Consider the following 72,089-nt stretch of genomic DNA (forward strand, 5'->3'; position numbering starts at 1 on the left):
AATTATTCCCCATGATGGAAGAATTTCAAGTATGGGCCATCAGTTTATCTTGCATAAATCCTTGCCCCTCCACACAGTGTCCATCATTATTACAGGGAAGCCCTTAGACTGGCTCCCCCAAGAGCTGAGGTGAAACTTGACTTAGACTAGAAAGTAAAAGTGTAACAAGTTCCGTTGTGAATCTGAGGACCAATGAATGAGCAAGTGCAAATGCTTGGTTGCATTTCCTCTATACAAAGAAAAGTGACAAAATCATTGACTCTGAAATAAAATTTCTTATGGACACGCAATTCAGATGAACAAGTTAAAAAGGATACAGTATTAAGCTATAAGCTTACAGTGGAGCTACCTAAAGGCAAAAAGCAGGTCTTAGCTAATTTTTAAAAATCTCTAGAATCTATTCATCCATTCAGTAAGTGCTTTAAGCTCTTCCGTATGTGATAGAAATAAAGGTATATAGCAGAACACATACATATAATTGCCAAAGAATTTTCAGGCTGATAGATATTTAGTAATTAATTGTGATTTGTGATACATGCTCTGGAGGAATCCAGGGTTAAGACAGCAAATAATGGAATAGTGGGGAGAAACCCAGTTTAAAAGAAACTCAGTTTAGCCAGGATGGAATTCAGTTTCTAGCAGAAGCAATGTGCCATGTATGAAGGCTCAGAATTAGTAGGGAGCAGCACCTCCATAGATCTGAAGCAAGCTAGTGTGGCCAGAGCACAAACAAGGTGAGAGAAAAGCTAAAGATGGACCAGGAACTGATTAGGCAAATTTGTAAACCATGTTATATTGGATTACTTATAATAAATATTCCAATAAAAGGAGATTACTAAAGGACTTTAAGTAGGCAAATGAAATGAAAAAAATTTAACATCTTTTAAAAGAGGATGATGTGAAATAGGTTTTCATTGTCTAACTGAAAACATCATGTAAAATCAGAACATGGAAAAACAGCATTTTTGTTTGTAATCCTTAAGAAAAACTAGAGTCATTTCATAATTTCAAAGTATATTCCTTAGTCAACTAGTCTTCCTATAATGTGTCGACTTATAAACATTAAAAAGTCAGTAACAATTTTAGATCCTTGTCATTTTAAACCAGTTTCCTACAGCCCTTAGGATAAACGCAAACGCTACACAGGGCCTACAAAAGCTTGGCCCCAGTCTTTGTCCTTTGGCTAATCCTGCCTTCTTTTAACTCTTGGAATCATGCAGCGGTGTCCTACCTTTTAGCATCTCTGGGCTACACATTAAACACACTAACACTATCAAAAACTGAAGAGCAAGAAGAGGTTTTAATTTATGATTTTGTGTTGAGCCACATGCGGCCCCTGGGGCTGCAGGTTGGACACCCCTGTAGCTAGGCTTCCTTCTGCCTTTGGATCTTTGCACATCTTTCTCTTCACTAAAAGCAACTCTGTACCTACTTGTTTTCTGAATTTCAATTCAATCATCACTTCCATCTGAGATTAAACCCCCACTGTATGCTTTTTACAGTAAATTTTACTTTCTCTCCAGAGAACTTATGTTTTATACAGCCCCCACCACAGGAGAACAAGGAATATCATCTGTTTTGCCCCACCACTGAATCCCTGAGTACAAAACCCAACAAACAGCAGGCATTTCAATTTGTTAACAATAAATGAATATCATATTAAAGCAAATGGAAGGCTAACTTTAGATTTAATTCAAGTCCTGCTGTCTATATCAGGTTATGGATGCAGAGCAATTTTTATTATCTCTAAAACAGGATAAAATATAAGCAGAGCCACCATGTATAAAAGAACCACCAATATAGAGGTCTGGCAAAGGTTTCTTCATCTGTAAGCTAAATGCTACATAACTGCATTTTTCTGAAGATAAAAAGCAAGTAATACACTCTTCATCAGATTAAAGAACTAAATCATTAAAACTGAAATGCAGCTCACCTGAAATTCAGTATCATGATATAAACGTATCCTTATTTTCACAACAATAATGACTTAAAAATATATTAATACTACGTCGGAAAATTTCTGCATTCTTAAAGTGTTACTGTTTTATTTTTCTTTTGTTGAGTATACATTTTTTTTTACTGATAGATCAGATAAACAAGTATATAAAGGAAATAGTAAAACTTTTGTTTTGGCAGAAGTCAAGATAAACTGTAAAGATTAAAATGCCTCAATTTAACCTGAAGTAATGCTTCTTACAAATTTTTAAGAAAAATAAAGACTATTTAAACAGATTCTCCTGGTTTATAACACATTCCAGAATAACTCTCAAAAAAACCGAATTCAAAAATACTCATTAACTACTTTAAAAATATGTCAATACCATATGGCTTTATGAAATAACTTCTAAAATTATATATTTTTATTTAAAAAGGATCCCAGGTTTTAAATAAACTGTTAGCAATAACATTTTCTTCACTTAAAAGTGCAAGTATTTCTGAGGATGCAACATACTATTTGAACAAATAACTTTTACAGAATTTTAACACACACAAAAAAATCACTTAAAGTATTTTTAAGGGGGAAATGTTTTCACCGAAAGTCATCTAAACAGACTGCAATAGATGACATTGTTCCTTTTTCTTCTTCATTTTATAATATCAGAATTCTTGGTGAGATGCTTTGGTAGTTTTTAGACATATCATGGTCTCTACCAAGAATCACTGACAATATCCATGGAAATGCCAGTTGCCTTGATGGCTCAGTTTGAAGACACATTACTGGGCTGGTTCTCCAAATCAGCAGCAAAGGTGCTTTCTTCTCTTACATCAAGAGTTTGTTCAATTGAAGCTGGCTGAAGTGGAGTATTATCTACAGTTTTGTTGGCATTATTTAAGTTAAATGTAGTAATATCACATTCTTTGTCCAGAACACCTTCATCTTCTATTGTAACTATATCTTCAGTTTCAAATGTTTCCAAAGGAGCCAAAAACTCACTTTGTAGAGGACCTTGAGGACCACTATTGTCACGTTCTGTACTCTCCTTTACCTCAGAATCCTTGTCACTGTCACTGTCAATGGTAATTACAACTGGAGAGCGTGAAACATTATCTCCATGGTGTTTCTTATGCTTTTTCTTATGCTTCTTCTTTTTCTTTTTATGATGTCTAGTTGTATCGGTCGCTTTCCCTTCATAAACTATCTCTACACTTAGGCTCCGGGTCCTTCTTTTTCTTCTCTTGTGTCTTGTCTCTCTGTCTGATGATCGGCTATCTGAAACACTATCACTCTCATTTTTGTAATTTCCATCCAATTTTGATGAAGATTTTTGGCAATGACCTTCCTTTACTTTGGAAGTAAATTCACGAGATGGTTGAGCCACTTCATTAGTACCCTCCAAATGTCGAGTTTTGTATTTTCGTTTTCCTCCAGGCTTTTCATTTCTCACCCGGTCAGGTCCTGTAGATGCAGTCTTCGACCTGTTACTAGACAGGCTCCTTGATCTGTGCCTTTCATAGTAGTAGTATTTCCTTTCACTGTGATTATTTTTCTTCCTAGCATTTGTTCTTTCAGAAAAGGACTGAATTCTAAATTCTGGACTTGAAGATTGTCTGGAATAATGAGCTCTGGACAGAGTCTTTCTCCTGTAAGATGATTCATAGCCATCCCTATCCTTGTTTCTACTATAGTAAGTATATTCCCACTTATATCTGCTTCCATAATTATTTTTTAAATAATAATGATCTCTGGTTCTGCTCCGTGATCTTCTTTTACCATGATCACTGCTACGAGATCTCGATCTGCTTGTGCTTTCACTACTTAGAGAAAGAGTCTGGCTTCTTCTTGACCAACTACTATCTCTTGATCTTTTTTTGTCTCTTCTACTCCTAAGTCTACCACTCTCCCTGCTTCTGGATCGTTTTCTTTTCATTCTTTTCTTACCATGATGCTTTCTACGATTCTTCTGCGATTCACTTCTACTCTGGGAACGTGAATCTGAACTTCTTGATCTTCCCCTCCTTCTATGTCTGTGGTTATATGGGGAATATATTCTGTCTCCTCTGACAGATGAGCTCAGGTCTCTGGGAGAGGACAGTAACGCAGATCGTTTCTCTTCCTTCTTTGACTTAATTCTTGTACCAGAATCACAATGACCTTTATTTATTTCCTCATCCTTTCCAAGGACAGAGTGTGGAGATGAACATCTACTACCATCACTATCACCAGAACTGTAAGACTGCTCTCGTTCTTGTGTCTTCACGGTCTCTATTTTCTCGTAAGAGCCTAACTCCTCAGAATCTGAGGACAGTTCAACAAGTTCTGGGGTCCTCTCAGCTAATGGCTTAACAAACCCAACAATGACACAATTATCTGAAGAAGAATCACTGTCATTATTTAGGTCCTCACTGGTTTGTATTGCTTGTACCTGAGATGTGGCTCTTCCTGATACAAGGTCTTCATCTGAACTATCGGAAGTATTTAACAGGGAAGACATGACAGCATGTACCTGCTCTGAGCTTGAGTAAGATGGCCCTGGAGTTTCATCATCCCACGGTGCCCGACTAACAGTGGCTACATTAATATCCAGCTCTTGGGTTTCAGCTTCATCTGGAGATATTGTGATGACTGAAGAATCAGAACGGCTACCTTCTTCATAGGGAGGAGCAGGGCAATCATAATTAGCATGTTGATCAAAAGCTGCCATGTTAAAAGGAGATCGTGCAAAACTGATAAATTCATGTATAAAATGTTCCGTCCGATTCAGTAAAAAGGGCCTTAAATCAGACACAAAGGCCTGACTCTCCAAGTCATACCGAGTAACATTACTCATGATAATGTGCTGCACTATATTCACTAAAGACCCATGAGCTCCAAAAAGAACGGTAAGTTCGCGTTTTAACCAGGGGACTAATCTGTGAAGACAAGCAGGATTTCTACGAAAGAATTCAGCTGAAATATCTCGGTAGCGACCACCATCTTCAATATTTCTAACACGGGCACCAGCTCGATAAAGAGTTCGCCTAAAATTAATAATATCCTGTTCCTGAATTTTCCTCAAAGATCTTTCATCTGTAGTAGTTGGCCTCCTTGGAATCTGTCTCGTTAACTGAGAAATTTCACCTTCTCTGGGTCTTGTTGAAATGCTTAACCCTTCAAATAGTACTCCACTATCTGGTGGAGTTGTTGTTCTTCTATTCATGGTACTACTGGGTGAATAAAAAGGAGCACTTCGCTCTCTTGTCATAGTTGTTCGATAGCGGAATCGTTGACCATCAGGGGTGGCAAAAGAACTCCTGACGACCCCTTCATTATATGAAGGTCTTAGGAAGTACTCCTCGAAGTCATTTTCTGCCCTCACAGAATGCAAAATAGAATCAAAGGGCTGTTTACATAGTGGACATTCAGCTTTGTTTTTAGACCACTCCTGTACACAGCGGAAACAGAACTTATGTAAACAGCGATCTAAGTAAGACACGTTATCAAATCTATCCAAGCAAATAGGACACTTAGAATCAGGAGATGCATCAGCTGGTACTGTCTGTTGCAATTTGCTAGTGCCAGCTTTAGGTGAAAAGTTGTCCATTTTAAATTCCTTGGCTGCTGATGCCATTACCTGTAAAAGGGAAAAATCTGTATCAGTAACCTGGTAAAAGAGAAATGACTAAACTTGAAACAGGCTTATGACTATGAAACATACTCTGGCAAAAATAGTTCAGTAGTTCATAATCTTTGTAATATAAAGAGGCAGTGTCACTTAGTAAGAGTACACTAAGTACAAGCTTGAAAGACCAATCTCCTGGGTTTGAATCAGTTCCATTCTAGGAGTGTGACTGTGCACAAGTTACTACCTCTATGCTTTAATTTCATCTGTAGGTCACCATTTTACAAGTGAAGATGTAAAAATCCCTTTAAAAAGTTGCCTGGTACATAGTAATTCTCAAATATGTGACATTCTATTCTTTAAAGTACAAAAGGAGATATTCCAAGTATCCATACTCAGATGTAACACATGTTTTCATGGTTATTCCAGGTCTTAAAAAAAAAAAAGACCATAAAAACCCTGAAACATCATAGTCTTCCAGTTGGTGTTATTGCTGCTATGTATGGTTCTGTATCTTTCAAATATATGCACACCAAACAGTATAGACTACTGGTTTGTTTTATTTGTGGTTAAGAGTATATATGCACCTTTAAAATAACGTTAGTCATAACCTTATATGGTGACAGGTGGTTAACTAAACTTGCCATGGTGACCACATAGTAGGTATGTAAATGTTGAATCACTATGGTGTACACCTGAAACTAATATAACATTGTACTTCAACTATACTTGAGTTAAAAAAAGCATTCACGAGATAATTTACCTGTTTAAACCAATTCGGTGGTTTTTAGTGAAGGATTCTTTCACACACAAGCAGGATTTTTAGTAAAAACTAAAATGAAATACTAAATGTAAAAGCACTCAAGTGCAGTGCATGGCTCATAGCAAATGCTCATTAAATGTTAGTTGCTGTTACAATTATTACTACACTGTAGGTAACAGCAGTGTAGTAATATGCTGTTATAGTCAATTCATCAGATTCCTTCCACCCCCACCTTAGAAGCCTTTCTTTTCTTTTTTTAATCATCTTTTTTTTTAAGATTTTATTTATTTATCTTTAGAGGAAAAGGGAATGAGAGGAGAGAAATATCAATGTATGGTTGCCTCTCTTGAGTCCCCTGCTGGGAACTGGCCTGCAACCCAGGCATGTGCCCTGACTGGGAATCGAACTGTGATCGTATGGTTCGCAGGCCCGTGCTTAATCCACTGAGCTACACCAGCCAGGGCTTAAGAAGCCTTTCTTAGCCTTTTTATTTAATCCAAAGTCAGCCATAAAGTATCTTGAATTATGCTTTTGGTTCCTTTTCCTTACCATCTTTTCCCACAAGAATAACTAGAATCTTAAAGATTAGTTTTGTTTTCTACTAAGTTTATCAGCTTATATTGCTTGTAACTTATAAATTTGCCAGAGCTGAACTCTAGTTTGCTTTACATTTTAGCCTTATTATCTTATAAAATCCCTCCTTAGCTGCAATTTACAGTAATATTTTATATATATTAAATATTAATTTGTTCCTTTATTTTTTCCTGGACCTGTAATTCATCTTTCTCTACATCCTCTATTGCAAGAAGTCTTGTCACTTGTCAGCGCTGTTAAATCACTCAAACAACAGAATTGTACTTTTCTAAATAATAGACTCATTGGCCATACCAAGCTCCAACAACAACAAAAAAAAACTACAACAAAAATCTGAGATTGTGAAATAAGTATTTTACCATAGATTTCAAATTAAACTTGCTCATTAGGGCACCTTAACTTTCCCAGAGCCATAACTTAATACAGACTCAATGCTGCACAAGTTTTTTCAAGGGGCCTAAATATTTCTAGTCTTCTATTTTTTACAGTGACAATGCAAAAACCACCAGTATTGAAGAAAATAGAATCATAAATACAGAACACCAAATGCTTTTCTGTTAATACAGTTAAACTCTGAAATCCTGATATTGCATACATTTCTCAGCATTTCCTCCTACTTCTAACATTTTACTCTTGTACTCGCAGGGGGGAGGGGAGAACCTTTAGGATAAGAATTCATTTGGGGTAGGAGTAAAGTGTGGAGACAGACCCCAGGAGGTTATCAGAAGACCTGGATTAAAGACCAGGTGTCACCTAAAACTAACTACAAACTAGAAAAACCCACATAAGTTTGCCCCTCAATATAGTAAAGGGATTATAAGACTTTGAAACTGGTGAATATCAAGTTAACACATTCTATCATTATTTATATCTTTGAAAATACAGATTTTTAGTGTTTACTAAACCATTTCCAGTTCACACCAGTGAACTTTGCCTGTGAAGCAAAGGATTGTTGGTTCGATTCCCAGTCAGAGCACATGGCTGGGTTGCTGGCCAAGTTCCCAACAGGAAGCACATGAGAGGCAACCACACACTGATGTTTTTCTCTTTCTCCCTCCCTTCCTCCCTCTCTAAAAACAAATTAAAAAATTTTAAACAACCAAAAAAAGACCGGGGTGGGGGGGACGGGGGACGGGGGACTATAACCTAAAAAGAATTTACTAAAGAAAATTATTAGGCAGTAAATTTGAAATTCAAATAAAACAAAAGCTCAACTAAGCATGAGTTTAAAAAAATGGTATCTTAGTCTTACCTAGTTTTATAAACCCATTAACCACTTTGACTGCACAAGTCCAAAGAATGTCCAGTAATATCACTCATATCAGATAAAGAACAAATTAATTAAGAGTTCTGTTTTGTATTTATACACAGAAATATCTTTAGCTACAAAGAAGGGCATTCATCCAAAACATCAAACAAGAGCAATGAATGTAAATCNGACGACGGACTATAACCTAAAAAGAATTTACTAAAGAAAATTATTAGGCAGTAAATTTGAAATTCAAATAAAACAAAAGCTCAACTAAGTATGAGTTTTAAAAAATGGTATCTTAGTCTTACCTAGTTTTATAAGCCCATTAACCACTTTGACTGCACAAGTCCAAAGAATGTCCAGTAATATCACTCATATCAGATAAAGAACAAATTAATTAAGAGTTCTGTTTTGTATTTATACACAGAAATATCTTTAGCTACAAAGAAGGGCATTCATCCAAAACATCAAACAAGAGCAATGAATGTAAATCATCAAGTAAGGGATTTACTTCTTCAAAATTGTCACTTAATAGTACTAAAATTAAAATATTTCTAAGATACAAATGAAGCAGAACCACTGTATGACCCAGCCATAGCACACCTATCTATTCAAGAAATAAAAACATATGTCCACACAAAAACTTACAAGTGAATACTCCAACAGCATTTATCATAAAAGCTCAAAAGCAGAAATAACTCAAATGTCCATCAACTGGGGAGGATAAATAATATGTGGTATATCCATACAATGAAATATCTGGCAATAAAAAGGAATGAAGTTAAACATGCTACAAATGGATGAACCTTTCATTATATTAAATGGGAAAAAATTAGTCACAAAAGACCACCTGTTGTATGATGCCACTTACATGAAATGTCCAGAATAGGCAAATCTATAGATGAAAAGTACAGGGTTGGGCAAAAAGAAGGTTTACAGTTTTTCACATGGAAAATAATACAATAATTAATAAATAACTCAAAATAAACTGTTTTGGGTACTCACAACTGTAAATCTACTTTTGCCCACTCCTATAGATTGGTGGTTGCTGGGGGTTGGGAGAGGGATTATAAAGTTTCTTTGTGGGATGATGAAAATGTTCAATTTAATCATAGTCGCACTCTTTAAGTATACTCAAAACTACTGAATTATACATATTTAACAGATGAACTATACAGATGAAATGTAAACTACATCTCAACAAAGCTCTTTATGGCACCAAACAGGGATGGCCAGAGACTGATTTAAGTTTCTGTGAGAGGTTCTGGTTTAGGTAGCAAAGCTGGGTCTGAGGGTAAATTTAGTGCTTTGGGCTCTAGAAGCCCTACCCTAGCTCTTTAGGAATTAGGACTTCAAACTCATTTCTCCACAGGAAGAAAATCAGTTCTCCTGTTCCATTTTCTTAACTGCCTCCAAAATTCTAAATAAAGTTTACCACCTTTAGGATAAACTGATAAAGCCAAGCCTTCAAATCTGTAGGCTTTAACAAGAACAAGAACCCACTATGCCACATTTGGCGGGTATTTCAAATAATTAAAAAAGCATTAGTATCTGGGGAAAATGAACTCAGGGTTAGTGAAGAATCAGGAGGCTGGAATCTTTTTTTTTTAAAGGCTTTATTTACTTTCAGAGAGAGGGGAAGGGAGGAAGAAAGAGAGGGAGAGAAACATCAACGTGTGGTTGCCTCTCCAAGGGCCCCTACTGGAGAGTTGGCCTGAACTCAGGCTTGTGCCCTGTCTAGGAATTGAACCACTGACCTTTAGGTTTGCAAGCCAGCACTCAATTCACTGAGCTACACCAGCCAGCGCAGGAGGCTGCAATCTAAATTAGACCAAAGACTGGACATTTAAAAAAAAATGCATAATGATATAAACAAAGTTGCAATACTATGAAGAACTAAGAGTTTTATAAAGCAGATTCCCTATAAAAGTCATCTTCTATGGCATTTCCTAAATTACCACAGAATATAAAATCATATCACCAGCTGATTATACTTGTAGGAGTGATGTTAATTTTAATGCAGGGGCAGGGCTGAGAATCAAAACCACTTAACAGCTGTGTGATCTAAAAGAAGTTATTCAATTTCATAAAACTTTAAGTAATAGTACCCACCTGAAAAGGGATATATTCCATAAAATCACTTAAAATAGTGGTTGGTGAGCATTAAGAACTGAATACCATTTCCTTATGTTATGTGAAAATAAAGTTACTTCTGGCCATTTTCACCACCCATAACTCATAATAAAAGCCCAGAGAGACGACAATCTATAACAACTTATCTTCCTAACAAAATTATTGTGCTTAATATACCTATGCAAAGTAGCTTAAAAAGATTTGCAAGTGGATAAACTGGAAATACATCCCAAGTATTTAAATTTTAACATGAGTTGGGTTCTACCTCTTGCGACCTTAAAGAAATCGCTGTACCTCTGAATTGCAATTTGAATTACATATATTTAACAGATGAACTATAGATTATGTATAAGTTACAGGAACTCTTGATCAGATCCTATAAATTTTAATTCAAATTCCACAATAAAAAGAATTGCTTGGGCCCTGGCTGGTGTGGCTCAGTGGATTGAGTGCCAGCTTGTGAGCCAAAGAGTCACTGGTTTGAATCACTGTCAGCACACATGTCTGGGTTCCAGGCCAGGTCCCCAGTAGAAGGCCTTCGGAGGTAACCACAAAATTAATGTTTCTGTCCCTCTCTGTCCCTCTCCCTAAAAATATACAAAGAAAATCTTAAAAAAAAAAAACAAAACCAATAGCTTGGGAACTATTCCCCTCTAGAGCCTCGCATTCCAGACAAGCATGTTTGTTTCCACTGACTGTATAGCTTTGCATATCATTGACTAAAAACAAACAAAACCCCCCAACCCTCCCCACTATTAACTAAAATCTTGGATAGCTCTTTCTTAATTTAAAGTTTTTAAAAATTTATTTATTTTTAGAGGGAGGGGAGAAAGAAAGGGAGAGAAACATTAAGTGCGAGAGACACATCAACTGATTGGTTGCCTTTCTCACACTCTCAACTGGGGACCTGGCCCACAACCCACGCATATGCCCTGACTGGGAATTTAACTGGCCACCTTTTGGGTTGCAGGTCAGCATCCAATCCACTGAGCCACACCAGCCAGGGTTTTCTTAATTTATCTTAATCTTTAAAATTACCTACCAAGAATTCTATTCACTTTCCCCTTAAATCACCATTTGCCTCATCTCATGGGCCCCTTCCAATGTAGGTATCTGCAGCCCATGAGGGAAGCTACACCCACTGGACGGATGAAGAATTCACCCCTAGCCCACAGTATAGAACACTGCACAGACAACCCAAACAATCACTGTGATAGTAGCTTCCTTTGGTAGAGAGTTGCTCCAGGGCAGGATATAAAACAAACACCAGGTGCATTACACAACCACAATGAACTAAAATACTGTTATTCTCATTTTACAGGAAGGCTCAGAAAGTGGGGAGAACCCATCCAAGGTCACACTTCTGACAGTGGACACGACGCGATTCAAAGTGGAAAGTTGTGTTGGGTTCCCCCCAAACCCCCAACCAGGCCAAGGTCTTTCCACTATGAGCACCACCGGGAGCGCTTCGTGGAAACGTAGCCCTCTCCCGCCCACCACCGCAAATCCACAGGTGCGCCGCAGCTTCTGTCTGCCAGCCCTGCCCAGACCCAGACGACCTGCTCCTTCACCTCTGGGCCTCGCTTCAGATGGCAGCGCAACTCACTCAGCCCGTTCGACCCCCGCGCCCATTGTTTCCGCTCTCACTCACCTCGGAGAAGGTCGGCGCATGCCTGACTGGTACGCTCGAGGCAAGCTCCTGGCGGTTCAGGAAGCTAGGGCGGTGACGGCAGGATCCGCGAAGGCGTACCCGGCGACTTCTCCGCGGGCCCTCAGGAGCCGGAGCACGCGGGGTCGTTTCGCCCTCCTCGCGAGACGGCGGAGACCCCAGCGGCCGTTGCGACCCCTGAGACGTAAAGCGTTCATCACCATGGTAGTTTGGAGGCGGCAGTCTGAACAAAACCCACCCCGTGATCCCAGCGCGTCAAAACAAAATACCCGCCGGCGTAACGCAGGCGCGTTAGAGGTCACCGGCACTGAGGGCGGGGCGTAGGCCCCCGACCTCCCCCCCCGCCCTTCCCCCAGCACCCCTTCGGTTCTTGGCAGCAGAGGGACGTGACCCGCCCCTCGAGGCAAAAATTGCAATTATCGCCGTCTTTATTCTTGTTACTATTAATCTCTGGTCGTTACAGAGGCAGAAACTTAATGTTCACTCCTAACATACCCGAAAAAACACAATAACCAGTTTTATTTAAACCTCACCAAAGTCTGAGAAGTTACTAAAATTACTTTTAGTGTATAAAGGAACTGAGCTACCTCTTAAGAAATAACACCGAAATTCGAATAGAAACCAAAACCAGAGCCCAACCAGTAAAGAGATTTACTCCAGTCCGGGGATAGAGATTACCTTAAAGGACATAGCCTTGGAATCTTCGTATAACAGAACGTGTTTCTCTCAAGACTGCTCTCTCCCTTCTCCACTCCCTGAAATTAGGATTAAAATCCTATTTTTAGGTGGTATCTGAGCTGCACAAAGACCGCCTGAGCCTAAAGCGGCCCACCGCCTCCTTCTACCCTCCGGCCTCGGATAAGAGCGTTCCAAACATTCTAGAGCTGAACCTGGTATACCTGCCCGCGAGCTAAACCGCCGTCCTTTAGGTTAATATTTGATACGTGCTAACGTTCTAAGTACCTAATAAACGCTCAATAAACGCTCGTTGATTGGCAGACATTAAGCCAGGGAATTGGTGCCAAGTTATTTCTTCTCATAACTTATCGTTTACATCAACAAGCCCTTGGATTATAAAAGACTTGTTTCTTGAAAAGGGGCTAAATTAACACGATTTCCCACAACGAGTCGTCACCGTTATATAAATGTGGTTAGTATTCTTGTTTACGTCAAGGATGAATATAGTAAAGACTATCAATATGACATGGGAACAGATACGAGAAGAAACATTAATCCTTCCAGAGTTAGACCGATGTTACATATAAAACGTTAGTTTTTCAAATAAACTTTTAAATGAACATGACGGTACATTACCTTGTATTAACACTGCACTGCAACTGAAAGAACCGGTTGTCGAGGTGCGCCTATCTCTCTAAGCGCCAAGAGGGGGGGAAAGCCATTTTTAAACATTTTCTCGTTTGTCTAAAACCCTCCCTGAAAGGCGGGCTAGGCCCGCGATCTCGCAAACCGGCCCCCAGCTCCGGGCGGAAGAGCCCTGCTGGCCGAAAGGAAACGCTCGTGGCGGCAAGTGGGCGGGCATTCGTGCCCAGATGTAAGATGGCCGCCGCCACCCGGCAGCCGCCGCCCCGGAGGTTACTCTAGGGCCTGCAAGTCCTGCCTGTTCCCGTAGACCGCCGTCGCCTCCTTACCATGAAGCCAGTGAGTCGCCGGACCCTGGATTGGATTTATTCACTGGTAGGTCCCGGGTCAGGCGAGGCTCCACGCCGTCAACTCCCTAGGCCCACGAGCTAAAGCCCAGGTGTTTCAGCGGCCAGAAACTCTCAACCCATTCCTGAATTTCACTCCCTCACCTTAACTCCGCCTCTTCCTGGAGGACACCCTCTTCCGTTTCTTACGTAGGGAAAGCTAAGTGGGTACGCCTCTGGAATTCTATTTATTCGTCCGTCCCCTTAGCAACGTACGTGGCAACCAATAGGAGTGGGAAGCGGGGAGCAGGGAGGAGGCACTACTCTTACTAAAGAATTTTTTCGCTTTTTCCCCCCTTTCCTATCTTATTTTTTTTAGTTGCTCCTCGCGATCGTATTACTTTCCTGGGGGTATGTCATCTATGCATCAACAGTAGCGGCTGGACGACAGCTAAGAAAGAAATACCCAGACAAAATCTTCGGGAATGAATGAAAATTTGTAATTCCTCATGTTTTATTTTATGAAAATACTTCTTTACCTCATGCTTACCTGACATGTCTAAATTTAAAGTAAAATACATAATACAAAGGTCCCAAATTTATTTTTGCATAGTCCTTTGATTTTTTACAGTGAGGGGGGAGAGACAGAAACATCGACTTATTGTCACTTATTTATGCATCCATTGGCTGATTTATGTGCCCTGACTGGAGATCATAACCCGCAACCTTGGCGTATTGGGAGGACACTATAACCAACTGAACTACTAGGCCAGGGCCTGTATACAATCCTTTATAATACCATTAATATGCGAACTTTTAAAATACTTTTAAATTCTTATATAACAAAGCAACCTAGATCTAACAGCCTTTGAGTATGATTATAGATGGAATGACATGCTCTTCAATTTAGAGTTTTTAAAATACTTTTTAAAAAGATTTTATTTATTTATCTTTAGAGGGGAAGGGAAGGGAAGGAGAGAGGGAGAGAAACATCAATGTATGGTTGCCTCTCATGTGTCCCCTGCCGGGAACTGGCCCGCAACCCAGGCATGTGCCCCAACTGGGAATCCAACCGAGATCCTCTGGTTCACAGGCCCACGCTCAATCCACTGAGCTACTTCTTTTAAAACGTCTCAGAAAGCCACCTTTAAAGCAAAAGTGTGTGTAATTTCTGTTCTTATATTTGTTTATTGCAACAGTTTATTGTTGCATACCTACATATAAGCTAGGTTAAGTACTGTGTAAGAAAAAAAACTATTGTGACTATTTTTCTAATCCTATTTTCCAAGTCAAGAATGGTCAGAAAAGGGTGATTGCTCATACCATTTTTTTTAGCATGTCCAGTTTTTACTCATCCTTAAATTGCAGTTTCAAATTGTACAGTGTTTGGGAAGAAACAGGCAGCACATACACGAGAGTACACTTTATTCAAGTTACTTTTCCAGAAAACATATTCAGTAAATATGGTAATGTAGCAACAAAACTTGGGCTCGTGTGCCTATGAAATTTTAAATTAATCTTCAATGATGTTGATCAGGAAATTCCTTCATTGGTGGAATTACTTCTCCAGTTTCCAGAATTGTATCACCCTAGGAAAATAAACATGCATTAGCAGAAAAAATCTTGTCTGCAGAGGTGTATCCACTTGGGCAGACCTCATACTAAAAATCTAGTTCAGCTTTGGCATTCACACTGTAAAAGAGTGTGACAAATCAAAGGCTGTCTAAAGACGAGAATCCAGTATTCAAATTTTAAGGTTTAAGTAAAGGAACAAAGGAAGTTTTACTCAAACAAAATGACCAGAAAGGGCATGAAAAGTGCCTTTCACAGAATGATAGAGATGTCTGTTTGCATGGCCCCAAGAAATAGGAGAAGCGGGATAGGGAAATACCTTCAGCTCAGTAAAAGGAGGTAATGTACACCCAGCAATTAAATATAGGCAATCACCAGTTTACTGTTTGGCCCAGACAGTAGAAACAGAATGCACACTTTGCCTGGGTAGTGGTTCAGGTGTCATTTCAAACCTAGACAGAGTGTATGGCAGAAAAGGCATGGGCTTTGGAGACCAGAACCAAGTGGTGAGAACCCTGGAACTCCATGGACAAGCTGTATAACTGTAGGCAAATTACTTACTTAGCTTTAGTTTCAGCTTTGTGTTCAAGTTAGATTCAGTCACCCTGACAGTTCATGAATGACTGCGTAGGGTAGAATTATCCTCCACCCCCTACCCCTGCCATTTCCTGACCTGTTACCTGGTAAAGAAATAAACTTATGTTTAAGCTATTACACATTTTGGGGGTAATTTGGTACCACAGCTAACATTACCCTAACACAGAAATTAGTACTCTGAAGTGGTACTAATGCTGCTATAAGAAAAACTGAACCACATGGCATGGACACTGGCATTGGAAGGTAAAAGATGGAAATAAAAGACAGTGATAACTTGGAAGCAGACTGTCTAATCAACCCGAGGTTCTAGAAGAGGTAGCTGGAAAAACAGTTATATGTTTTTGACTACTTGCTGCTTGAGTTATTTCAGGAAATAACTCAGGCAAGAGGTGACTGATTTGAAACAAGAGAATGAAAAAATTCAAGTCCTTTCAGGATTAGAAAATCATATTGCCAGTTAACCCTTTAATCATAAGGGTTAACACTGAAGACATTCTGAGAAACAGAAGCCCGATGAAGCTCAGTAAAGAGAGGAACCCTACGGTAAAGATCAGACTGAAGTGAAGGTAGCCTTTGATCCAGAGTGTTTCGGGCAGTCTCCACAAAGCTGACACTGACTTGAGATAGGCAGTTGCAGGAGGACCAAGTAGAGAACTTGGTAACTGTATAGAAAGTACAAATGAACGTGGGACTAGCCAGAAGTAAATAGAATCCTACCAAGTATTTTTCTTTTCATGCCTACCAAATGTGGGAACTATATAATCAAAGAAACCATCATACAGACAACTAAAGCCTGTGAATGTCTGAGCTTAAAACAACCTCTGGCACTCAACCTTCTGTGAGCAGGAGGCAGAGAAAAAGACTGTAGGACCCTTACAGGGTCATATATCCCAGTACCCATTTTAGATGTGGTCAAGGTTGATGATGGAAAAGAAAGAACCCCCTGGACACAGCCAGGGGCCAGGAAGAACAATGAACAAAGGTGTTACTTTGAGAAGACAAAATCAGTTTCCATTCAAGTAACTACCTATACACAAGGGTTAGGAGTCTTCATAATATTTGACAACACTTTCAGAATTGCCAAGAACCAGAGACTTCCGCCAAGATGGAGGCATAGGTGGAAACACTGTGCCTTCTCCCACAACCAAGTCTGACTACAACAAAAGTTTTGGAGAACTAAGACACACCCAGAGACCATAAAACCGAATTATACGGAAGTCCGACAGCTACGAACTGTTCAACGGGGACGGTAAGAGAGGCAGAGCCAGCAGCGGAGCAGGGTCGGGAAGGACAGACCTAGGAGCGCAGGCAGCCCGGACCTAGTCGGGGTGCGGGGCAGACTGACCAAGGTAGCATACTCGCGCGCAGTTGAGACGGACCACGCAGGCCCCAGGGGGCGAACCCAGTGGTGGAGGGCTGACAGCGGCGGCACACTCGCGTGCAGTGGAGTGGGGCGTGTGGCCCGGGTGACGGTGGTGGCTGCGGTGCTGGTGGGGGTCGCGGAGGCGGGCGCCGGAGGGAAGCCACTGTCCCTCTTTGACCCCGCCCCCACATACAACCTCACAACCCAGAGACTGAGTTGCCCTGCTCTGGTGAAAACCTAGGGCTCCGTTCCTGCTACTTAACAGGCACGAACAGCCCAAAAGATGGTGCAAGAACTCAAAGTCCCAGAGCCAATAACTCTAAGTGACCAACAGATTGCCAGCCTCTCAGAAGCCCAATTTAAAACACTATTTATCAGGATGCTCACAGAATTGGTAGAGTACAGTCACAAATTAGAGGAACTTAGTCACAAATTAGAGGAACATATGAAGGCTAAACTAATTGAAATGAAGGGAGATGTCCAGGAAACCAATAGCGATGGAAAGGAAAATGGGACTCAAATCAAGGGAGTGGACCAGAAGGAAGAACGAAACATCCAACCAGAAAATAGTAAAGAAACAAGAATTCAAAAAAATGAGGAGAGGCTTAGGAACCTCCAGGACATCTTTAAACGTTCCAACGTCCGGATTGTAGGGGTACCAGAAGGGGGAAAGAAACAGCCACGAGTGGAAAACGTATTTGAACAAATAATAAAGGAGAACTTCCCCAGTCTGGCAAAGGAAATGGACTTCCGGGAAATCCAGGAAGCTCAGAGAGTCCCAAACAAGTCGGACCCGAGAAGGAACACACCAAGGCACATCATAATTACATTAGCCGAGACTAAAATGAAGGAGAGAATCCTAGAAGCAGCAAGGGATAAGGGGACAGTCACCTACAAAGGAGTACCCATCAGACTGTCAGCGGATTTCTCAAAAGAGACCTTACAGGCAAGAAGGGGCTGGAAAGAAGTATTCCAAGTCATGAAATCCAAAGACCTACAGCCAAGATTGCTTTATCCAGCAAAACTTTCATTTAGAATGGAAGGACAGATAAAGTGCTTCTCAGATAAGGTCAAGTTCAAGGAGTTCATCATCACCAAGCCCTTATTATATGAAATGCTAAAGGGACTTATATAAGAAAAAGAAGATGAAAAATATGAACAGTGAAAGGACAGCAAACACACAGTTATTAACAACCACACCTAAAACAAAAGCAAACCAAGAGGACAGCTAGATCAGGAGTGGAACCATAGAAATGAAGAACACATGGAGGGTTAGAAACAGGGGGGTGGGAGGAGGAGAAGGGGGGAGAAGGCACAGAAAATAGCATAGATGGTAGGTAGAAAATAGATAGGGGGAGGGTGAGAATAGTGGGGGAAATATAGAATCTAAAGAATTTGAGACACGTGGTTATAAACTAAGGGGAGAGAAGGGTGGGGGAGGGAGTGTGTGGGTGGAGGGGAATGAAGGGGGGAATAGAACAACTGTAATGGTATAATCAATAAACTATAAAAAAAAAAAAAGGATTGCCAAGAACCAGTGACTGCTCTGCTGTCTGAAACACCATCACTGAAGAATGCGTGTGGTGGTGGTAGGGAGCCAAGAGATAGTTTACTTGCCATCTTAGTTCATCGATCCTCAAGTCTCCAAGAGAAGTCATATCTAAACCTGACAGACACTACTATGCATCATCTGGAGACCTTGGATTTGAGGCTGGTTGCAGTGATGGAATGGGACTTTGGGATTTTCCTTAGGGAAGGAACTGTGTATATGTGTGGGAAGAAGGAAGCAAAGAGCTATTTTGGCTAGAAGGATGGACTATGGCAGAATTCCAGTCATGGGAGGCTGAGAAATATAAGAAAGCACATAGCTATTTGGGACAATGAGAATGAGTTCTGGCCAACAGGATTTAAGAGAAGTGATGTAAGCTACTTCCAAGTTTAGGCCTTAAAATCATCTTGAGACATCCAACCCTCTCTTCCCCTTATATGATTTTGGAAGCTTCATTCTAGATGGCTTAACCATAAGACAGGAAGATTGCCTGCTTCACATTGTCTGTGATATCAGTAAGAAACTGTTTCCTTTGTTTTGTTAAGCCATAGAGATTTACGGGTGTTTCTTACTGCTTATTCTATTCTGTGTACAAATGAGCATTCTTCAGGTCCTCAAATGGAAAGCTTCTCAAAGGGGTCAATGGCACAGAAACAGAAAGAATCACAGTGGCAAAAAATAGAGAAGTAGGAGAAATGCTATGGAAAGAAAGAAATACTAAATATGTATATGAAATAAAAAATAAATTCCTGAACTCGTGAAGCCAGCAAGATAATTGCCTATTTTGAGACTACCTAAGCCCTGACACACATCAAGTATACACAATGAAACACAGAAGAAACCCCCTACTATTTCCTAAAGCTGAGTTCCAACTGCAAGGTTAGTCAATTTTGGTGTTTCTCCCTAAAATTCTCTTCTGTTGCAATAGATAATGGATTACTGTGACTATGTTATTTGACTGAAGCAAGAATCAACACTGAGTTTTATTTTTCAAAATTACAGAACTTAGAGATTGATGGTAGTTTATTATCTGTGACAAGATATAGGAAAAAAACAAAGTATTTTTATGTTAAACAATAACTTCACAAACCAGGAAAAATACCAACTGACTACTGTGTAATCTTTTAATGCTGAAAAGACTCATTTTAAATTAGGATAATAGCTTATGTTTTCATATTATACAATTTAAGCACACATTAACAAATTTTAAATTCACAGATAGAGACATTAAGGTCAAAGAGCCATAAGAAATAACAGTTTGGAAATAGTAACAGGAATTCAGTTGCTATTACTATGCATTACATTACCATGCTCAGGTGCTGCTCAGTCTAAGTTCTTAACTGCGCATAAGCACAGGATACTTACCTTCAGTTCACTTTATGACTATAAAAATCATACAAGTTTTACAGACAAGCTGAAGAGAAATGTGTCCACCTCACATTTCTGTAATTGCTACCTCACACTATTTTCTCTTTTTTTCTTTTTGAACAAGAATATACAAAACAGGCACTTGAACTGACAATGAGAAGAAAGGAACATTTTGGTTAACAATCACTTGATAGGGAAAGGAGAAAGAAAACTATAAACCAAAGAAAAATTAGAGTTGTTTTAAGACTTACTGGGAATATTCTGGGCTTGCTTTCAACAATGGCATACGGTTTTTTCTGAAATAAAAGTAATGCTCTGTTAATTACGGTTTTAGAGTCTCTTCTAAAAAAATAGATCCTGTCCCAAATGTTTAACTTAGTTCCAAATTTTCACCACTCCAGACTCATACAACCATTTACTCCAGATCTCTACTTGGCTGTGAAACAGGTATCTCAAACTTGACCACAGCCCCTATCTCAGTATATGGCCCTTTAATTCTCCCAATTAAGGAGGCCAAAAACTTGACCCCTCAGCAGATCCTGTTGGTTCTACCTTGAGATTATATCCCAGGTCTGTTTCTTACCACTTCTATTACTACTATCCTTGTCTAAGCCTCTAGCATTTTTCACCTACATGTCCTCCTACCGTCTAATCTCCACACTGCAAGCAGACCAGAGTGATTCTTTTAAGATGTATCACTCCTCTGCTCAAAGTTTCTTAATTCTTAGAGAAAAAAGCCCAAGTTCTGGCAGTGATCTCTAAGACCCTGCACAATCTGTCCCTCAGCTACATCTCTGAGCTCCTACCCTTCTCACTCTCCTTATACTATAGCCATGGTGTTTCCTTTGCTTTAGTCCAATCAGCTGAGCCTGCCTGAACCTTAGAGCCCTTACCCTTAATGACTCCTCTACCTGAAATGCTCTCCTAGTTATCTGCTTGGTTCATATCTTCATGTTATTTATGTTACTCTTCAAGAAGCACTTCCTCAGAAAGGCCTAATTAAAATAACAGACTCTGCGACTCTTTAGTCTTTTACCCTACTTAGCTTTCCTTCCACAGACTTAGCACCTCCATTACATACCTCTTTGTTTACCTATTTATTGCCACTCTCCAAGACTAAACATTTCATGAGGGCACAGACTCAGTATGATTTGTTCACTGCTGAATCCCTGTGTTTAGAACAGTGCCTTGTACACAGGAGGAACTAAATATTTATAAAAGTACTTATTAAGCATATACATCTGCATGAAATACCAAGCCAAAATAATTTAATTACTTTCATGATGTAAAACTCAGAGAAATTGAAGCCAAAAGCAGGAGAGAAATGAAACTTAGATTACAATGTGAGGACATTAAAGTGTTTTTTTCTTTTAAAATAGAAATGTTTTATCTTTCATTTTTTTTAATTTTTAAAAAATATATTTTATTGATTATACCATTACAGTTGTTCTATTCTCCCCCTTCATTCCCCTCCACCCTGCACACCCCCTCCTTCACCATTCCCCCCTTTAGTTTATGACCACGTGTCTCAAGTTCTTTAGATTCTATATTTCCCCTACTATTCTTGCCCTCCCCCCTATTTCCTACCTACCATCTATGCTACTTATTTTCTGTATCTTCTCCCCCCTTCTCCTCCTCCCACTCCCCTGTTGCTAAACCTCCATGTGTTCTTCATTTCTATGGTTCTCCTCCTGATCTAGCTGTCCTCTTGGTTTGCTTTTGTTTTATGTGTGGTTGTTGATAACTGTGAGTCTGCTGTCCTTTACTGTTCATATTTTTCATCTTCTTTTTCTTATATAAGTTCCTTTAACATTTCATACAATAAAGGCTTGGTGATAATGAACTCCTTGAATTTGATCTTATCTGAGAAGCACTTTATCGTCCTTCCATTGTAAATGAAAGCTTTGCTGAATAGAGCAATCTTGGATGTAGGTCTTTGGATTTCATGACTTGAAATACTTCTTTCCAGCCCCTTCTTGCCTGTAAGGTCTCTTTTGAGAAATCAGCTGACAGTCTGATGGGAACTCCTTTGTAGGTGACTGTCCCCTTATCTCTTGCTACTTCTAGGATTCTCTCCTTCATTTTAATCTTGGCTAATGTAATTATGATGTGCCTTGGTGTGTTCCTTCTTGGGTCCAACTTCTTTGGCACTCTCTGAGCTTCCTGGATTTCCTGGAAGTCTATTTCCTTTGCCAGACTGGGGAAGTTCTCCTTTATTATTTGTTCAAATAAGTTTTCCACTCATGGCTGTTTCTTTTCCCCTTCTGGTACCCCTATAATTCGGATGTTGGAACATTTAAAGATGTCCTGAAGGTTCCTCAGCCTCTCCTCATTTTTTTTTGAATTCTTATTTCTTTATTTTTTTCTGTTTGGTCATTTTTTTGTTCCTTCTGTTCCACTCCCTTGATTTGAGTCCCAGTTTCCTTTCCATCACTACTGGTTTCCTGTGCATTTCCCTTCATTTCAATTAGTTTAGCTTTCATTTGTTCTTCTAATTTGTGGCTAAAATCAACCAGTTCTGTGCGCATCCTGATCACCAGTGTTTTGAACTGTGCATCTGAGAGGTTCGCTATTTCTTTTTCGCTTAGAGTTATTGGCTGTGGGGCTTTGAGTTCTTCTTGAGCCATATTTTGGACTGTTCGTGCCTGTTATGTACGAGGACCAGAGCCCTAGGTATTCACCAGGGCAGGGCAACTCAGTTGCTGGGTTGTGATGCTGTATGTGGGGGCAGGGGTCAAAGGAAAGCGCAATTGCGGTCTCCTCTGCTGCTTCCCACCTCCGGGACCCGCGAGGTCCGTCTCACTGCTCACTCCTCTGCTGGTTTATGTGCACTCGAATATGCAACCTCCGTCAGCCTGCCCCGCACCCTCACTGGGTCCTCGCTGCTACCCCGGCTGCCTGTGCGCCTGGGTCGGGGGATCCTTCCTGCCTGTCCCTGCTCTGCTGCTGGCTCCACTCCTCTTACCCGTCCTGGTTGAACGGTTCATTGTTGTCAGACTTCCATATAGTTCAATTTTCTGTTCTTTGGCTGCATCTTTGTTTACTAAATCTTTGTTGTATTCAAACTTGGTTGTGGGAGAAGGCACAGTGTTTCCACCTACGCCTCCATCTTGATTTAATTTTAGTAAATCAAATCCAGAGTAAACAGGTTAATGTCAAATATAATCATTTCCAAAAATAATGGGACAATCCATATATTCTGTTATTTAGAGTATTTGTAATGTGTAAGGTAATCTGGTTTTAAAACACTAGTTTTAAGATTCTAGTTAAAAGTGCATAATTGATTTAGACTTGTAATTTTAAGTTTAAAAAGATTTTGCTTCTTAGGGTCATTAATTTGCCCTATAAATATTTTTTTAAGTTTTTATTTATTTATTTATTTTTAGAGAGAGGGGAAGGGAGGGAGAAAGAGAGGGAACAAAACATCAACGTGTGGCTGCCTCTCACGTGGCCCCCATTGGGGTCCTGGCCTGCAACCCAGGCATGTGCCCCAACTGGGTATCAAACTGGCAACCCTTTGGTTTGCAGTCCATGCTCAATCCACTGAGCTACATCAGCTAGAGCTGCCCTATAAATACTTAAAAATAAAATATATAAAATTTGCCCTGGCTGCTGTAGCTCAGTGGATTAAGCAAGGGCCTGCGAACCAGATGATCGCGGTTCGATTCCCAGTCAGGGCACCTTCCTGGCTTGCAGGCCAGTTCCCCCCAGGGGCCAGTTCCCAGCAGGGGATGCACGAGAAGCAACCATACATTGATGTTTCTCTTCCTCTCTCCTTCCCTTCCCCTCTAAAGAAAATAAATAAAATATTTAAAATATATATATATATATAATTTATAAAATGTCTAAAATATGTAAGAGAATCTGATTATGTTTATAAGTGGAATTATTTTAGGGGTGTTCAACTGGGATTGATCCAAAAATAGTAAGAACCAAGAAAGAAGACTGTATTTTATTAGCTTTATAAGCAGTTTAACAGAATTTTAAAAATAATTTAAAGAATTAGAAAAAAATTTTCTCATTTGAAACTAACAAATTGAATATTAATTTATATTCCAGATAACTGTGAACAGTTCTTTTTGTACATAAAAATCACTCTCGGATGTTAAAAAAACTGACAGAACGTACCATACTTCCCCGTGGATAATGCATACTTTTTACCCAAATATTTGAGGGAAAAATAAGGGTGTGCGTTATACATGGGTAGTACTAATTCTGTATCTACATGTTTTTAATTATTTTATTTATGCTTTTGTATTAAAAGCATAACTTTAGAAAGCAATAAAGACACCTGTATGCAAAATAATACCCTGAAATACAATAATCAATTTTGTTTGTAAATATAAATAAATAATTATATTAAAAGGTTAAAATAAAAGGTATTTTTCCTGAAACTTTCAGCCAAAAACATGGATCTACACTATACACAGGAGCACATTATACATGGTAAAATATGGTAATATTTTGTCTTTTCTAGGGTCCTGCATGTTAAGACAGTGAAAAAAACACAGACCTATAATGATATGAAGTGGCCTGTACACTTGCAGGTGAACGGAAATATAAAACTTTGTTTAAGCCCATCAACAATAGAAATATAAACTATACTCTCACCTTTGGACATATAAATTGTTAATCCCCTTTAACGGTTACATCAAGATTTTCTATTGGTATACAGGTATATAGTGAAAACACTAAACCCCAACTCTAATTCCTATATTAATCTCACATTTTTAAACATAAGACAGGCCACATCCACTGGGACATCCCCAGAAACTAATGTGGAAACACACGTTCCTAAACAATTTTCCTTCCTTCCCATGACCAGAAAGCCCTCCTTCCCAAAACCCTACTTATGAAATTCCAAAGCAAGGAATTTTAGTCATAAATGACTCTGAACTTTTCATTCCCAACTTAACTTGAGCTATTTCTTCCTTAAAAAGTATCTCCTGCCTTCACTTTTCCATTCCTGCTAAACAGATTCCCATCAACTAATACCTACTAAATGGTGACAGCCTCCAGCTGGTTTGCCTGATATCAGTGCATACTTTCCTCCCTCCAATTCACTCCACGTATCAATGTTTTTTATGTTTTCCTAAATGTATCATTTTATTGTCACGTTCCTGTTTAAAATGGAAAGCTTCCCACTGCCTACCACATAAAGTTCAACCCCTGTGCTTAGTTTTCAAGAGTTTCCATTAATTGGCCCCAGCCTACTGAGCCAAGAGACCTGTATTCTAGCTATCTTTTCAGTCTTGGGTTAGATATGGTCATGCCCATTACTGACTCCTTATCTTCCTTTTTAACTGGAATAACTTTTCTCCAACACACGCTTACCCAAATCACACCTATCTTCAAACTGTACTATAAACTCCTTAAGGTCAGGAATTTTGTCTTATATATCTTTGATAGCAGTAAAGAAAAAGAACATACTAGGCACTCTATAGTTGTTGATCAGTGGATTTATGTGCTTAGTGAAAAGAAAAAAGATGATGTCATTGATCAGAATTTTAAAGAGACCACCTAATCAACAAAGGACAAGTCACATTAGAGGGAATTTTCTAAGAACCCCAGTTACTTGTTTCTCTCCTTTCAACAGGCTAACTTCAGCTGGATCACCTACAACTTGTTAGGCAGTCTCTAACTTTTGTTTTTATCTTGAAATAATTTTAAACTTCCAGAAAGTTATAAGAATTATAAAAAAAATATTTTTTTTACTGAATTACTTCATAGTAAATTGCTGACTGGTTTACTACTTTAGGATATTTCCTACAAATAAGGAAAATATTCTCAAAATAATCACAAAAGCCATCAAAATCAGGAAATTAACATTGATACACTACTACCTCCTACCTACTCTAAAGAACCCATTCAAATTTTACCAATTGTCTCCATAATTGTTTGAAATTCTCAGGAAATCCCATCTGACCAGACTTATTCTTCATTGTTTAGGCTATTTAAAACTTTGACTCTTAATACCATCTTTAATCTTTTGACTAAGCAGATTATGGCCTATTAATCATAAAATGCATTTAGCTGACATGCCTATTTAGTTTTTTTCAATCTGGAATGAACCTTAGTTAATCTTTAACTTTCACCAATCTTGACACTTTTAAAGGCAATAAGTCAATTATGCAGAAAAGTCCCTCAGTTTAGATTTGTCATAAGTATCCTCATGATTATATTCAGGTTATGCGTTTTTGGCAGAAATTCTGCAAAACTGATGCTGTTTGCTTTTTATTGCATACTATCAAATAGCACACAATTTGTTTGTCCCATTATTAGTAATGTTAATTTAGATTTCTTGATTAAGATGTTCTGTGCCAGGCTTCTCTAACACAAAATTACCTTTTTCCCTGTGTAACAAATGAGTATGTTGAAGATAGGTATTTTGAGATTAATCTTAGTATCTTTTGATGTTCTTTGGCTGAATAAAATATTACTATGATCACTCAAATGATGATTTTTCTAGTCCTATCATTTCTTGACTGTTTATTACTTAGCAATCTATTAAACAAAAAGCTTTCTCTTTTCTCCATTTATACTTAATTATATGAGTATGGACTAATGGATTTATATTTTATATATTAGGTTGTCTATCATCTATTACTATCATTCTAGTAATATAGTGGCATATAGTTTGATGCCAATGCCAGTTCCCTCAAGCTTACTCTGTGTCTTTTTGATATATCTCCATCATTCCTTGAACAATTCTTTACTTTGTGGCACAACAAGCCAATTTTGTATTTTTCCTGCCCCAGCCCTGAAACTGGCCATTTCTCCAAAGAGCTCTTTCAGTGAAGAATTTTATTTAGAAAATAAGATCAGGCTGCCAGACACGCTAATCTCCATGGGGTAGCTCTGCCACCAGGAGCTGTCAGGGTACAGAGCTAGAGAATACACACACTGACATCTGTATTCACTTCTATATCTGTCCATACATATCAAGAACAAGTTCACACCCAGGCTTCCAATTCCATTCCAGTGGCACAGTTTTTTCCCTTTCCAGTTTCCGGCAATGGGAACCTGGGTGCCCCTATCATCAATACACGAGACTGACACACTTACTCGACCGATGTTCTGTGTATAACTAATCTCCTGTCACAACCACCACACTCCAATATAAATAATACCCTCCCCTCACTCAGGTTCTGACGTTTTACTTTGTGCTGCCACCTCCATCACTGCCCCAAATCACCCTTCTTCCAATATCCCACACCAGGCTGCGGCCACTGCTATTCTCCAAACAGGTGCTCTCACCAATACCCCTTCCCTGTCGTAGAAACCCACTCAGGATCTAACACTCCTTGGTGGGCACAAGAATCCCCCCTACTCTGTGTGGGTTACAACACTGCAGGCTAGGCGGCCATCACTGCTCTCTCCCATGCCACCCCCGAAATGCATTCTTTCCTCACCAGGCCTGGCTCCGACACCTACACCAGGCTATCCATTTAGCCTTCTCAATAAGACAACTGGCTTATTTCAACCAAAACATCCAAGATCTTTCAGTGAAAAAGTTCAAGCTTTTGAACACCTTGGATTCTAAAGAAAAAATGTTGTAAATATCAAATAGAATAAAGGAAAGGGAAATAGAATGATGACAAAGATAACCTTTGACTATTTTGAATTGTTATCTTATACCAGATTTCCACTCAAAAATAGAAACAGAACTTTTTTCTCCCTCCTACTCAAAACCCTGAATTTACATTACTATTATTGATTCACTAGATTCTAATCAAGTGTAAACATTATTTCTATGAGGAAATGCATTTCAAATTGCGAGCAACAAAAAGATTAACTTTTTGAAAAAACATACATTACTTAAGATTTATTAAACCTTTTACTTAAAAGGATACAAAGTTGTTCAAAATCAGTTACAAGTGACGTTTATTTCCACTAGGTAAAGCAGGGTAAGGCATATCCACATAGAAAATCATTTTGTACAATATTAAAAATAAATTCTGAGAAACACATGTTTAAAATGTACTTACATTCACATGATATTTGAGATAATAATGAATAATCCAAGCAGGTACAAGTACATGAGTGAAAACAAGGACACTGTGTCGGTATGTCTTATAGATCTGGGGGGAAAAACATACAAAAAATAAACAGGTATTCTATATTACATTTGTGGCAAAGAAAAAACCAAACCATCAATGGTATAATAATGTCATGATCACTTAAAAATTTCTAAATGCTGCAAATTTCTGTACAGTCTATAGCTAACCTCACCCACTCAAATATTTTTACTAAGCATAGGCCCTCTAGAGGATAGGATACCTAGAGTTCAAGGCAAGATGCGCTAAGACAAGTAGCATTTTGCAAAACTATAGTAAGGCATTTATAGATTTTTCTTTAAAAAACTTGTAAAAGATCCTTATTGTAAGTTTAAGATAAAACATGGCATAAAATGTTAATCAATTTAACCAGAGTAATCCAACCTACAGAATTTTGCAGATAAATTTATCTCCCTAATTTATCAATCTTCACAATCAACTCCACTTGCATCATTCTAGGTGTGAGGCAGACAACCTGAGCACACTGATGCTAGAAGAGTGTTTTACATACTGACATAGGAGTGTTTCAAGCTCACTTTGAGATGCCTTTATACTATTTTAAGAGAAAGGCAAAAGAGAACTAAAAAAATGGAACTTTTCCATGGCAGCCAATTTGTCTGAAACACACTTATCCTTTCAGGAAAAGGATTCTAAGTGTTGTAATAGATATGATTGTGGAAGAAAAAATAAACTCAAAGTAAGTTAAGATGGCTTTCAACAAATGATTAATTACTTTTTTAAAAAAAGATCTTACTTATTTTAGACAGAGGGAAAGGGAAGGAGAAAGAGAGGCAGAGAAACATCAATGTATGGTTGCCTCTTGTGCGCCCCCTACTGGAGACCTGGCCTGCAACCCAGGCCCTGACTGGGAATGGAACAAGCAACCCTTTGGTTTGAAGGCCTGTGCTCAATCCACTCAGCCACACCAGCCAGGACTGACTATATACTTCACATCACTAGCTGATGGGAAGGCTGTCTACTTTCAACCAATGGCTGCCAAAATGAACAAGTAATGTGACAGATATAAAGGGCAAGAGAAGGGTTGAATTAGAGTGCAATTTTACCATCATAAATAAGTATCTAATACCACTTTCTTAGACAAAATTGCACCAAACTTTGTAGACTGTAAGAAAGTAGATACACACATTTCAATATGAACTTCAATTTCTAGCTCTATGACCACAAGTAGATCACTGAATTTTTGTAAGCCTCAGTTTCCGCTCATTCAAAATGAGAATTAGGAATCGTTTTCTAATTTATAGGAATAAAGCATTAAGTAAAGTAACACATATAACCCTTAGCAAACTGACCCACACTGAGTAAGCACCCAAGTGTTACTTAGTATTACTCCCATTATTATCAGCTGATGTCTTAGTTGAGAGCAATTCTGAGATAGTGTTCATTCCTCATAACTGATGTGATTTATGACCTCAAAAGTATGCCCAGAGACCCTAAAAATAAAGATAAATTTTTTTAAAGATTTTATTTATTTATTTTTAGAGAGAGGGGAAGGGAGAGAGAAAGAGTGACAGAAACATTGACTTGTGAGAGATCCATCCAACGGTTGCCTCTCACATGTCCCTAACCGGGGACTTGGCCAGCAAGCCAGGCACATGCCCTGACTGAGAATCCAACTAGCAACCTTCGGATCAGAGGCCGGGGCTCAACCCACTAAACCACAAGAGCCAGGGCTAAAGACAACTCTTGACCGGTGGCTGTCTACAGAGTAAAGTCCAGGAATGGCATTTCTCTTAAATGAAAAAGTTTGTTAAAAGTACATAGTGGTAGTTTAGAAAGGTGGCTCCTGAACATGACTCATTATGCATACTAACAGGACCCTGTCTATTACGGTAATCACACGGGGCACTGCACTGCTAGAGACTTATTGAGCCTTCTGGTAGTAGGCTGTAGTGTTCGTTGGTCTCTGCAACCTCAACTTTAAAAATCAGCCAAGTGTCCTCAAATATTAAAGCCATAGAATTTTAACTACTGAATCCTTGGCTATCAGCCTGAGGGAAGATTTGTACAGTCAAAAGAGAACCAAACGTGCAGTGTCCTGCCAAATCCAAGCAAAGATTCGTCTCCTTCGGATCATACTAGAAAGCAGAGGCAAGACTCTCCCGAAGCCATACGTGCTCCTGGATTCCCAACTCCCATCCACTCTTGGGACAAGGTAGCATCCCGCTAAACCTGTCTTTGTTGTCCCCCAGGGAACTATCGGGACTTGCCGGCGCAAAGCGATGTCAGTCCTTGGTGTGGTCGCAAGGAGCAGGCATCGCAGCCAGCTGGCTGGGGGTCGCGGAGGATTGTGTGTACCGGGGGTGGAGGAGGGAAGGAGGCCGGTCACTCACCAGGTTCTTCCAAGGGGCCTGGTCTTGAAGAAAATTATTCCAGAATCTCTCCATGGGCCACATCCTCTGAGGGGGCAGCACCGGCTCCCGGGGGCTCAGCTCCTGGTCCTTCAGCCATCGCCTTCTCAGTTCTCGCAGCTGCTGCAGCCGCAGTTTCTCGTCTGGCGTGTACCCTGTCATGTCGCCGCTGGTACCCAGGTAGAAGGAGTCGGCGCGTCCCCGGACCAGGGTCTAGTCACTTGGGCGCGCTCCCGCTGGGCAAGGCGACCTTGCGAGGACGCCTGAGAGCGGCGCGCGGTTTTGACGTCACTCCGGCCATGCCTCCGCCGCGGCTCCAATCACCGCGTAGTAGCTGAGCATGCGCAAAGCGCTGCATCCGACTTTCTAGGGTCTTGCTTACCACCAGCGAGTGTGCTGCTGTAAAGGGGAGGAGATGTTCAGAACCAAGTTCAAGGAGCCCGAGGGCTTGCGGTACTGATAAGGAAAAATCGGTGTGTCGGGAAGGTTGCGAGTATGTGATTCATTGAATTATCCAAATGCAGACTTCTTTACTTGCCTTTCCCACCTTGGAATTCCTCTTCCCTGGAGTTTGTGGAGTCCATGACAGCCGAGTTTAAATCCCAGCCGTGTCCGTGACTGGTAAAGTGGCCTTGAGCAGCTATCTCAGTATGTTTCTTCATCTGTACTGCAGAAGTAAAAAGTAGTTTAATATCTAGAATTGGACGCCTCTACACTTCGACTGAGCAATCCCACATCTAGGACTCTGTCCCAAAGATATGGTGGTAAAAATATGAAAGGAATGTGCACGACTATTCATTACAGCACTGTTTATAATACAATAATGGGAGTTGCCCCAAATTCTTCATTAGAGAACTGATTGAGTAATTATAGTACGACAACATAAGGAAGTACTCTATATACAACTGTGGACTGCTCTCCAGAATATTGTGTTAAGTGGAAAAAAGCTATGGGTAGAAAAGTCTATGTAGTATGTAACCTTTTACCCCCCAAAGGGAGGGTAGTAGTAATAATACTAAATACGAAATAATACTATATATATCGCATGTACACACACACGTTTGGTTACATTTTTTAAATAATGGAAAGGGAACTTGGTTTTTAAAAAAATGTTACCTATGGGGGAAGAGGGGATTAGGATAGAGGAGACAGGGATAAAAACTGAACTTCTGCGTAAATCTTATTTAATAGAATTAACTCTAGAACCATGTTAATTGACAGCAGGAATCTTATAACCGCTTCTGCATTCAATCATAATAGCACACATCATGTAGCCTTTGGGAAACTTCGTACCCATTTGTGAGAGAATGAGAGTTACAAAGGGCAAATAGCAACTAGTATTATTATGAAAATAATTTTGACCTCACAGACCCTAAGGAAGGATCACAGGAATGCCCAGGGGTCCCCAGATCACACTCTGAGAACCATTGCTTTAAAGAAATAGCTAATTTCAGGTCTGAGTTAGGAAATGTAAAAGAAGCCTGGAACATCTTGTCTTAGCAAAAAGCAGGAAAGTTTTTAAGGGCTAGTAGATTCCCATCAAGATGATTCAGGAGCCAACCTGAATAGACCTCCACTCACCAAAGATGGAACAATTTGAGCATCAGTAAATATAATGATGTCAGTGGATTGAAAAATATTAAATATGTTCACATACATAAGCTCATAATGCTTTTTTAAAACTCAGTGATCACTTTTAAATGGTGGTAGAGAATTAATTCCTTATTTGGAAAAGTGGTAGGTAGAGGAAAAAGTAAGCATTCTTCTGGCCTCACTGTATAAATTGCATCTTAGAGTAATAAAATAGGTGATGAGGGGAAATTTCTTCAAAGAAGCTATAAAAGCCTAGTAAAAGAAGAAGGGATGGCAGTTGGAATATCACTTTTCTGCAACCATTAGTTCATTGATGAACACGGCAGTGATCAATAGCTGCTGGTGTCTCAAAAAGAGAGCAACTGAGTCTCCTGCCTCACTGCCTGTGAAGGGACTTTGCCAAACAAAAAATTCACCCAGAATCCGATCAAGTTTCTAGATCTAACTACTCATTTAATGGAAATACAGGGGACAGAGGAATTCCTATACAATACTGAAATGACACATTCAGAAAAATTGAGGTTATAGAAATGGCAGAAAAGCAATTCCATTTCTTAAAATTATATATAGATGTAGATATAGACATAGATATAGACAGAAAGATCCCACAGATTAAAAGAGACAGTGGTGATTCAATAACAACAAAACCTGATTTAAAAATGGGCCACAGACCTTAACAGACACCTTACTGAAGAAGATACATGATAGCAAGTAAGCATATGAAAAGGTGCTCTACATCATATGTCATCAGGGAAATGCAAATTAAAACAATGAGATACCACGAAACAGCTATTAGAGTGGCCAGATTGAACCCCTGACAGCGCTGAATGCTGGGGAGGCTGTGGAACATGTGGGGCACCGGGAACACTCACACTGCTGGTGGGAATGCAAAATGGTACAGACACTTTGGGAGACTCTTGGCCAGTGTCTTAGAAAACTAAACATACTCTTAGCATATAATCAAGCAATTTCATTCTTTTGATATTTACCCAAAGGAACTAGAAATTCATGTTTACACAAAAACCTGCATACAAATGTTTATAGCAACTCTATTAATAATGTCCAAAACTTGGAAGCAACCAATATTTTCTTCAATAGGTGAGTGAATAAATAAACAGTGGTACATGAAGACAATAAAATGTTATTCAATGCCAAAAAGAAGTGAGATATCAAGCCATGAATAGACATGGGGGAATTTTAAATGTATATTATTAGTGAAAGAAACCAATCTGAGAAGGCTATAAGCTGTGTAAGTCCAACTATATGACATTCTGGAAAAGGCATAACTATGGAGATAAAAAGATCAGTGGTTGCCAGGGCTGCTGGTGGTGGGGAGATAAATAGGCAAAGCACAGAGGATGTGCAGAGCAGTGAAGGTATTCTGTATGATACTCTAATGATGGATTTATGAAGGTCCATCTGGAAAAAGTCCAGTCATTGTTAATATAACAAGAAAGGTCCCCATGACATCGATGTAACCTGACAGACAAGGAGAATGGACTGGAATGCACATGTGTGAACAACAACAACTTCACTGTACTAGTCAGTGGGGGCAGTAGATGCCATTGAGTGAGCATGTGTACTGTGTGGCCGTTGGCATTCAAAATGACTGAGTGAGTAAAGGAATGAATCTATGTTAAATTTTGCATTAAGCTTGAACATTCCTCTGAGGAAACTTTTGATTCAGAAGGCCACGTCTTTGGGCAGCTGGTGATTGGCAGCTTCATCAGGACAATGCGCCCCCTCATGCATCACATCCCTTGGAGAGTTTTTTGGCAAAACATCAAGTCACCTGGGTGGCTCAGCCCCCCTAGACCCCAGATTTGGAGCCCTGTGACTTCTGGCTTTTCCCAAAACTAAAATCATCTTTGAAAGGGCAGAGATTTCAGACCATTGATGGGATTCAGGAAAATACAACAGGACAGCTGATGGCAATTGGGAGAACTGTGTGAGGTCCCAAGGTGCCTACTTTGAAGGGGATCCAGGTGTCATGGTCCTATGTACAATGTTTTTTGTATCTTCTTCAATAAATGTCTTTCATAGAACATGGCTGCAGACTTTCTGGACAGACCTCAGATGTTACCATACATTTGTCTAAACCCATTGAATGTGCAACACAAGAGCGACCCCTTGGGTAAACTAAGAATTTAGGTGATTATAATGTGTCAGTGTAGGTTCATCCTTATTTTTAAAAAGATTTTATTTATTATTACAGTGAGGGGAAGGGAGTTTGAAAGAGAGGGAAACATCTATATGTGAGATCACGTCGATCAGTTGCCTCTCACACACCCCCAACTCCAACTGGGGGCCTGGCCCGCAACCCAGGCATGTGCCCTGACTAGGAATCAAACTCACTGCAACCGTTCGCTTCACAGTCCTGTGCTCAATCCTCTAAGCCACACCAGCCAGGGCCATCTTTTTTTAAAAAGTACTGTTCTGGGGAGTGATGTTGGTAAAGGAAATGGCTGTGCATGTGTGAGAACAAGGAGTGTATAGGAAATGCCTGTACCTTCAACTGAATTATATTGTAAACTTAAAGCTGTTCCCCCCAAATAAAATCTTTTTGTAATTAAAAAAGAGAGGCAGTGTGGGAAATTTGAACACCACCTCAATCTTTTATAATATTAAGCAATTATTGTTAATTTTTATATTTGATCTTTTAAAATTTCTTTTAAATTTTTTATTTATTGATTTTTGAGAGAGAGAGAAACAGTGACATCGGTTTGTTGTTCCTCTTATTTCTGCATTTGTTGGTTGATTCTTGTATCTGCCCTGACTGGAGATTGAACCCACAACCTTGGCATATCAGGACAATGCTCTAACCAACTGAACTACCTGGCCAGGGCTCTTTTTATCTCTTGGAGATACCTTTTAAAATATGTGTAGATAAAAGGATACGATGTCCGGAATTGACTTCTTAGTAACTGGAGAGGGAGAAAGCGGTGCAGGGGTACGGGGGGGGGGCGGGGGGGGGCAGGGGGGGCGTAGACTAGCAATGACTGTGTCATTGTTGAAGCTTTCTCCTGGGTAAATAGAGTTACAATAAGTATACTCCTTTCACATAATTTTGTGTATGTTGGAGATTCTTCCAAATAAACTTTTCAAAGATTTTTACCTTGAAGTAGGTTTCTTGATCCTCATTTTGTTTCATGACAGCCCCACCTTGGATTAAAATTCCGCAGCCTCCTTGGGCTGGAGCCCCCAGCCCTGTCATGAATATGATCCAAGCACTTGGTGCCCAAGTGGGAGTGTGTCCCCGAGTGATTCATCGTCCGGGAAGAATTGCACCGAGTTCCTCAGTGAGGCAGTTGATAACTCAAATAAATATTTCTTTTGCGTTAGAGTTAAAGACATCAAGTAATTTCTTGAATTTGGAGCGATTTTTCTGACTTATTCTGGAAAATGACTACCCTTTCCCCACCTCCCGCCACCACCACATTTAGAGAGAGAAAATCAATATTGTTTTGGAAAATATGTACCTATGCCACAGGCTGCGGCCTACCACATCTCCACCCCTCCCCATTTATTTACGTCTGTGAAACGCATGAAGATGAGTTGAATAAAAATAAAGCATAGTAGTGGAGCATGTTCAGGTAAGCCCCCCTGGGAAGTGTTTGTTCACAATTACTGTATGCTCCCACAAGGGGGCACTCTAGCTTACTGACAAATTAATGCAATTCAATTGGGTTGCATACACAGTTCATTAACCAGCCCACAAAATTTGGAAAGGGCAAGGTTGGAGTAACTAAAGATATCTTAATATTCTTCTGCAATTAATAAAGCAGAGTAAGCTGGCTTCTCGAGCATTTAGGAGCCCAAGGCAATGTCCATTTGCTCAAGTGTTCACTTGTAGTTGGATCCCTGCACTTTGCATAGCAAGTGATGCCAATCACACACTGTAGAAAGAGCGATTGATTAAAAAATCACTAGCTCTGTGACACAGAAGGCAGCTTTGCCTCAGTTCTCTACAAGAATCAAGAACCCAGATTCGCATGTGTATTTACTATTGCTTGAGAGTTCGGTGGAGGCCATGTGAGGACGTGGCACGCTGTGAGAATAAAGTTCTCAGTCATTCGGAGGTAGGGAAGAAGTGAATGCAGCCACCTCGCAGCAAAGACTCCATCTTTGTGTATATGGACTAGCAACAGTTCATTCAGTGAGGTACTAAATAGGCAAAATAAAAAGGTTTTCATTATCCCTTTTTATTGTTAGGATTTTTGTTACTATTGCAATTTGGAGGGTGCTATTAAGCACTGAAACAATGAAACCCAACAAAACAATGAAAAGGTTGCAATTAACGTCTTTGTTTAAAAGGAACAATGAAAACAATGCTCACTGACTCAAATAATGTTCCGGCATGTTCAAGATTAAGGCAATACACATGAAGCAGAAAGCCCCAGGTGTAGCCCCAGAATGCATCTTTCCACTACTCAATCCAACACCCTTGTTTTTGTTTTATTAAACATGTCTATTATGTGAATTGTATTAGTATTAGATTTTTTTCTATTTAATTTGATAATTTTGGATTTGTAGTTGAAAAGAATATAGACACAGAGTCTATTTCTTGTGAATATTTCAGTAAAGTTATAATGAAAATATATTTTAAGATTTTATTTATTTATTTTTAGAGAGAGGGGAAAGGAAAGAGAAAGAAAAGGAGAGAAACAGCAATGTGTGGTTGCCTCTCACACACCCCCTACTGGGGACCTGGCTTGCAATCCAGGCTTGTGCCCCGCCTGGGAATCAAGTTGGCAACACTTTGGTTCACAGGCCAGCACTCAATCCGCTGAGCCACAGCAGCCCAAGCAAGTTATAATGAAAGTATGTTATTCTAGAAATATGCAAGAATTTATTTGCCTTCCTATAAAAGGGATTATTACATTACCTAAATTTGGAAAACACTGTTGAAAACATCATAGAAGTTTGTTTCTTTTCTGTAATGTTACTAACGACCGACAAAGAATAAACAAAAGAAAAAACAGAGTGAGCACGTACTCCTTGTTAAGGAGAGAGACCTGGCTCTTCCTGCTGATGCATAGAAAGAATTACAGATTAGCAAATCTACTAGCGTGTGATCAGGGTTTATTAGTGATCTGTTCCCATAGAAGAGAATGGGCCTAGCTAAGTTAGGTGGGAAAGGCAGAGGTTCAGGGCAAAACAGGGCAGCGAAAGGGTGGCCTGAGGCGGGTGGCCAGACAGACGAGTTCTTTGTTCTGAGGACTTACATAGTTGTCAGGATGGGAGTAAAAAAAGTTACATATTGATTGAAAAAAGTTACATATTGGTCCCATAGTATCATCTTGTGGGAAACAAGTGGGATGTACCCTTCAACAGCCCCTGCCTTGGCTGGCCTCAGTGCACCCCGCTGATGGAGGTCAGCTCCTCACCGCTCCATATTCCCCAAGGCTGCTACATCGGAAACAGTGGCTTACTCCTTACTGGCCTATTTACTGAGAACCACTCAGAGAAGCAAGACTAACTCCAATGGGCTCAATTCGGTTTACCTTACACCGGAAGAAAGTTTTAAGTATCAAAACCCAAAAGGTTCCTGTGGCCAAGAGCAAAGTTCTCTGTAATCAGCTTACTTCAAACTATATATCCTAACAATACTCTAAGTCTGTGCCTTACCACGTGTGATTATGTAAGCCCTGTTGTAGCAACTGTTTACCTGTATCAGATTTCTTCCAAGATCTCCTACCACCAAATCCTTGTAATTAGTGAGTGCTCACAGCAGGAACCACCCATGCCTCCACTCATCCAGTAAACATTTAGTTTTGTTTTTTATATATGCCAGACACTGAACTGTGCTGAGAATACATTTATGAACAAGAGTTGAGGAGCCTTACAATCTAATGGAGGAAGACAAAACACGAAGACAGGTAAGTGCACATACTGGCTCTGGTGGATGTGTGAACGAAGACTCAGCCTTAGGAGAATAAACGCATCAAATTTTCATCCATCCATCCATCTGTGCGTTTATCATGTGTTAATCTCGAGTACCTACCAAAGGTCAGTCCTTGCTGTCAGTGTCAGGGATACAGAGTCAAATAAGACACGCCCCTCCCTGCCTTCGAAGAATCCACAGTTAGGGGGCCAGAGAAGTAACAAATACTTGCAACAAACAGAAGATAGTGGGGCATATATTGTTCATAGCTGCACAGAGAAGGAGTGACCATCGACCGGGGTGAGGTTGGGGGAGGCAGCGCGCTAGAGAAGGCGATAGAACTGGATCACGAAGGATGCCATGCTGGGCAGATGAGAGGTACTCAAAGAGGAAGCACCGACTAGTACGTTTCATTGTCTCGGCATGTTTAGATTTAGGAGCAGCTGTTCAGTCAGCTCCTCTCCCACTGGGGAGAAAGCAAATGATTGGCAGGTACCAGAACAAATGACTGGGTGAGTCCACCTTGTCTATTAATTATATTTGTTTGGTCTGGGAAATCTGGCCTGAGGCCTCAAATCCAAATCCCAGTCATGGTTTTCAGGTTCTTTGTAACTTGCCCTCATTTCATCTATGGCCATTAATTTCACCCTCTTCTTCTGCCCCAGTCCTGCGTTATTAAGACCAATGGCCTTTCTACCCCACCACAGGGTCTCCTTATTCTCGCCTCTCCCTTTGCCTTCTGCCAGCACTTATGTTTCCTTCCTCTCTGCCAGGGGACAGTTTAGCTCAAGTCTCACCTCCTCTGCAGAACCTCGACCTCTGACCACAGATTTCTATTCCTTCGGGGCGTTCAGAGGACTCCCTGTGTGTTAAATCTATGCCAAGTATCCCACAAATGGCTCGGATGAACAATTTTGCTAACATTCTGCTCTGCCTAGCCGGAATATACCTGGAACATCTATGATGCCAGTATTCATGGATGCACGGATAGAAGAAAGAGAATTGGTGCCCTCTGCTCTCTCCCGTCAGTGATTCTGGAGATGCCTCATGACACCTTCCACCAGGCTCTGGGGGCTAAATACTGGGGTTGCAGGTTTTTTATTATAATCATCCCATTTAAGTTCCAAAGTGTATTTTAATTGGGTGGCTTTGATGACTTATTTGGAGTCAAAGAGGCACAGGCCTTATCTTACGGTAGGACATCTTGGAGTAGAGTTCATCGAGAAGATTAATTAGCATGAAACAATTAGTAAGTGTCCGCTGGCCAAAGCTGACAAGCCCTGTTATCAGATTGGAAACGTCACCAGCTGATCTGTGGGAAGCATCTCCATCCACAGCCTGCCCCCCAGACCCCACGCAGGTCCTGTAAGTTCAAACCCTGTCAGAAAGAACTCTGTGGTTCCACTCCCAGCTGTTCTGCTGGACATTCTCAGAAATCTCCAACCACGTGCTTACTCTGAAACCTGCAGAAAAGAGTCAGAATGCTCACAAATGTCTCTGTGGGGAATCTGGACCTGAATGCCTTTCTCTGACGTCATCCTCTTTACTTCCTTCCAGTTGTTCCTTCTCTCCTGTGTTACCCAGGGCAATTCACAATGGCCCACAAATCTCACTGGCTTAAAATGATGAAAGCGTATTTCCTGTCCCTGCCACAGTTCCTTGTAGGCTGTGGGGAATCAGGGGAGGAGCAGGCTCCACAAAGCTGTTGTAGGACCCAGGCTGATAAAGGCTCCTGTGGCCCTGGGCAGTTACCTCTACTTCATGACAGGTGGGAAGGGGAGATAAAAAACGTGAAGGGTGATGCGGGTTTTATAGGAGCCAGGATAGGAAGGGGTGTGCATCTCTTCCAGGCACATTCCGTATGTTGGAACTCAGTCACAGCTCCCCACCCAACTTCAGCGGTTACTGCAAAATGTAATTCAGCCGCTTCCAGGAAGAGACCTGGATGGACTTGGTGATCGAACTCTCCATCCCACTTGGTCAGGGAGAAATTCATGTACACATTTCCCATAGAGGCCTGTTTCCTCCATTCGGTCCAAAGAAACACCCTTTGACATCTTATTTAATTCCAGCAATGTGACTGATGGGTCAAGTACAGTCTGATTGCATCTGTAACAAACATCTGGACCCTACGTTATGCACTGTCTTGTATAATTCTCAGGTTGTCTCACATACGCATTTCTTACTTCTTCAGTGGGATTTCATGGTGTGAGAGGAGGCAGGCTAAAAGTGCGGTTTTTCATGGGAAGGAGAAAAAAGTAAACAACTTCAAACTTTTAGAAACTTCACTGAACATGTATCCACAGCTTAGGATATTGTCAAATTAATCAGTGCAGGAATTTGAGTGGAAAGATATTTATTTCCCAATAGACTATTAATCTCAGGGACAGTTCATTTGGATTTAAAAGCATCAAAAGGCTATTTTAAAAACTTGAATGTGTGGTCTGAGGGGAGGCACTCCTGGTTGTGCTGCCAGAGGATTCCACTAGATGGCCCCATTTGAAAACATCACACACCTGGCCATGAATGGCTTTCTGAAAAATTGCGATTCTCATGCCTTTTCCTGTATCTAGGGCACTTCATTATCATTTATAAGTGGTTTTCTTAAAATACTATTGATGTGGCAAATTTTGCCTCTTAATGGGACATGAAAACTGTTTCTGGTAAAAGAATTTTTCCCAAAGTTTTCCTTGACGAAGTGTTTTGTTCTAAACAGACCATTTAAAACAAATGACCTGGCAACACTGAGACGACCACCTGTGCCCCAAAGTGCGGAATCAGCAGTGGCACCTGGCGAGCCCACAAAGCAGCTCTGGCTGCCAACTCCCCGGTTCCAAGTGGGTTTGAAAGCAAACACAGGTTCTACGCCTCCTCTTTTTCCAGCCCTGTTTTGAGACACACATATCAAAACCCAGAGGTTATTCTGCTGTGCTATATGGGTTCTGACAACTCCAAATAAGTCATCAAAGCCACCCAATTAAAACACGCTTTGAAACTTAAATGGGATGATTATAGTAAAAAACCCCTGCAACCCCAGTATTTAGCCGCCAGAGCCTGGTGGAAGGTGTCAAGAGACATCTCCAGAATGGCTGATGGGAGAGAACAGAGGGCACCAATTCCCTTTCTTCTATCAGTGCATCCATGAATACTGGCATCCTTTGTATCAGGTGCTGGCTCTCAATGCAAGAAGGGAGTTCATCTGATTAAAAATAAAGAAAATCAAGGCAATGTGTAACGGGTCATGAATCTCCCCTCTCCTTTCTTCCCTTCCCCGTCCCCAAACCTGCTCAAAGGACAGGAGTGGTGGGATCTCCTACCCCTTCTCCCTCACCCTCCCTCCAGCCAATCTCCTAATAGCAACACTGGTCTATTCCCAGACACAAAGGAAGTCAACACCAGAGCCTTCCTCCTTCACTTCTCCCATCCTTCCAGATGCTTCCTGTATTTAAGTGAAGCCCCCACACTACACTCAACATTACTAAGCCATTCTAATACACACCCACAACTGCAGACAAGAAACCAAGGTACTACGCGCAGGCTAAAATAATGTCTCACCGGCAGTGTGGTTTTCTTATTATCTCAGGTATACTGAGAACATTTCCCACTCTGGTTCTTCCAAACTCTCTATGGCAGCCATGTATGTCCTTATCCACTGGATTCCAGACCACAAAAGGTGCACGTTTGTGTGTCTAGGGAGTTGGGGGATTAAGTTTGGCCAAGCTAGTGTGTATGTAATTCCACCTTTGGCCATAATAAAGTAACAGCGACCTTTTTGGCTTAAACAACTAGAAAACCAGACACACTTGGAACACCTACGATGAGTCAGGCCAGGTGTCAGTGCCTTTATAAAAACAAAGAAGAACAAGATCATGTGTCCTTAAAGTCAAAACCAGGATTTCAATACAGAATTATTGAAAATAATTCAGGGCAAAGTGCTACTGAAAAATACAGAGTGAGCTATCTACTCATCTAAGAAACATTTGTTGAGTACTAATTATATTCTGGGGACAGTGTTAGGGTATTTAAATACAATGGTGGGCAAAGTAGCCATAGGTCTTCTGCTCCTGAAGACAAGACAGACATTAATTTCTCTCCTCATTGCCCAGAAAGGCAATATTAATCCATTCTAATGAAAATATTTCTTTAAAAAATACTTGACCTCAAACATGTCCCAGAATCAAGTAGGAAGAACAGATGGGCCAAATGTCTTTAAAAATTCTATCCAGCCCTAAGACTCTATTACATTGTGTATGTTTTTAAAAAGTTATCTAGAATATTGATTAATTCCTATTCAAACAAATTGGTTCCATTTCTTAATAGTAATGCTTTTATTGGTGATAATGATGATGAAGATGATGTTAAGGGAACTATCTCAGTTAGTGTGATGTGAATATTTAAGAGGCAGTAAGGGTACATGTTGGATAACAGCATGAGACTTCGGGCGGAGAGTCCTGGGTTCAGATACCATCAAACATAATCCGCTGGGCAAATACATGTATCTCACTGGTCTGACCTCCAGTCTTCTAGTTTTCAAAGTGAGAATAATAATAGCATTTACATTATATCGATGACTATTAAAAGAGCTCTTGAATATTAAAAAAGGCAATGTCAAGTTGTTGGGAATCACCCTGCCTGGTTTCAGAAGCTGTAACCCCCCACCCCCATGGCTAAACCTGAGTAAGGACCTTGGGACTCTAAGCCACTAAGGAAACAAAGCTTATCTTCCCAGCAGAAGCACTGATTCTGCTCCTTTTAATTCCCCCTGCCTTGCCCCCAGTGCAGGACTGGTTAGCCAAGGATGGGTAAGATTCCTCTAGGGAGAAATTACCTAAGACAGGTGTGGTCACAAGGGGGCTCTCAGGGAAGGACTTGGGGGGCTATGGAGAAAGGGGGTGATGGACCCTCACCCCTCAGCTTTGACATAGGCTGAGTCCTCATTCTGTCTGTGAGAAGTCTCCTAATCTCTTGGCTGCCTTACTTTCCCTGTCTGATTTAAGCCTGAGACAATGACACGGGGTGGTATAGCCCCGTGCTGGAAGGGCGGGTTCTCCAGATGATCGGGCCTAAACTTTTTAAAAATCCTGTGAAACCTGCTTTGTTAATACCCTTTCTAATACCTTCTGATAAGAGACCAAGCATGAAATGAGTTTGTTTCCCTAAAGTTTTATGGCCCTTTAGCTATTTGACCCTCACTCAAAATAGGCCCTCAGAGTTCTTTCAATGTTACCTATTTGACCGTTACAGCCTGACAATGATTGATGAGCTTTCCATATATGCCCTCTATTACTATGCAAATTAAAGCCAATAAAAGCTTGTCAAGGCAAAGGTCAGCATGCTCTCCTCTCCAGAGAGTGGCCGCTTTGTCCCTTTTCCTTTACAGGACTCAGTAGTTTGTGTGAATTTGTCTCATCTCAGCCATAACGCTGTGGACACTGTGGGCTGGAGCTCATGTCATCAAGTAGGTGGTTGGATCTATGAGTCGGGAGGACAAGTCTGTGTGGGAGATGGGACTATGCGGATCACGTGTGTGCCAAGAACTGAAGCCACACCATGGATGACAGTTACTAGGGAAAGAGTCTATAGAGAGGAGGGGGAAGGCCTGGGACTAAGAAACTCCTAATTGGACCTCCTGGGATATCTTGTCCAGAGCAAACTTCTTGATGAGATTTGAAACTATGAGTGATTGTTTGGGTGGAGAAGAAAGGGAAGGGTATTTTGACAGTGGGAACGAAGGAGAGGGGCCTGAAGCCACGCAGAATATCCTGGAAAAGGTGAGATGCTCAGTGAGGCTGGAGGGTGCACGAGAGAGTGATGGGTGCTGAGGCTGATGAGGTGGACACTGAATGATTGTGTAGGCCAAGGAGTTTAGACTTTCTTGTAAATGATCCAGGAAGTTTTATAATCAGAGTAATGGGGTTTGTTTGTCCAAAGAAAAGTTACCCAGCAATGAAGAGGTGGGCCCAGAGAAGGAAGAGCTCGGAGGCAAAAAGACCCAGTTGGGAGGTTAGTACAACCATCCAGCCAGAAGAGGTAAGGGCTCCTCAAATGCAGTGGCAGGGGACAGACGTGTGACATACCAGTGGGTACAAATGGGTTCACAGTTAAAGGATGTGAAACAGAGTCCATTCTTGTATTATTATCTATTAATTATTATTTATTATTCCATACAAACAGCTGTAAACCTATATTTGCCTGCCCCTGTATGTAGGAGATATTTCAGAAGTAGCAGAAGCAAGACCTGCTAATGGACTGAGTGTGAAGGAGAGAGGGGCATCCAAAGGGGAACCCAGGCCCCTTCGAGAATTAAAAGAGATGCACACATTCAACAGCATCACTTCTGAACAGGCTGCCAGGAGAATCAGAGCAGAGTCATCACTCCCAATTAGATGAGGTCATCCCACAGTCAGTCCATACATGGGCCGCAGTCTGCGATGCTGCACAGTCTGTTTCGCCTCTGAAGTTTTTGGTTTCCAAATCACAGGTGGTGAAAGCAACAATGCTGGATGGTAGCCTGTATGACTACTTCCTTTCTTTCTTTTTAAAAAGATTTTTATTTATTTATTTTTAGAGAGAGGAGAAGAGAGGGAGAGACACATGAGTGTGAGAGAGAAACATTGATCAGTGGCTCAGGGGATTTGCACAGCCGACCTTTTACTTTTCAGGACGACACCCAACCAACTGAGCCACACCAATCAGTGCGTGACCACTTTCAAAAGCATTATATCACTTCACAAGTGACACAAATACCTTATAATGACCAAATATTCCCAATTCTTGTCTCTCGTCTCTTGCATCATTGCTGTCACTCATTTCATTTATACATAAACTATAATTGTCAAATACATTGCTATTATTACCTCAAACTATTATTTGTAGATAAAATAAAAAGGTCTATTTTACCTTCACTTTTTTTCTCTAATGCTTTTCCTTTTTTTATGTAGTGGATTTGACTTTCTGACCTACATGACTTCTCTTTGAAGAACTTCTTTTAATATTTCTTGTAAGGTGGACTTACTTGCAAAAAAAATCCCTTGATTTTTGTTCATTTAAGAAAGGATTTCTCCTTCATTTGCGAAGGATAATTTCACAAGATACAGATTTCTAGGTTGATGGGGTTTTTTCTCTCTCTCGGTGCTTTCAATATTTTGTTCCTCTCTTGCTTGCTTGAGGAAAAATTGGTTTTGATTCTTATCTTTACTGCTCTACAGGTATGGTGTTTTTTCCTCTGGATTCTTTCAAGATTTTTCCCTTTATCCTTGACTTGCTGCAGTTTGAATATGAGGTGCATAGGTGTAGTTTTGTGAGCCTTTTATCCTGTTTGATATTTTCTGAGTTTCCTGGATTTGCGGATTTCTGTCTAACATTAATTTGGGGAAATTGTCATTATTGTTTCAAATATTGCTTCTGTTCCTCTATCTCTTCCTTCTCCTTCAGATATTTCCATTATGTGTCTGAGAGAGGCAACCCAGTATTGAAGCCTAGTTCTAATGCCAAAGCCCATGATAATTCCCATGATACTTTAAGAATGGTTTGCTAGCAAATATTTAGCTTTAAGCCATGAATTACTCAACCTGAAGAACTACAGTGGAATAAGAATATAAAGTGAGCCTGAGCGAACAAAACAAACACCAGTGTGTAGACTATGGGCAAGGGATGGGGAGGGAGGAGAGACTGCAGTAACAGGGCACTTAGAATGTCAGGTTCACTGGTCCAGTCTTTATATTCACTCCTCCCCACAGAGCTGTGAAGCAGGAATTATTATTTTCATGTTACCAATGAGGTATGGACCACAGGGAGGGTTAACCTGATGCAAATTGTCCACTTAATGAAACTTGGCTTTTATGCTTTTGTATCTTTTTGTCCATTCCCACTGCCATCCCCAACATTTCAATCCTCCTTCTTGATGCTCTCAAGTAGGTGAGGTTTTCTTTGAAATTTGAAAATCTCATTCTTGGTAATTTTCCTCCCACCCTTCCTTTCTTCTTCTTTCTCCTCCCATTTTGTTACGTGTTCTAAACATCTTTTTTTTTAAAAGATTTTTTTAAAAGATTTTATTTATTTATTTCTCTTTAGAAAGGAAGGAGAGAGGGAGAGAAACATCAATGTATGGTTGCCTTTCGTGCCTCCCCTGCTGGGAGTTGGCCTGTAGGGAACTGGCCTGCAACCCAGGCATGTGCCCAGACTGGGAATCGAACTGTGATCCTCTGGTTCGCAGGCTTGTGCTCAATCCACTGAGCTACACCAGCCAGGGCCATGTGTTTTAAACATCTTAATTAATGTCCATTGTTTCATATCAAATAGTTTCAGGGTATATTATGTACCCTTCAATAGCAGATTTTATTCTTTCACTTCAGGGAAATTTTCCTTCGCTGTGTTTCTGAATAACTTTTACCCTCTATTGTTGAGTATGCTATTTTAAGGACAATAGATCTGAACACCATTTTTGGTCTAATTGTTTTAATTTGTTTGTAATTTTCTGCTGCATTCAAAGTGGTTCTTGTAAGTCTTTCTTCAATGCCAGTAACACTTTGGTTGCATCTAGGCTGTTCCTTGTTTCCCAATTTATTTGTTAGACCTTAATTGTATTATTTTCCTTAGCCTTGCGATTTTTCTTTCTCTTTCTGTTGTTTCAGCATTTTGTCTTTGAGCTCTTATTTTATTGATAGCATATTTTTATTAAGTTTTTCTTCAGCACAAGGCAATTTGGGGTAGTTTTCTTCTGGTTTTTTTTTTGGGTTTCTCTCTCTCTCTCTCTCTCTCTGGCACATTTACAAGGTTGACACGCTATTTATTTTCCTTGTATTCAAACTACAGTTGGGCAGTTCTGCGTAACTTCATTTTCTCTGATTGAATGCACTTCTTAATCTTCTTACTTTCCCTAGGAAACTATTTATCACCCTTCTGGGCAGCAGTTTGGGGGCTGGATGTCATTTTCTATTTACTTTTCTGTGGCCTGAGACTTGAGAGTGGGAAGAAGAGCTTCTCTGGAGCCGCCTGCAGTCCTGGCAGGGATTCTGCACCATGTTCTTTCTTCCGAGTCCCAGCCCATGTCCTTCACGGGGGGGCGGGCAGTCCTCCCAGCGAGAGCCAGGCACTGCCTACCGCACGGGCTCCCTGTTGGTTCCTCGCACTCAGCAGCAGCCTTGGAGCTCGGCCGACCCCACCGCCTCAGTGGGAGCTGCCGCAGTGCGGAGACGGAATATTTTCCGCACCTACTCAACCTTCCGGCCACTTCTTTTCAAATCAGACTGTATTCAGGATATCAGAATTTCCTCATTTCTCTTTCTGGGGAGTAGGTGTTAAGAGCCACTTTTCAAACTTTATGACATGAAGTTATACCTTTTTTCAATTTTTGATTGCTGCTGATGAATTTTTGGCCTTTTGAAAAATAATATTTTGTTCATTTCATGAGGTACTTGGGGAGACATTTTCTCTGATACGACTTCCTTTGCCTCAAACTTTCAGAACAACATTTAAACAAGCACTTCTGGTTCATGGGACATACTTAGGGAAAAAAACGAAGCATGAAATTCGGAGTCAAGGTCAAAATAACATTAAGGAAGAAGTGGAAAGCAGAGAGCCTTATGGGATTTGAATATTGAAATGGTTCCTAATTTTATATTTACTTAAATATCACATGTTCCTAAGAGCTAAAAAAAAGAAAAAACTGGCCATGACACTTTTAAGTTTTTACCTTTTCCAGTGATAAAATGCACTGAAGGTGAACAGTTGCAGGTTAAAACAACCCCATATATTAAATATATATTTTAAAAAGAAACCCAAAGCATGATCATCACCTAAGGAATCAGAGCGGCACTCCAATGTGTCCCATGCACGCCGTGCCTTTTTCCTCACACGTCTCCTAAGAGCAGCTGAGCCAAACATCTCTGACTTCGCCATACTTGGCATTTATTTATCTCACAGAGTGGAACTAATTCTCTCACAACTTTCAGAGATTAATTCTGTGTGCTGACTTCAACAAGACAAGATGTTTTCCATTTGCTCTCAGCCACATTTTAAGCAACAGCCTGGGAGACAGAGTTGGTGCTGTGTACAGGGATTTCACTGCACAGCTCACATCGAGATCAGCAAAAGGGTGGATAAATCCCTAGGTACAGTTTTAATTTTGTTGCCAGAAAAAAAAAAAAACCTCAACCACTGTTCAGAGTCCATCAGGCTCAGCTTCTCTGGTGTGACTCTGTGAACTGCAATAGGCAGGCAACAGCGCATCTTGGAGCCTGACCGCCCTGGAACCGCAGCTGCCAGCTAAGCCCAGGAGGCTCGGGCCTTGCCGCCCAGCGTTGCGGGTCACAGGTTCCGGAGCGCTGCTGATCTTCTTCTCAGCACTTGGCAGGCGTGCTTCTCCATGAGCTTAATCCTCCCTGTGTTCCTTAGATGATTCACAGTGATTGCTTCCCATGTCACCTTAACCTAGTGAGCAGATTTGCAAGAGTTGTTTATTCATTTTAAAGCATAATCATGCTTCCCAGTCACAATGACTGAAGAGGCCAACCGCGGTCACCACCGATCTCCTGGCGTGCGTCGCGATGCGCTGTTAGGGATAGTAGTTGTGGGGGAGGGTAGGGGTGGCTGCACACCTGTGCTCCGGACTCAGAAATCGAAATCCTAGCTTGGCCACTAACTAACTGCATGACAGGACCAGGTACTTACCTCCTCTGAATCTCGAGTTCCTTTTCTGTAAAATGGTATGATAATGACACCCATTGTGAGGAATTCTTAGTCTTGTGCAAATGATGCAGCTACAAAAATCGGCATCCTCTTACTATTTTATTAGAGAAGGCTGTACCAAAGGTTCAAGCTTAGATGTTTAAAATTTTTTAACTTTATTTTTATTTTTGATGCTGTTACAGATGTCTCCCTCCCTTTTACCTCCCTTTGCCCTCTTGAGTTTTTGACCAATAAAAATAAATACATAGTGAAACACTTCTGAAATCATGCTTTTTACTTTCAAGTTTTAACATTTTATTTTTATTTTTTAAAGATTTTATTTATTTATTTATCTTTAGAGGGGAAGGAGAGAGGGAGAGAAACATCAGTGTATGGTTGCCTTTTGTGCATCCCCTGCTGGTAGTTAGCCTGCAAGGAACCGGCCTGCAACCCAGGCATATGCCCTGACTCGGAATCGAACCGCGATCCTCTGGTTCACAGGCCCACGCTCAATCCACTGAGCTACGCCAGCCAGGGCTTAACATTTTATTTTTAATGGTATAAAACTCCTTGTCTTATGAATAAGAACATGGAGAAACATAGAGACTTGAAGAGGTCATGAAGCTGACTGGAGGTAAAGCAATATTAAACTCCAGTAACTATTCTGGGGCCAGTCCTAAAATTAGCTTCCCGTGCCTGCAATAAACCTTTCCAGAAGGTCTGGATTGGCCCAAAAGTTGAGTTTTTTTGTTTGTTTCGTTTTTGTTTTTCTATAAGATAGCTCTAGCAGTGCTTAGTTGTCTTTAACTTCACTCTAAACAACTTCGTTAGATTGTATTGTGACAGCTGTCATATCAGTGTGCATTTAAAAAAAAGTCAAGATTGGTGAATTTTTGTGTAGCTATTTTAATATTGAAAATGGAAGAAAAGAGGACTTCCGCCAAGATGGAGGCATAGGTGGAAACACTGTGCCTTCTCCACAACCAAGTTTGGAGACAACAAACGTTTTGGAGAACTAAGACACACCCAGAGACCAGAAAACCAAATTATACGGAAGTCCGACAGCTACAAACCGTTCAACGGGGACGGTAAGAGAGGCAGAGCCAGCAGCGGAGCAGGGTCGGGAAGGACAGACCTAGGAGCGCAGGCAGCCCGGACCTAGTCGGGGTGCGGGGCAGACTGACCCAGGTCACACATTCTCGCCCAGTGAGACGGACCACGCAGGCCCCAGGGGGCGAACCCAGTGGTGGAGGGCTGACAGCGGTGGCACACTCGCGTGCCGTGGAGCGAGGCGCGTGGGCCTGGTGACGGTGGTGGCTGCGGTGCTGGTGGGGGTCGCGGAGGCGGGCGCCGGAGGGAAGCCATTGTCCCTCTTTGACCCCGCCCCCACATACAACCTCACAACCCAGCGACTGAGTTGCCCTGCTCTGGTGAAAACCTAGGGCTCCGTTCCTGCTACTTAACAGGCACGAACAGCCCAAAAGATGGTGCAAGAACTCAAAGTCCCAGCGCCAATAACTCTAAGCGACCAACAGATTGCCTGCCTCTCAGAAGCCCAATTTAAAACACTATTTATCAGGATGCTCACAGAATTGGTAGAGTACAGTCACAAATTAGAGGAACTTAGTCACAAATTAGAGGAACATATGAAGGCTAAACTAATTGAAATGAAGGGAGATGTCCAGGAAACCAATAGCGATGGAAAGGAAAATGGGACTCAAATCAGGGGAGTGGACCAGAAGGAAGAACGAAACATCCAACCAGAAAATAGTAAAGAAACAAGAATTCAAAAAAATGAGGAGAGGCTTAGGAACCTCCAGGACATCTTTAAACGTTCCAACATCCGGATTATAGGGGTACCAGAAGGGGGAAAGAAACAGCCACGAGTGGAAAACTTATTTGAACAAATAATAAAGGAGAACTTCCCCAGTCTGGCAAAGGAAATAGACTTCCAGGAAATCCAGGAAGCTCAGAGAGTCCCAAAGAAGTTGGACCCAAGAAGGAACACACCAAGGCACATCATAATTACATTAGCCAAGACTAAAATGAAGGAGAGAATCCTAGAAGCAGCAAGGGATAAGGGGACAGTCACCTACAAAGGAGTACCCATCAGACTGTCAGCGGATTTCTCAAAAGAGACCTTACAGGCAAGAAGGGGCTGGAAAGAAGTATTCCAAGTCATGAAATCCAAAGACCTACAGCCAAGATTGCTTTATCCAGCAAAACTTTCATTTAGAATGGAAGGACAGATAAAGTGCTTCTCAGACAAGGTCAAGTTCAAGGAGTTCATCATCACCAAGCCCTTATTATATGAAATGCTAAAGGGACTTATATAAGAAAGAGATGATGAAAATATCAACAGTGAAAGGACAGCAAACACACAGTTATTAACAACCACACCTAAAACAAAAGCAAACCAAGAGGACAGCTAGATCAGGAGTGGAACCATAGAAATGAAGAACACATGGAGGGTTAGAAACAGGGGGGTGGGAGGGGGAGAAGGGGGGAGAAGGCACAGAAAATAGCATAGAGGGTAGGTAGAAAATAGATAGGGGGAGGGCGAGAATAGTGGGGGAAATATAGAATCTAAAGAACCTGAGACACGTGGTTATAAACTAAGGGGGGAGAAGGGTGGGGGAGGGAGGGTGCGGGTGGAGGGGAATGAAGGGGGAATAGAACAACTGTAATGGTATAATCAATAAACTATATTAAAAAAAGAAAATGGAAGAAAAGTGACATTTTTGGCATATTGCGTGCTTTATTATTATTTTTTTAATTTTGCAATTTTAATATTTCTTTTTTTAAAGATTTATTTATTTATCTTTAGAGGGGAAGGGAAGGAGAGAGGGAGAGAAATATCAATGTACAATTGCCTCTCATGCGTCCCCTGCTGGCAAGTGGCCTGCAACCCAGGCATGTGCCCTGACTGGGAATCGAACCATGATCGTCTGGTTCACAGGCTAGCGCTCAATCCACTGAGCTACACCAGCCAGGTGTGTGCCTTATTATTTTTAAAAAGGTAAAAATGCAACAGCAACACACACACAAAAGGTTTGTTCAGTATATGAAAAAGATGCTGTGACTGATCAAACACATCAGAAGTGGTTTCTGAGGCTTCGTGCTGGAGATTTCTCGCAGGACGATGCTCCATGGTCAGGTAGACCAGTGAGGTTGACGGCAATCAAACTGAGACTCTGAGAACAATCAACATTACACCGTGCAGGATATAGCTGACATAGCCAAAATATCCAAATCAGTAAAGCTATTGGTGAAAATAAAAAATATGTCTTTTATTTTATGGGAAAAAAATCACACGAACTTTTGGCCAACCCAACACTACCTTCCCATGTCTCTTAAATATGTTGTTGTCTTTTCTTAATATTACAATATACTTTCCACATTTACATACAAATATAACAAAACACTTTCCAATTCCACACATAGCCACAATGTACAACTATAGACTCGCATGTGAAAAAAAGTTAAATGACTACAATTGACTCAGTTTCCAATCTGAATACCTGTAACAAAGGTTTTTAAATGACTTTCTACCATGTCCAAATAGGATTTCCTCAAAAATAGAAAGACTTTTTTTTCCAATTTTTTTATTTAATTATTTTTCAAGTACAGTTTTCTGACTATTACTCCCATCCCATCCCACCCCCCATTCTCCCCCGTCCCTCCCATTTCCACCCTTCTCAGTTGTCCATGTATCCTTTATATAGGTTCCTCTAAATCCCTCCCTTATTTCCCCTGAAATTCCCTCCCCTCTCCCCTCTGGTCACTGTCAGCCTGTTCCCTATTTCAGTGTCTTTGGTTATATTTTGCTTGCTTGTTTGTTTTGTTGTTTAGCTTCCTGTTAAAGGTGAGATCATATGGTATTTGTCCTTCAACACCTGGCTTATTTCACTCAGCATAATGCTTTCCAGTTCCATCCATGTTGTTGCAAAATAGAAAGACTTTTTAATAGCAGGAAATATACTAATAGTAATATTTGTAACAGACTAAAGATGGCCACAAATTTTTGGACAGTCCTTCTACTGAGAGGTGAGGTCCCTTGGGCCTCCCTTGAATCTGGGATGACCTGTGACTGCTTTGATCAGTTCACAAGGGTGGAAGTGACCCATGCCAGTTTTAAGTCTAGCCTTTGAAAGGATCGGGACCTTTCATTTTGGTTACTTAGAGGCCTGAGCCACCTGTGAGCAGTCAGACTACCCTGTTGCCGAGTCCACACAGAGAGGTTTTGGGACTGTGTGGAGAAGGATCAGGGCACAGCTGAGTGCGCCCTTACAGCCTTCCCATCAAGACTTAGGAGCAGGTGAGTAAAGCCATCTCAGACCCTCCAGACAACTCCAGGTGCCAGCTGCATACCATTGGGCAGCCACACTCAGCATCAGGTGGAGAACAGTGTCACCTGGCTGAGTCCTGCCCAAATTCCTAACCCACAGAAATCATGACATGTAATAAAATAGTGGTTGTCTTATTTGAGATAGTTTGTTAAATAACAACAGACAACTAGAACAACGGCCTAATACATGGAAACATACAATCTTAAAATTCACATGAAAAAAATATCTAACTAATATATACAAATCTTCAACCATGAAAGCATTGCCTGGGAAGACCAACATTCCTGTGCTATTGTTGGGCTCAGAGTTTGTACAACCTTTTAGAAAGGTAATTTGGCAAGGTGCATTCAAATATAAAATTTTCAGACTCATGATATAGAAATTTCCCTCCTACACATCCCTTCTAAGGAAATAACATATTAAGGGTACAATGATCTATGTATGAAGATATTTTCTACAGAGTTTTATATAGCAGAAAAAAATTGGTAACAGACTAAATGCTCATCAGCACAGGAATTGTTAAATAAAATATACGCATTCCTCCAATGACATTGCAGCTATTAAAAGGAATGCCTGGAAGATGTTAAACCAAACTGGTTATGATGTTTGTTATGGTAATTCTTGAGATCTAGAATTATGAAGAACTTTCAATTTCTGTTTTGTATTCCCCCCCATTGTATACTACTTTTATAAAAGAATAATGAGTATTTCAATTAAAAACATAAAGATACAGTATTTAAAAGAAGCCCTCCATACGATGCAGCCTAGCTGGATTTCTGCTCCCTTGGGACCCACCTTCCAGAGTAACAAAAACCCCCCATTTGTCTGGCCTGTCCTCTGTGTATATAAGCTATTTCCCCTCGGACCTTGTGAGCCAATGGTGCTTCCATTGTTCCTGCGTGACTGGTAATGCCCTCTTAGGGGATGAGGCTCTTGAGCTCAATTTATCTTGATTTGGAAAAATAACTGGTACAAAACATTCTCCCAAATGATTAGCATCAATAAGCATGAACATGATTTGATCGCACATATCCAAGACTTCAAACATTGGTAGATGTTTTATTTGCTTATTCCCACCAATAATTCATAAACAATCCATGCCAATACCCTAAACTAAACAAACATAAGGCTCTGTACTCAGGGATGACAGGTCACTAAAGGAAATGCCAAACCAGGTCCTGCCCTCAAGTTACAAGTCTATTTCTCCCCTCTGCTTCAGGGGATGTAAAACACCAGCTGAATTAGTGAGGCAGCTGAGCCCACAGCAAATGCCCTTCCTGTGCAAACATCCTCGGTTGTCTGGCCCTATCACAGGGGCCGTGGGCCCAACCACAGGAGACAGCAGGACCCACTGAAGGAGCACAGAGTCAGATGGGGAACCGAGTGAGCCAAACAGAAGGGGGAAATGTGAAGTGACAGGGCTGCCTGCCCTCCCCTGAGTTAAAGGTTTATCATTGTCCTGCTCTCAAGGACTCCAGTATGCTCCGAGGGCCATTCACAGAGGTGACCGAAATGTCAGACGAATCTGAAAGAGCCAAGGTGGCCTATGGAAAAGCAGTTCTCCTAGCAAATATTACTGAATAGTATTTCACAATGTATGTGGAGCAGTTTCACATTGACCAATTTTAAATATTTCCAACTTTCGACAATTATAGATAAAGCCACTATAAACATTTGTTGAACAGGTTTTTGTGTGGATATATATCTTCATTCCTCTTGGATAAACATCCCTAAGTTGAATTGCCGGGTCATATGGTAAGTGTATGTTTAACTTTTTTAACAGCTGCCAAACTGTTTGCCGAAGTGGCTGTTCCATTTGACATTCCTGACGGCGATACGGGTGAGCTCCGGTTGCCCCTCCCCCTCCCCCGCACTTGGCGGCACCAGCTGCTTTTCCGGCAGTGCCGCGTCGCTGTGCATCTCCCTGATGACTAATGATTCTGAGCATCTTTTCATTAGCTAAGTGGTGGCTTGGAACTACGTGATTTGCCATTGGTCTCGAATCTTCATGTGCTTTATCATCTTGGATGGTTTGCTGGACAGATTAAAATTATATTTAGTGATAGTTTGAGGCCCAGGATGATGTTATTTTCCTCCACCAAGTATTCTCCCTTTCCTCCCCACAGAACACGTGAGTGTATTAGCCGTCTGGGACCAAGGTTTGAAGTTTTTGCAGGTTGAAATAAAATCCATACTGCTGCCTCCCACCCCTCTGCTTCCAGGTCGCAGGCCTTGAGCGTCTGAAGCCAGAGGAAGGGATATTAGAGCAGCGCCCCTGTCTCTGCGGGGGACGAACCTTTATGCAACCGCGTCCTCAGAAGCTGAGCTCTGAGTCTCAGCTGCTTCTTGGGGGTTGCCAAAGAGCCTCAGAGCCAAATTTCAGCCCTTTTGGGTTCCAGGACACAGAGTCAGTCATTTCCTATGTTCTCACTGAAGCTTTGTCTTTCAGTTTTCTTTTCACTATCAGTAATTCCTCCTCTTCAAAAAGGTTTTGGTTCACCTCTTTAACTCTCATTGTTTCATTGTTCTCATTTCTTACTATCTCATTAGGTGTCAGATACTTGTAAGAATGTGTGTGTGTGTGTGTGCGCAAGTGTGCATAGATACTTGTAAGAATGTGTGTGTGTGTGCAAGTGTGCATACGCTCACCCATGCCTTCGGCTTGGTTGGAGTCACCCAGTCTGCCGGTTCTGGAATCTGGAATCTGGGCCAATATTCAATGGGAGACCGGAACTAAACAAACAAACAACTGATGACACAGTGAGTCAGGTGGTAAAAAGTGTTTTTAGGAAAAATAAGGCAGAATAAAGGAATGGCAGTGGCGGGGGTGGGGGGTGGGAAACAGTTGTCAGGGAAGATCTTTCCAAATTATAACATTTGAGCAAACCACTATGAAAGTGAGAGGCCATTGTTTTAGGACATTTGGGGAGTAGCTGGGGCACAGTGTGTACAAGGAGGGCTGGGAGCAAGAGATAAAAATATGAGGTGACCGAGGTAGCTGAGGGCAAGGCCATGCAGGGCTTTGCAGGTCGTATTGTCTTTGGATTTTATTCTGAATGAAAGGAGGAGGTATTAGAAGTTTTAAGTAAAAGGGTGACTTGCTCTTACCTGCAATTCAAATAGATTTCTTCGTTGAGAATCAACTCTATGGGGGGAAAGGAAGAAGAGGATCCGGTTGGAAAGCTATTGAAATCATGCCAGAGAGGAAGTGAAATATGAAGGAAGCTTGGGTAGGAAAATAGCAATGAAGGTGATGGAAAGCGTTTGAATTTTTGTTTTATAGTGTTTTGCAGGTGACGCCAACAAAATTTACTGCCGGGTGTGGGGCATCTGCGGAAGACAGGTAAGACAGGTAAGACAGGTAAGACAGTGACGGCCTCTCCTGCGGTGTAGAAGACGGTGCAAGGAGGGGACTGTCCGTGGAGGGGTGGAGGGTGTTGGTGGAGAATCAGGAATTTGATTTTGGACGGGGTAAGTCTGAGATCCCTGTTAGATATTCAAGTGAAGATTTGAGTTGACAGGTGAGTATGAGCCTGAAATTTAGAGAAGGAGTCAAGATGAGAAATGTAACCTTGGGACTCATTGGTGTACAGGTGCTTTAAAGCAGAGAGACTAGGATGGTATTACCAGGAAAGTAAATAAAGACAAAGAAATAACAAGATTTTAGGGCTAACCCCTGAAGTGTTTTAACACTCAGCAGTCAGTAGGTAAAGAGGACCTGACCAGAGGAGTAGAAAGAGAACCAAGAGCAAGCACTGTCTCAAGCCAAATGAAGGAAGTGTTTCAGGAAAGAAGCATAACCCACAGTTCTTAGAGGTGCAGGTAAAGTCATGTTCAAGTTATTGTTAACTCTGCCAGGAGTTATTTCAGTAGCATAAGGAGAGTGACAAAGTGAAAACAATTCCTCCCTTTCTTTAAAAATAGCCTTGATCAAGCTTAACAGGAAAGATGCTATTATTTATTGTACCAACATGAGATTTACAAATTTTCCTCTGAGACAGTTAATGTGAATTCCATCAATGAGCCAACTGCTCAAAGACACTTTACATATTCTGTATAGTCTCATCATTAGTTAAATTAGGGCTTTTAATATTCTAGAAAGACATACTTTTACTTAAGAAGAGGGCAAATTTTTGGAATGTAAATCTAAGCAATTAATGGCACTTGATCATATTGGCATTAGAATGACACTCATTCTTTTGAGCAAAACCCAAGACAAGGAATTCTAACGGGGCCTGCTGGGTTGCAGCAAATAGTGGTCTTGTATGGAGTTGACTTGACCAATAAGAAAGAGTTCCTTCTTACCTTCGCCATGAAAAACACTCATTGGTTTGCCCCTTTAATTAATTATTCCTCTGGCCTCAGAAATCACTTTGTCTATTTTAATTTCTGGATTGTTTCTTATTTTTCCTATTCTCAAATTTCTCATGTTTATCTGAGATGATCATATTTTGTGCTATTGGAGCAGGTGGGTATTACATAATTTTTGAGCTCTTACAGAAAACAAAAGTAACATTTGGAATCTTGTGAGAATACAAATAAGCTTTCATGTCTACAAATTCTCAAACATTTTTGTGAGTAATATAGCATTAATAATAAAACCTCAAGTACTACAGTTATTTCTAAATTGTGTCTATCTCTATAATCAGTTCTTTCAGACATTGGTTTAAACATAATTTATTTTCTTTCTCCATGGAATACATTTATTCTTTAAATTTCCATACAGAATTAAAAACTCAATACTTTTTCATCAAATGATTTCCTGATTGTCTTTTAGTTAAAATTTTTGTTTCAGTAAGGTATTAAATATCTTTAAACTACTTCAGATATTTAAAATTGGGAATAGTTCCTTTTAAAAGCACATTTTGGTAACTCTTCTAGACACAGAAAATCTTTGGTTTGAGAAAAATAAGGTGAACGAATAGCATAGATACCATATAACATAATGGTTAAAAGAATGATAGTGTTGGAGTCAGTCACACCTGCCTGACAGGTGTGAGTCACACCAAATTCAGTCACACCAAATCCCAGGTCTTCTACTTCTTAGTTTCTCAAACTTGAGCAAACCATTAATCTTTCTTTTTTTTTTTTAAAGATTCTATTTATTTGTCTTTAGAGGGGAAGGGAAGGAGAGAAGGAGAGAAACATCAATGTATGGTTGCCTCTCATGCATCCCCCGCTGGGAACTGGCCTGCAACCCAGGCATGTGCTCTGACTGGGAATCCAACCGAGATCCTCTGGTTCGCAGGCCCATGCTCAATCCACTGAGCTACACCAGCCAGGGCCCATTAATCTTTCTTAAGGTCATTCCTCATCTCTAAGTGGGAAAAATAGCACCTACATCACAGGTTATTATGATGATTTTATGGGATAATACATGAAAGCACTTAACGCAGGGTCAAGCCTTGGGTAGGTGTTGAATAAAATGTAAGCATTCTTCAGCTTCATCATCATCATCACCACCACCATCACCCTGGTCATCATCAGAACTGAGTGATCTCCAAGGCAGTTTTTTTAAAAAGAAGCTAGAGTAAGCACCATCATTACTAATAGTTGGAACTTGGTTTCACATGGGTGATACTTATTTTTATTATGGCTGTAATAATGAGGTACACTAAAGGGGAACAGTCAGGATGATTTGTTGCATTCCTTTTGATGGGTAGCAGGTGTTTTTACATGCAAGTATTCATCCATACACATCTCAAGCCTGTCAACAACCCCAGAAGGGAGGTAGTAGATAACCATTTTACAGATGAGGAAACTGAAGCTTACAGGAGTGAAGTGATTTGGCCAAGACCACACAGCTATTAACTTGTAGAATCTCTAGTCGGCTTCAATTCATTTGACTTCAAAGTCCTCTTTTAGCTAAACTTCCAAATTAGAGTCCCTTTGTGGACTCTGCAAACTGGACCACTCGCCCTCATCCAGAGCTAGATCTGAATCGAAAGTATGAGCTTGTAAGTAACACAGACTTATCAGCCCTCAGCTTTTATTCTCTCTTTCATGAACAATCTAATCATACCAAAAGAAATCTAGAATTCAGAGGGCTGGTAACCTTGCCTGCTGCCTGCGTGGGGGGGGGGGGACCGCCAAAAAATGGAATTATCTCTGGAGGGTGGGCAGCTTGTAGTATAGTCTTTCCTCGCTGGGTGAGTGTTCTGGGAACCACCTGTATCAGTGTGCCAGCTGGCATTGTTGTAAGAGGCTGCATTCAGCTTCCGTGAATTTTTTTGAAGACTCTTAAAGCGTTTGCCCATTTCATGATGGGTGATTTTACGAGTGCACCTTCACACAGCACACTGAGTGTTCAGCAGTTTTTAACCAAAAATGGCCTGACCTCGGTGCCCCACCCTCCCCATTCAGCAGATCTCATCCAGAGCAACATTTTTCTTTGCGTGTTTGCCCAGATGAAAAAAGCCCTCAAAGGGACACATTTTGCAATGTGGAACAGGTGAAACAAAAAACAGCACACACACTAAAAGGCATCAAAACTGACGAGTTAAAAAATCATTTTGAGCAGTGGAAAAAAAATGTCTCAATAGGTATATTGCACCATATGATCTCACCTTTAACTGGAACATAAACAAAAGAAAAAAGCAAACAAAATATAACCAGAGACGTTGGAATTAAGAACAATCTGACAGTAACTAGAGGGGAGGAGGGAGAGGATAATGGGGAGAAGGGTTTTCAAGCACCACTACGAAGGGCACATGGACAAAACCAAGGGGAAGGGAGATTCTTTTATCTGGCACTTACTTCCGTAAGGGAGGGAGGTGGGTTTGGCTGGAGTAGGGGTGGAGGGGAGGTGGGGGGAAGGGGGAAATGCAGACAACTGTACTTGAACAACAATAAAATAATTTAAAATAAAATTTTAAAAAGTACAATGAAAAAATTTTTAAAGAAAAAAATAAAGGATTCTTAAAAAAACAGGCGTATTGCATTGAATGGAGAGTGCTTTGAAAATGACTGAAATTTAATCATGTAAGAATAAACGCACAATTTTTTAATAAATAAATTTCAGGTTTTTTTGCCCCCCCCCCCCAAGTAGATAGCCTGACTGCCAGCTCTTCCCTGCATCGAGCCGGACTGCCTCAGTACCCGGGTTAGTGTCCTGACTGAGCAAATCTGACGGAGCCAGATCTGGGCTGATTGTACCTCCTATGGTCCCATGAACATAGTCACGATAATTACCAGTCAAGTTTGGGATGAAGAAGTTGCTTGACTCAGCAAGACTGGCATTTCCTCCCACACAGTTCTTTCCAGCTCATTGGCAATGGTATCCAGAAGTGGCTGGAGAATTCTGATAACAGCTTGCTGGTTGGATTCCAGAGGAATAGCTCAGATTCTGCTGAAGACTCATGGGAAAGTGGAGAAATACTGACAAAGGAAGTTAATGATGACCACTCCAGAAACTTTACCTCCAAGAATATCTTCGCAACTATTTAAAGCATCCCCTTGGAGCTAACTGAGACACCAGAAATGAAACAAACCCCATGAATGGAAATGAACGATCAGGCTGTGACCCACTTAAGTAGGTGTTGAGCATCGTGCCAAAGGCCTGCCATAGAGTGCGTCCCGGGTTAATGACTTGGTGCCTCCAGTTTCACCACTTTCGGATGGAAATTACACAACTGTCTCTGTATTCCCTTGCAGAAATATGCCCTCGTCTTTCCTCACCTCCATTCTCAGTAGCTTTTTCTAGCTACCTAACCATTCCATAAAATGCAGAAAAGAAAGAATTAGAAAAGGTGGCTGGCTCAAACAAATGTGGAAATGGACATGTTACAGCTATACATTCCATACAATATTAAACCCATGAATCTTGAGTGAAGACATCATGAATTTTTATAAGTTGTGGGTGATATTTGGATACTCAGAGTGATTCATGGTGTTCTCCAAGGCCTTCCAAATTTGAGACCCAATCAACTTTTCTAGTTACATCTCTTTTATTAATCAATCTATCTACACTTTCAGCTAGTACTGACTAATAGAAATATAATGTGAGTAGACTTATGTCATTTTAAAGTTTCTAGGAGCCCTTAAAATATCAAGACAGGTGAAATTAATTTTAATAATATAGCTTAACCTAATGTATGTGAAATATTATTTCAACATGCAATGCTTATAAAAAAGAATTAATGAGATTTGTTACTTTTTCTCCCTTTGGTACCCAAGATCTCAATTCTAGTGTGTATTTTACAGGTATAGCACCCCTCAGTTTGAACTAGCCACATTCAAGTGCCCAGCAGCTTGATGTAGCCAATGGTGACCTCTTGGGTCAGAACAGCTCTAGTCAAAGAAGTTGGAAGAATAAGCAAATAAGGAAGTAGAGCAAGTTCTCAGAGGAAAGTAAACATAGAGAGGTTGAAGGCATTCTTGTTATTGCATAAACTTTGCACCAATAGCTGAGAACCAGTAGTCACGTTGGTTCACAAAAATCATATAGGTTTTAAGTGAACAACTCAATAAAACATCACCTACACAATGCATTGTGCTCCCATTGCCTCAAGCAAAGCCTCTTTCCATCCCCATTTCCTCCCCTTAGCCGGAGAGAAAGGGGGCAGGGGTAGGTGGAGGTGAATGGGTCTCTTAAACTCTCGGCACATCACCTGCATGATGGTGATAACAGCATCTCAACCAAGCTTAGTGAAAGAATTTACTTAGATAATGTATAATGCTCCTACAGATTTGTCCATAATTATTAGTGATTATGCCTTGTTACTTTATAGGTTCAATCATTCTAGTGCAGATGTTCCCATCTAGTAAACTCTTTGGAATGGCTTCTTCATGTCAGTGGAAATTTACCTTATAGCGACAGCACAATAAATGGCTATATAAAATATTGTTTCATCCAACTCCAAGGGGCTGCCTCTCAAAACAGTCACTTAGGAACAAGAGCCACTGGAGAGTGATTAATGTCCTTCCTTCTCCACCCACAGCAGGAATTGGCTTGTGTAGCCGCATCGGTGTCTACTGAGAACCAGGGACCAGACGAGTCCTTTGCCAGGGTGCTCCCAATGGAGTTCTTGCAGATAATTCTACAGCATGCTATGGCTCGAATTCAAGTCTTAGCACTAGTTGTGTGACTAAAAGCCTAAAGGAGCAAAAACACAGCCTCAAAGTCCTGCCTAATTTAAAAAACCTCTAGAAACAAGAAACTTATGAAGGGCCCAAGAGGGCCAACCAAGAGGCCAAGAGGGCCCAAAGGGCCAAAAGAGGCATTTCCTCTTCATAGCTCTCCTGCTAACCACAAACACAGGAGAGGTTTTCAAATAAATGTACATTCATGAGGAACAAACAACTCTCTTTCTTTCTCAGCAAAAATAAAACAAAAGAGAAGCGCAAGGTTGGCCATCTCTAATCAGCAACACACGTTTAGAAGTCTTGTTAAAAATAGTACATGCACTCAGAGGACCCATCTGCTTTTGAGTTGTATCTTTACATCATCAGCTTATTCTGGAAACAATACATTTCTAAGATATCACACTGCCCAGAGTACTTGGATGAGCTCCATTGCTCAGGATCTTGGATCCTTAACTGATCAGGCCTCACCCAAGGGAGTGGTGCACAAAATAGACAATTTAGAAGTCAAGAGCCTGGCTTTGAGCCAGACTGGCCAGGCTGACCATTAGAATTTTGGCCTTGCTCATTATTAGCTTATGACCTTGACAAATCACTTCACCCTCTAGGCCTCAGTTTATTTCTTTATAAACTATGGATAAAAAGATACCTACTTAAGAGGATTGCTATTAGGATCAAATAAGACTGCCTATAAAACAATCAGTGTAGCACCTAGCACAGGGCAAGATTTTAATAAATGTTCCTTCTTGTCCCATATAAGACTAGTGAAAATGTGTCTAAGTGGTTCCCTGAGACTCTGTCCTTCCAGAAAATTGCCAAAGAATAGTGACCTATCTAATGCCAACATGTATTCACCTGGAGCAAGACTCCAGCAGGACCACTTCCCTGGCTCCACACAAGTCCTGAGGAAGGAAAGCATCTCTGGCTAAGGAAGCGCCACCTATTACAGTGGGGAGGCCCTGGGAGGCCACCGAGTCCAAACTTCCGTTTTCCAGATAAAGACGTGAAGCTCTGAGAGGTAAAGTAACTTGTCCTATGTCAAGAGCTAGTCAGAGGCAGGGCTGGGGTTCAAATTCACATTTCCTGACTCTCAACTCTGTGATCTAATTTTGTGCTAAAACAACCCCTGAAATGGCAGAATGGAAATCATCAGGGAAAAATCTCCTGTATTATTTCTAGTTTATCCCATTAACCACTCATCTGAGATTCCATCATTGGGTCGCAATACACTAAGAGCAAACAGAGAGTAAGTGATTCCAAGATGAACCTCAGGAGGAAGTGTCTGTGCTATGGGCCCTTCCAGCCATCACCATCATGGCAGTTTTGCCTAAACTTATTTGAGAAAAAGGCATAATGCAGGAAATACTTCATCAAATGCCCATGACTATTTATGCCAAAGAATTGGAGGAAATCAGAGAAACCTATACCATGACCTAAACCCAAGAGGCATTTATGGCAGTGAAGAAGGTTGTGCCGGACGGCCTCTCCGAGATGGCACCCAATAATCCCCACCGCCTGGCATTCACACCCTGGGGAATCAGTGAGGATCGGATGTACCGACCTGCTCCTAACAAATAGAATATGGCAGAAGTGACAGGATGGCGATTCTGATATTAGGTTACAAAAAGGCCGTGGCTTCCATCTTGGGTACTCTCTTTTGCTTTTCCTGGAATTGTTCATCCTGGAGGGCGCCGACTGCCACGTTGTCAGGCGGCCTCACGCAGAGGGCCACACAAGCAAGCTTGGAAGCAGATCGCCCAAGGCCTGCCAATAACCGTGCGGGTGCGTTTGGAAGTAGGTTCTTCGGCCTCAGTCGAGCCTTGGCTGCTCTGGTGGGCAGCTTGACTGCGACCTCAGGGAGACCTCGGGCCAAAGGCACCCAGCTAACCTGCTCTCAAATTCCAGACCCAAAGAAACTGTGAAGTAAAATGTTTGCTGTTTCAATGTGCTAAATTTTGGAGTAATTTGGTACACAACTCTAAATAGCAACTACAAAATGTAGGCAGGGTTGGGCTATTGCACCCCCAAACAGAGGATCTATACTCTGGTTTCTCTTCAGATCGCATAAATCTTTCGCCTTTTACCAAACAGAGGATCTGATGCAGTCAGTGGTCCCTCAAAAAGCAAATATCTTTAATCCCAGTCAGTCAGAAAACCACCTACTCACTTTCTATGAGACTCCCCTAAGGCTCTGTGAAAATACAACAATTACTACTTATGGATGATCTCAGAGCTATTATCTGGGCTATGAAAAGTGGGAAAGTTCCGTTTATTGTTCTCCGCAGTGCCTGGCCCATGCTGGCTCTCTATAAATATTCATGAATAAATGAATGAATGACTCATCCTAAAGGTATAACTGTGGATCTTCGCTAGTGTCACGGGGATAATATTTTTTTGAGTAGCTTTCATTATTTCCTCAGTAATTTCTAAGTAACCTAGGTGTTACTTTCTTTTCTTTCCCATACATTTCATCTGCCTTACAGATAAGCCAAGGGTAGTATTGCCCTGGGGGAAGAGGGGATTGGTATCACCTCAAACAAATGTCTTTTTTGTCTTAATTCCATAGCAAGACATATTTGAAAGCCACACATTGCAGAGAGAAAGAAAAAATTATAAATTCTAAAACCTCCTTTTTTACTCATAAGAAACAATGCTTATAGCTTTCCTGTAAGAAAATATATAGTTTTCCTCTAAGCCATAGGTAGAGTGGACTCAGAGGTGACCCCAATAACATTCCTGTCAAGACAAGGATAGGCAGTAAAAAGTCTTTCAACAAAAGAAGAGTGGCCAAATGTGGCCATCCTGCTTCTGTTTTCCACCTTTGCTTCTGGGAGGCTGTGCCAAGGAAAACTCCAGCAAGTCTGGGGACACTAGGGCATTTGTCTCCCAGGCTTAGCTGGGATTTGGAAGGAGATTGCCTCCCAGAGCGCATGGGATACTGTTATAGAACAAAGGGCACACATATAGGGCCAAGGGGGTCACTACGTACTACTACCGAAAGGACCCCCTACTGGGCTTGATTGTCTGTCACCAAAAGGAAAGATGTCTCTCAATGCCAGAGATTTGTGAAAAGGAAAGGAAATGTTTATTTAATGCTATACCGACTTAAAGTAGTGACCTACCATCTTCACTAAAATATCAAAGTACTTTAGGATACCCACAGATGCCCACAGTGCTTCCTTCTCCCCCCTGCCCTAATTCAGGGTACTGTAACTCTGGAAAAGAAGCAAACGTTCGGGATTCAGGCTCCAGGCACCATCAGCTATGTTGCCATCCAGGCAGGATCTCTAATTAATCCAAAGCCATGTGGCACCTTCTCATGGCCTACCGGCAAGAGTTCTTTGTACCCATTTTCCAGGCAAAGTACCTCCAGCTTCCCAGGCCATGTGGCCAAAGGGAGCACCCTGAAGTCACGTGTTCCTCTTCTACCAAAGCTGCAGGGGTCTGCACTCTGGCCAAACCATGTGGATCTCTTTTCCTGGCAAAGCCAAGAGAGGGTCCCCACTCTGGCAAAGCCACATGGCACTCCCCACAATGGCTGCCATGTCTGGGTTTAAATCCTCGAGTCAATCTACCTCTGTACCCCCATTTCCGACCCCTCCTACAATCAGTTACACCTGCCAGCATTCCTGTATTATTCCAAGTTTACTGGGTTGCCATTGTGAGTCTGGGCAGGTATGGCCCTGTGTCATGGAGCCAATCTTCTCTAAGCTCCCACGCAAGTGCTGTAACTCGGGAGACCTGCCCCCCAGTTACATCTTGGGGCGAGTCCCTTTCCATTCCCCTGGCTTAGAGCCCAGTCACTGCTATTTAACACATCTGAGTGACCAGCCAAAGGCTATAGATATGTTAAATGACCAGGCCATGGGTTAGCTGCAAGGCTGTGACTGTACAAAACAGCTCTGCATGTTCCTGCTCCATGTGTCCCTTCCCCCTACTCACACCTAAGAGGGAAGGGGTGAGGACATCTTATATGTCTTTCTAATATTTCCTAGACACCTTGAGTTCTGGACCCTATTCCAAATCCGTTTTTGGAGCCCCCCTCTTGGCTGCACCCTGTATCAGTACGACAGCAGTATTAGGAACACAAAAGAGAAGTTTTATAAAATAAAGAAGCTGTACTAGTTGCACTGCTTAGTATTTATTTTGTTCAATTTACCCCCAGTTCACAAGTAGGTTTACTCATGTTTCACTGGCTCTGGGAGAGCCCCAGAGGCTCTGATTTAGTCTTCGTACAGCCCGTCACCGCAAGAAAGACAGGAAGGACTGTAGTAGATGTGACCAGTTCCCACTTTCCTCTGTCTCTGAGTTTCAACATAAAAATAAGAAGAAAGGAGGTACCTGTGCAGACACCTGCAATACCGGAACCAGAAGAGAAGAAGGAACTAAGTCAACGTACATTCAGGTGCGGCACATTCCCTGCGCTGCGTTGGGCTAGCAAGCGGGGCAGATTGCATCTGCAAACGACCCACCTAACTGACTTCTCACCTGATTCAGATCCTGTGGAGAAAGCAAGAGGGGTTAAATAAAAGGGAGGCATGTAAAAAAAACCAATAATAAAATTAGTTAATTGAAGCAAAATAAAATTTTAAAAAATTTAAAAGATTTTTCTCAAAATCAACTGTTCCACAGCAGCACTAGTTGGCAAGTTCTGCCTCTGCTGCTGGTGCTCCCGGAGTAAACACTCGTCTCTCTGCTGCAGCAGCGTGGCCTTGTGTAAGCACGGGCAGGCAGCCTGGGCCTCTGTTCGCCTTGGCCCTTGGCCTCTGTTCACCTGGGCCCTGCCAGCTGTTAGTTGCCTGAACTTGAACAACTTCCTCTGAGCCCCAATTATTATTATTAATTAAGGATAACAAAAATCATAATAAACAAGTAGAATACTTCAGGGCTTACTAAGTGAAAAGCAACTTACAAAGCATGGAACATGCATTATCTCATCATTTAATTCTCACAGTCATCATATGTGAGGTAGGTGCTCTTTTTATCCTCATTTTCCGGAAGAGAAAAACTGCCCCAAACCACACAGCTTCCAAGTAGCAGCAGAAGAAATTGAATCCGGGTCTGGCTGGTTGCAAAGCCCACAGAGCTTGATGGCAATACAGGAGGATCCCACAATGGGGCAGGTGTGCTGAGCACCTGGAGGCGGAGGGATGCCTGATACGTAATGTCCCTGCTGGTCTGTATTGATAGTTGGTTCTGAATATTTGCACTGATCCCTGTGGAGTCCAGGCAACTTTTCTCTGTGCGTGTACACAACGTTTAAACAAAGTCCTGCATTCATTCTGACAAAACCATTGGATCTATAGCTATGACTTATCACTTTCCATTAGGCCCACTGGGGCTGGGAGTCATATCGCTGCAAGCTCCCCCTAGATCTGGAGACGGATGCCTGCTGGTGGCCGCCTGCGGCAGCGTACCTTAAAGCCAGTGACAGCCTGGGCAGGTTCCCAGCTGGTGAAATTAGCCTGCAGGATCCTTGTAGGCAAAGGTATATTTTAGGACAGCAGTACCGACCAACATCACAGAGCAGACCTGATCAGAACACAGCCTCTTCCAGGTCTCCTCTAATGTCCTAATCGCTCCTACTCACATTTGACCCTATTGCATAGATTGCCTGTATGGATGCCAGAATCTATGCATTGGTTAAATCAACAAATACCTGTGCACATAAAATTCAGGAACTGATTAATAATGACTTCTAAAATAAATGTTAGCTATAATAAAACAAATTCTCTTCTCCTAGTGTTAGAATCTACCCATGGAGGGGGCCAGATGCTATTACTGAGACAAGCCCCCTCCCCCGGGGTCTTTCTGTGCTAGGTTCGTTTTGCCTGCAGCCAGGTAGGAACTGTGGCTCTCAATGAAAAAGTTTGGTAAAAAAAAAAAGGAACTATTTATTCAGAAGTTATATAGATTTAGAATAATGGTGGGATGTCGCCGTTAAATCTGAAAGTCCCTTTAAAACACCCACAAACACACACAGTCCTGCCTCCCTTGCTAAACCAGGCCAGTCAGGGGTACTGTATCTCAGGAAAAGAAGTAGAAGTCCGTAGCTCGGCAAGACTCCTGGTTCCTCCCAGTAATCTGTGCTCAGCTGGGCAGCTCTCCCACAGTCCCCAGCACCATCAGCTGTGTCACCACCTTGATCCCCAGTTCTTAATCCAAAACCAAGTGGCACCTCCTCATGGCCCACCAGCGAGAGTCCTTTCACCCGCCTTCTTCCTGCATGCTCTCACATTGTCTGCCATATAGGATCTATCCCACAAGGCTGCCTGACTTTAGTTTAAATCCCAGCTTGGAACCTCTTCCATAACCCCACTTCTGACTCCTCCCACAATCGGCTACACCTGCTAGCACTCCCCTATTTTCAGCCTTTCAGGGCTGCCATAGTTAGTCGAGGCAGGAGTGGTCCCATGGCATCCATGCCAAGCTCTCATGCAGGCTCTGTAACGAGGGGAAGCTGCCTCCCAGTTACATCATGGGTCAAAGTTGCGCATACCTTCTTGCTGGTCAGGCTAGAAGGCTAGTCTGCTGTTATTGGTATGCAAAATAACCATGTTTGCATATCAGATATGAAGCTATCTTGCTGTTATTAATATGCATAACTCTCAATGGCCCTGCTGCATGTCTCCCATCTCCCAGACAGACTTATGGGGGGATATCTTATATTTCCAGACAACCCAAGTTCTGGACCCTGTTACAAATCCCCGCTATGGGGGGTCCTAGGGCACCCCAGCCTACACCCTGTTACACTAGGACAGCACCACATTTTAGTTAGCAAATTCATTTATTGTGAATGATTTCATTAGCTGTTAAATCCTTCCATGAAAATCATCTAGAGTTACTGGAAATAATAATGATTGCTAATAATGCTTCTTAATGAATTACTATGAGCAGAAGTATGACTCAATAGCCCAGTAGGGAAAGAATTTTCTGGTCTAGATCAAGTATAGTCGAACAGAGAAAACTTAGAATGCATTTATTTCATACTGCCATCCACACTGTGACCGTAATTTACAAATCAGGAAGCAGGCTCACAGAGTCAATATTATTTTCAAGGTCACTCAGTGGGTAACAGGTGCAGCCAGGGAGCTTGACTTCCAGAGTAATGAAGTCATGTTGAGACAAGTTAGTAAAAAGTTAAGAAAATTCATGAGCAAGTAGAATAGGGAAACTGAGACAAGAAAATTAAACAAAGGCCAAACAGTTTTAGTAGCTTATGGCCAACAGCTGGGGAATCACAAGACCTTATCACCCCTAACCAATGGACGCTTGGGAGCAAATGGTTTATAACTCTCCTCCCCAACCCAAAAATACATAACCTCCTAGGCCATCATCCACAGGTGTCTGTGGAAGAGAGGAATGCTAATGCAAACAGGCAAATGGGCAGAACACGGATAACACCAGAACAAAGGAGCCAGCTGCGGAAGAAGTGGCTTGACTCCCCTTTCAGCTCCCCTTCCCAGGAGAAACAGCAGGTCTTTGCTTGCCCTAGGAATTTCCTCTCCTAAATCTCCATGTTTCTCCTACACACACTTGATTCTGAAAGCTCAGGGTAAGGCGGACGGACGCTAGAGTTTTTACCCGCCACCTTCTCAGACTCCTGGCCTCTGATGAGAGTAAAAGCGCAATATTAATCCAATCCCTGTCTCTTGCTTTTTGATTGAGTGGTTTTTGAAAGACAGCATGAGCCCCAGGCTGGGTTGCCCCCTGGTTTCAAGGTCACTTCCCCGTTTCTGTTCTGCCATACAACTATGGCAGTAACTGGGAACATGTAACTCATTACTTCCCATTTTGGGGATAGAACTTAGACATTATTACACAAGTTATATTCACAGGAAGAACACAAAATATGCTGAATAGAAAGTAGGGATGTTCTAGGAATCCAAATTCAGGAGGAATTTATTGGACCTTGAACATGCCAGACCCCTAGCATCTCATCTCACCTGTACGACAGTCCGTGAGATTAATATACCCTAATCGTCCCATTTCACAGTCAAGGAAATGGGGCTCAGTGAGGGCATGAAGTGACACAGCTCACACAGTTCGTAACGGAGCTAGGACTGATATTGAACTTGTGACTCCAGTCCAGACCCTTTCTATTTCCTCGTGGTAACAATTTATTAAAGCTTCCGTAAACACCCCCACAGGGGAGAAGTAAGCATCCCCTTGGATCCATAAATATTCAGATACTGCACCATGTGATATTTCCAAAGCCGTTTTAAAGGGAACGCACAGCATTAGGCATATGACCCTTATCCTTGAGAAGTTATTCTTCCTTCTGGCTGATGAGCTAAAATTATTCAGAAAGACCTAGATAAAGTGTGACTGTGGGCACAATATACAATGTTAAGTGGAAAAATAATAAATTACATACTCAAGCATCTTCCCTACTGTTTCAGCCCGAAGAGTGTATTACCACAGAGATAAATCCTGTAACCAGCTTAGGAAAAATACAAACACCGGCTCCTGCATTTTACCCATACTGATGGTTGGTCACTTGCCAAATGGGTTTGCAATTTAGTGTGTGATATTAAAACCCCTAAATCCACCATCTTTGGCTTGCATTTGATTCCTCCCAAGTGCTCAAAGGCCCCACCACTCATCTCGGGCCAGCTGGGAATTTGTAACTCTTCATCAATATCTCCTGCTTCTTATAGATCAGCTTCTTCTTCTCCTTTTTCTCTTTTTTGCATTTATTGCATCAGCTTGTTAAGTATGCTGAAAACTTTTACATAGTTAAAGCTGTAATTTAGCCAACTACAGAGAAGCCAGAAATAGAAGTATGGATTTTTAAATTTTCTTCTTATAAGAAAAGATTAGGAATGCATTAATCCAAACAGGGAAGACTGAATCTCCTGCACAGGTATGGGGAGTTGCTGAGTGTACTGTATTTTTAAGGTGGCACCCCATCACCCATTGCATGGAGAAGCAAAGTGTATATAGTAGATATTATCTATTTATCTCCCCTCACAGCTTCCCCTGTGAGAGCCAATGCCCTCTTTCTGCTTTTCCTTCCCCACTGCCCGTTTCCTCTGCACCTCCCTGCAGTGCAGCTACAGGTCCCCCCATCCACTGGCACGGCTCTTACCGTGACCACCAATGGCCTCCAGTGGTTAGATCTGTTGACTATCTTCTAGTCCTTATCATACTTGGCCTTTACACCATACTGTTCATTGTTCCCTCCTTCTCAAAACTCTCCTGTTTAGGTCAATAACAATAATTATTGTGGCCATTATTATTATAAGTTTGCATTCATAGACTGCTTACTATATAAACAATATATAGTAAGTTTATACAATTTACATGCACTTTGTGTTAAACAATTTACATGCACTTTGCCATACTCATGACCCCATGGGGCAGATATCATTATTATTATTCCTATGTTACAGATGAAGAAATTGAAGCACAAAAGGTTAACTACATGTCCAAGGTCACACAGCTAGAGAAGGACAGAGCCAGGTTTTGAACCCGTGTTTGTTAAGATTATGTTACATTGCCTCATAGAATTTTCAAGAGAGTGATTATGGAGACATCAGAGTCATCAAAGCTAGATCTACACTGCAGTTAGTTTTTCCATTTTAGCTGGAGCACTGTCTGAAAAAGAAAATCTTCTCTTATGGAAAGAAAACAAAACAATGTTGTATTGAAAATGATAATAGGTGAGAGTAAAAATGTACCATAAAAGTACCATCAAATAAATTCTACTTTTTTAGAAACTAATTAAAATATAATGGAACTTGTAGTTTGATCATCTACAAGATTCACACACCCTTACTCTTCCCCCACCCCCCCACCCCCTGCATCTTGTTTCGCATAGTTTTGATCTGTGGTTTATGGCAGACAGACTCTGGGGGGCCACAGGGATCCTAACCCTCAGTGTTCACACCCTTGGACAAGCCTCTTCCACTGAGTGTGGGTGAGGCCTATGACTTGCTTCTAACCGATAGAATGTGGCAAAACTAATGGGATGTCACTTTTGTGACTAGGTTACCTTTTATAAGACACCTTAGCACACTTGTTCTAAAGACTCTGCCTA

General features: G+C 41.3%; 3 protein-coding genes across 4 annotated transcripts; 1 reads left to right on the forward strand and 2 right to left on the reverse strand.

Moving 5' to 3' along the window:
- Positions 1-1,681: 1,681 nt before the first annotated feature.
- On the reverse strand, positions 1,682-13,767 carry TOPORS (TOP1 binding arginine/serine rich protein, E3 ubiquitin ligase). The gene is made up of 5 exons (XM_037036184.1): positions 13,601-13,767; positions 13,266-13,323; positions 12,630-12,706; positions 11,934-12,128; positions 1,682-5,552 (listed from the first exon to the last, which is right to left on the reverse strand). Exons 3-5 carry the CDS (start codon positions 12,639-12,641, stop codon positions 2,700-2,702), a joined length of 3,060 nt encoding a protein of 1,019 aa, XP_036892079.1. The 5' UTR covers positions 12,642-12,706; positions 13,266-13,323; positions 13,601-13,767; the 3' UTR covers positions 1,682-2,699.
- On the forward strand, positions 13,470-14,199 carry TZMP1 (transition zone microprotein 1). Its single transcript, XM_037036188.1, has 2 exons — positions 13,470-13,646; positions 13,977-14,199. The coding sequence occupies exons 1-2, from the start codon at positions 13,602-13,604 to the stop codon at positions 14,088-14,090; spliced, it is 159 nt and encodes a 52-aa protein (XP_036892083.1). The 5' UTR covers positions 13,470-13,601; the 3' UTR covers positions 14,091-14,199.
- Positions 14,200-15,005: 806 nt separating this feature from the next.
- Positions 15,006-30,764, reverse strand: NDUFB6 (NADH:ubiquinone oxidoreductase subunit B6). Of its 2 annotated transcripts, XM_037036186.1 has the most exons (4): positions 30,455-30,756; positions 28,035-28,127; positions 20,298-20,342; positions 15,006-15,186 (listed from the first exon to the last, which is right to left on the reverse strand). In XM_037036186.1, exons 1-4 carry the CDS (start codon positions 30,632-30,634, stop codon positions 15,118-15,120), a joined length of 387 nt encoding a protein of 128 aa, XP_036892081.1. In that variant the 5' UTR covers positions 30,635-30,756; the 3' UTR covers positions 15,006-15,117. The 2 variants fall into 2 exon arrangements, with proteins under 2 accessions (XP_036892081.1, XP_036892082.1); XM_037036187.1 differs by lacking the exon at positions 28,035-28,127 and having other exon boundaries at positions 30,455-30,764.
- Positions 30,765-72,089: the final 41,325 nt, after the last annotated feature.

This window comes from Sturnira hondurensis, unplaced genomic scaffold (genome assembly GCF_014824575.4).
Source record: "Sturnira hondurensis isolate 20B ecotype Veracruz unplaced genomic scaffold, ASM1482457v3 Scaffold0022566, whole genome shotgun sequence".
Lineage (NCBI taxonomy): Eukaryota > Metazoa > Chordata > Mammalia > Chiroptera > Phyllostomidae > Sturnira > Sturnira hondurensis.

Excerpts from the sequence above, each read along its gene's own strand:
- TOPORS (XM_037036184.1), bottom strand. Across the intron at positions 5,553-11,933 it reads ATGCGCCGACCTTCTCCGAG|GTAATGGCATCAGCAGCCAA; the intron begins GTGAGTGAGAGC and ends TCCCTTTTACAG.
- TZMP1 (XM_037036188.1), top strand. The coding sequence starts at position 13,602 with ATGAAGCCAGTGAGTCGCCGGACCCTGGATTGGATTTATTCACTG. Across the intron at positions 13,647-13,976 it reads TGGATTGGATTTATTCACTG|TTGCTCCTCGCGATCGTATT; the intron begins GTAGGTCCCGGG and ends TATTTTTTTTAG.
- NDUFB6 (XM_037036186.1), bottom strand. The coding sequence starts at position 30,634 with ATGACAGGGTACACGCCAGACGAGAAACTGCGGCTGCAGCAGCTGCGA. Across the intron at positions 28,128-30,454 it reads AGGCCCCTTGGAAGAACCTG|ATCTATAAGACATACCGACA; the intron begins GTGAGTGACCGG and ends TTTTCCCCCCAG. Across the intron at positions 15,187-20,297 it reads GCAAGCCCAGAATATTCCCA|GGTGATACAATTCTGGAAAC; the intron begins GTAAGTCTTAAA and ends TTATTTTCCTAG.